Here is a 60,018-nt window from a genome sequence, read left to right on the forward strand (position 1 = left end):
ACAAGTGTCATTTGGTCAGTACTTGTCTTTTGAATATCTAGGGATTGTGCTGAAAGGTGCTCCATGCATTCTGTTTATTATTATTTACAGGCCTCCAAAATACTCTCCAGCCTTTGTTGAAGAGGTCACAGAAATGTTATCAATGATTTCCTCAGAATTTGACTGTTTTGCTATTGCAGGGGATTTTAATATTCACATAGGTAATACAGAAAACAAAACTACAAAAGAAATTATAACGGTTCTAAACACTTTTGACTTGACTATGCATGTTCATGGACCCACACACAAAGGTGGACACACTCTAGACTTAATCATCAGTAGGGGTCTAAACATTTCATCCATTGTTATTAAGGACATAGCACTATCTGATCACTTCTGTATTTTCTTTGATATTTTGATGTCTGCTACAACTGAATCTAGATCGGTCTCTGTCAGAAGGAGATGCATTAATGAGAACACAAGTGTACTATTTATGGAGGCTATATCTTTAACACAAGGAATTTCTGCAGACTCTGTTGATATTGACTATTAAAAGACAATGCAGAAAAGCAGAGCGGATGTGGCGGAAGACAAAACTTGAAATTCACTATATAGATCTATCATCTATAAAGACAGCCTTCATGCTTTTAATATGAAACTAGCCACAGCTAGACAGAATTTCTTCTCAAACCTTATAAACAGTAACTTAAATAACACTCATACTCTTTTTGCCACTGTTGAGAGACTGACAAACCCCCTAAGTCAGATTCCCAGTGAAATGCTCTCAGACAGCAAATGCAATGAGTTTGCATCCTTCTTTTCTGAGAAGATCATCAATATCAGGAAGGCGATTAGCACATCCTCAAGTAATGCAGAGGTCAGACAGATTAGGCCAAAATATCAAAAAGATACTATGTCTACTTTTGAAGCAATTTGAATTTGAGCAAAATTCTGGAAGACATAGTGCAGCACCTAAAATCGTCAACCTGCTATCTTGACACACTTCCCACATCTTTTTTCAAAAGTGTGCTAAACTGCTTAGAAGCAGATCTTTTAGAAGTGGTTAACGCCTCACTTTCACTCTCACTTTCTGGGACATTTCCAAACTCCTTAAAAACTGCAGTTATAGCCCAGTTTGTGCTGATTACAGTGAGATTAGACTTTACCCATTTAGATATTTATAAGAAACTGAAAAAAGCACAAATGTCAGGGCATGACAAAACTTCTCCAGGCCCCAAAAATACCCTTAGACTCCAGAGGGTTAAGCCCCTCCTGAAAAAGAGCAATCTTAATAACACCATTTTGAGCCATTTTAGACCAATATCTAATCTTCATTTTATAGGCAAAATTATAGAAAAGGTAGTTTTTAATCAGCTGAACAAATACTTAAACTCAAATGGATACTTGATTACAATTTTTGTAATATCAATACGGTTCAATCAATACGGTTTTTGACCGCATCACAGCACAGAGACAGCACTCATTAAGATTATAAATGATATTTGCTTAAATTGTGACTCTGACAAAATATCGGTGCTGGTATTGCTAGATCTCAGTGCTGCGTTTTGACACTGTCAATCATAACATACTACTAGAGAGACTGGAAAACATCTCGGGTTACAACTGTAACCCTTGTTCCCCGAGAAGGGGAACGAGAACTGTGTCGAACGACACTTTGGGGGAAGCCCCTCAGCGTAGCGCCTCTGAAGTATGAATGAAACTGAGCCAATCTTGATTGGTGTTGCGTCATGACGTAATGTGTGACGGCATACGCGGAAGCTATAAAAAGGATGCCGGAACACAACAGAGATAGCTTATGTAATGAAGCAAGCGCTCCCAGGCAGGGGGAGGTGTGGCGACGAGACGCAGTTCTCGTTCCCCTTCTCGGGGAACAAGGGTTACAGTCGTAACCCGAGACGTTCCCCTTTGAGGGAAGATCGAACTGCGTCGAACGACACTTTGGGGGAACGAGTACCCACTATGCCACAACGAGCCCTGCCTGTCCTAGTGTGAAGCTGCGGACAGGCACACTTAGGACGAGAGCACAAGGGTGCCAGGAGTCGATGGAATGTTCAAGCTGTAAAATCTAATAAAAGTGTGAGGGGTGGCCCATCCTGCTGCATTGCAGACCTCCTGGATGGGGGCCCTTGAGAGGAGGGCTCTAGAGGATGCCATGCCTCTAGTAGAATGAGCCCTCACGGCCAGAGGTGAAGGCAAATTGCGCACCTGGTAGGCCATAGATATAGCTTGGACAATCCAGTTGCTAATGGTCTGTTTGGAAGCAGGAAGCCCCTTCTTGGGCGACCCGAAACAGACTAACAACTGGTCTGACTTCCGCCATGAGGAGGACCTCTGGATATATATTTTCAAAGCTCTGACAGGGCAGAGCAAGTGAAGTCTCTCCTCATCCACCGTCACGTGAGGTGGAGGATGAAAAGCCTGCAGAACCGTAGGCCGTGCCAAATTAGACGGCACCTTGGGCAAATAGTCTGGCCTAGGAAGTAGGATGGCCCTGATGTCGCCTGGAGCAAACTCCAGGCACCCATGAGATATAGAGAGCGCCTGGAGATCTCCTACCCTCCTCAGAGAAGTAATGGCCAACAAGAAAGCCACCTTAAGGGAAAGGTCCTTGGCCTCAGCCGACTCCAGCGGTTCGAAGGGGGCCTCAACCAACCCTCCGAGAACCACCGCCAGGTCCCAAGTGGGAACCCTGGTACGAGCCGCAGGTCTCATCCTCCAAGCCCCACGGAGGAAACGTACGACCAACGGCTGTCTCCCCAGAGGCCCATCACTCAGAGGAGCGTGGAAAGCCGAAATGGCAGCCACGTACACCTTGAGAGTGGACGGGGTAAGACCAGCTGAGAAGCGATCTTGGAGGAACTCCAGCACTGAAGCCACTGGGCAGTTAACTGGGTCCACCTCCTGCTCTCTGCACCAAACGGTGAAAACATTCCATTTTAGGCCGTACAATTTCCTTGTGGAGGGAGTTCTAGAGTTGAGTATGGTCTCCACTACTCCTGCTGACAGGCCGGCTTCTCGGTACTGTGCCCCCTCAGGGGCCAGACCCATAGTTTCCATAGTTCGGGCCGAGGGTGAAAAATTGAGCTCTCTGCCTGTGTCAGCAGGTCCCTCCTGATGGGAAGCTCCCACGGAGGGCCGTCCAGGAGTAATGTTATGTCTGAGAACCATACTCGGGCCGGCCACAATGGGGCTACCAATAATAAACTGATGCCGTTGCGACGAACCCTCTCTAGAACTCCCGGGAGCAGAGCGATCGGGGAAAAGGCATACAGACGCAGCCTCTGCCCCGTCTGTACCATGGCATCCAACCCCAGTGGGGCTTGACGCGAATAAATCCACTTCCACTGGGCCGAACCTCTGACATATGGACTCCACCACCTCGGGATGGAGTCTCCATTCCCCGGGCCTCAGCCCCTGCCTCAACAGGATGTCTGCCCCCTGATTCTGATTCCCTGGGATGTATGTTGCTCTGAGAGACAACAATTTCCCCTGGGACCACAATAGGATCTGATGCGCCAATCTGCATAGAGGGCGAGACCTCAGACCCCCTTGATGGTTTATGTAGGCCACCACAGACATATTGTCCGTCCTCACAAGGATGTGATGACCCTTGAGATCCGGCAGTAAGCTCCTCAGAGCTCGGAACACCGGCAACATTTCCAGGCAGTTTATATGCCAGGAGGAATGATGGTCCTGCCATAGACCTCTCGAAAAGCGGCCGTCCATGACCGCGCCCCAGCCCGTGAGGGAGGCGTCTGTCGAGGCGGTTTTCCGGCGACATGACGTTCCCAACACGGGACCTTGGGACAGAGACCAAGCTTTCTTCCACATAGATAGGGAACGAAGGCATCTGCGCGTGACCCTGATAATGCGAAATGGGTTTCCCCTTGGTTTTCAACCACCACTGCAAGGGCCTCATGTGCAGGAGACCAAATGGAATGATATTGGATGCTGCTGCCATGAGACCTAACACTCTCTGGAAATGTTTTACAGTGATGGCCTGGCCTAGCTTTATCCTGGTCACCGTTGCCAGGATGGATTCGATCCGTGCAGGAGACAATTGTGCCCACATCGAGACCGAATCCCACACCACTCCCAGGAACGTGGTTCTCTGGGCTGGTGCCAACACGCTCTTTTTCGTGTTGAGTCTCAATCCCAGGCTCTGGATGTGGGCAAGGACAACATCTCGATGCCGAACTGCCAGCTCTTGTGACTGGGCTAGAATCAGCCAGTCGTTGATATAATTGAGAACCCTGAGACCCTGAAGCCTCAGTGGTGCTAGAGCTGCATCCATACATTTTGTAAATATGCGAGGGGAGAGAGCAAGGCCAAACGGAAGAACCCGATATTGGTACGTCTCGCCTCCGAAGGCGAACCTCAGGAACTTCCTGTGAGACGGAAGGATGGAAATGTGGAAGTATGCGTCCTTCAGATCTATCGTGACAAACCAATCCTCAGATTGAATTTGGTTAACGATGATGAGAATAGTGAGCATCTTGAATCTGAACCTCCTCAGAGACCGATTCAAGTGCCTGAAATCTATTATTGGACGCAACCCCCCATCCTTCTTGGGAACTAAGAAGTAGCGGCTGTAGAGCCCGGACTCCATGTCTGGAGGAGGAATACGTTCTATAGCCTCCTTTACCAGCAGAGAGTTTACTTCTTGTTCCAACACCCGACTCTGCTCTGGGTTGACTACAGTCCAGACCACCCCATTGAACTTTGGTGGGCGGGAACCGAACTGTAGTCTGTACCCCCTTTGAATGGTGCGCAGAGCCCAAGGAGAAATATTCGTGAGATTTTTCCATGCATCGAAATACTCTACTAAGGGAACCAGCCTCTCGAGGCTGGCCTCGGGTATTAATCGGGATTCGTTCTTGGCTCCCCAAAGCGGATCTCCGGCAGGGTTCGACCAAAAACGATTCTCGATGTGCGGACGCGAATGCTGCCTGGCCGCAAGCCTGTGGGGCGGACAGTGCAGGGTGCGTTCGCTGGAGACCGATGCGTCCCGAAGCGTACTTAACAGCGGGAAGTCGATATCGATTTCCTGTGGGCTCCGCAGAGGAGGCGACCTCGATCGCTCCCCCACGGGTGGGGCCGCCCGCAGAGGGCCTAGGCTGGCTAGGACTTCTTTGTTGAAGCCTTCTTCGCCTGTAGGACAGCCCTCAGGTCGCCCGGCTTAGGCTGAGGCTTCGGCTGAGAGCGTCGCTTCTAGAGCCCCCCCTCAGGCAGCCTGGGGGCATAGACGACGCTCTCATAGGTGACTCTCCTTTTGCGGCTGTCTATAGGCCGATGGCTGCGGCTGCCCGCCAGGAGCAGGCTTCTTAGATCTTGAGTGGCGAGGGAGGTATTGTTTAAAGGCTGCAGACTGTTTCTTTGCCTCCTGAAACCTGTCGACAACGATATTAACTGAGTCGCCGAACAGGCCAGAGGGTGAAATCGGGGCATCAAGGAGGAAAGCCCTGTCCTTCTCCTTTATGCCTGACAAATTTAGCCATAAGTGTCTCTCGGAGACCACCATTGCCGCCATGGAACGGCCGATAGCACGGGCTGTTTTTTTGGTGACTCGGAGAGACAAATATGCAGACTTCCTCAACTCTGCAACAATTTCCGGAGTTGGACCCTCGCCCTCATCAATATCTTTAAGAAGGTCGGCCTGGTACTCCTGCAGTACTGCCATTGTATGCAGACTAGCGCCAGCCCGACCCGCAGCCAGCCCGACCCGCAACTCGTTGTGTAAATCTGAAAAAAACGGTAAACCCCGATGACGAGGTTGCTCTCTATGCTGCAGGAAACGCTCGTCCAACTTGCTTTTAATAAGTGTTTCCTGCTTCTGTGGCCAACTGATATTAAGACGGGCCACTGCATGAGAGACAACCTCTACCAGCTCCTCGTATGCGGGGACACGGGGTGGCGAGTCATCCCCAAAATCCCCGCCCTCGATGCTGAGCACGTCTACTTCCTCGGAAGCCGACAGCTCAAGCATCGGGCTCTCCACTCGTGCGGAAGAAGCCGCGGGGCGAGAGAGCATCGGAACTGGTGGATGAATCGCAAGAGCGTGCCTCGGCAGTCTCGAGATCCCCCGCCAGATCCATCTGCGAGCCCCATGAAGAGCTCGCAATCCTCACAATCCTCGCAAGCAGCCCCCTCGAGAGCTGCCCGCGCATGCTGCACTCCCAAACAGTGCACACACATTCGGTGTGTGTCCCCACCCGTGATATAACGTGGGCAGGGATGCACACACCTCGTGAAACTGCTCGCCATAATAATGCTTGTGACTAAGACAATACAACACCAAATAAGACACACAAGACAGAGAGCGCTTGCTGAAGAACAGAAAGCTATCTCTGTTGTGTGCCGGCGTCCTTTTTATAGCTTCCGCGTATGCCGTCACACATTACGTCATGACGCAACACCAATCAAGATTGGCTCAGTTTCATTCATACTTCAGAGGCGCTACGCTGAGGGGCTTCCCCCAAAGTGTCGTTCGACGCAGTTCGATGTTCCCTCGAAGGGGAACTGGGTCGGGCTTTCTGGGATGGTACTCAAATGGTTCAGGTCATACTTAGAAGGGAGAGGCTATTATGTGAGTATAGTAGAGCATTAAGTCTAAATGGACGTCCATGACATGCGAAGTCCCACAAGGGTCAATTCTTGCACCGCTCTTGTTTAGCCTGTATATGCTCCCACTAAGTCAAATAATGAGAAAGAACCAAATTGCCTATCACAGCTATGCTGATGATACCCAGATTTACCTAGCCTTGTCTCCAAATGACTTTAGCCCCATTGACTCCCTCTGCCAATGCATTGATGAAATTAATAGTTGGATGTGCCAGAACTTTTTTTAGTTAAACAAGGAAAAAACTGAAGTCATTGCATTTGGAAACAAAGATGAAGTGTTCAAGGTGAATGCATACCTTAACTCTAGGGGTCAAACAACTAAAAATCAAGTCAGGAATCTTGGTGTGATTCTGGTGACAGACCTTAGTTTCAGTAGTCATGTCAAAGCAGTAACTAAATCAGCATACTATCATTTAAAAAACATTGCAAGAATTAGAAGTTTTGTTTCCAGCCAAGACTTGTAGAAACTTGTTCATGACTTTATCACCAGCAGGGTGGACTATTGTAATGGGCTCCTCACCGGCCTTCCCAAAAAGACTATTAGACAGCTGCAGATCATCCAGAACGCTGCTGCCAGGATTCTGACTAGAACCAGAAAATCTGAGCATATCACACCAGTCCTCAGGTCTGCAGGACTTTGCTGCAGCCTGGAATTGAACTGCTGGTTTCGTCTGGTCACTGAATTCAATAATGAACTGCCTTTAACTGTCATTTTGCATTATTGACCCACTGTTTTCCTAATGAATGTTGTTCAGTTGCTTTGACCCAATGTATTTTGTTTAAAGCGCTATATAAATAAAGGTGACTTGACTTGACACTAGAATCCGCTCTGCTACTGGCGGGTAAAGCATATGGGAGATTTGCAGGCACTCTTTGTGAGCCTCACCTCCCTCAAATTCAGGCCCAACGGTCATCCTGAAGCGAGACATGGTTATTTACCTAAAGTGCTTTCAACTCCTTTCAGAGCATAGGTATTAGCTCTTTGGTTGCTTCCTCACTTGGAGCAGGACCATGAGATGAATTTACTCTGCCCCATCAGGGCATTGATAATATATATAGAGCATTCCACCATGTTCTGACAGTCAGATCAGCTCTTTGTATGCTTCACGGTCAATATATAATTGTGGGAGATTTTGAGTTTGAATAATTCTGGGAAAAAATATATATTTATTTACTAAATATTATTATCTTCCCTGATAAATCATCCCTGAAATATTTTGTTTTTAGTCATTGCCAAGCTCAGGGATAATTGATTTCAGATATTTAGTTTTAAAAACAAGAAGTTTACTCATTATTTGGTCAATTATGTTACGGACAAAACCTAAAAGTTTTAACTTTAAGTAAATGGCAGACATTTAAAAAAATCATTACTCTTGGAAGAATATGTGTCTATTTACCTACCTTTTCAATTAAAATACCCAATTAATTAAGAAAATACACATTTTGTTCAATTGAAACCCCAAATTTCAAGTACTGAAGTAACCGGTCTGTATATTTTGTTTCCAAAGTGCTTGATTCATGATAATTTTCTTGATGAAATTATGCTGAGGTATATATTTGACAGCTACTCAGTTTCTAAATATTTACTTGGAGATTAGGGAACCATTGAAATATATATATATTTTAAAAAACATAATGGTAACTTAATTGACAGCCCAGTATCATAGTTGATAAAAGTAACATAGTTGACATGACAAAGAAGGATGATGTATTTAAAAAAACAATCCTAAACTATATCAATTATTATATGTTAGCTAATCTTTTATTGCATTTAATCAAGACCTGCATCCTCTCGTATTGGCCAGTAGTAACGATTGTGTCCCACTCTGTGCATGCACTTAACATGAACATGTGTCTCACTCACTTCAACAATGGTTCCAGGGTAAACCTCATCGTCATATCTGATGACACACCACTGACCAACAATGTCATCTCTATCCCACTGTACTTCAAGGTCTGGTTGTTCTTGGTGCAATGCAGGAACAGCAGAGTTGACTTTGAAGTCGAAGGCCTGAGCTTGGTAACACTGACATTGCAGAATCTGCCTTGTTGAACACAGGCAGCTCACATCACGGTATCTCAGTTTCCCTGGTGCTTGCGTGATGACCTGGTGAATCCGCATAGTGCATGGTACAGCGGGGAGTCGTTGTGGCATCTGCTGTATGGCCTTTTCCACTCTAGCCTCTTCAATGTAGAAGATCTTGACAGCTGTATTGGTGTTTACCAATGCATTGAAAAGATGTTTAGCAGTGGAAATGTCTTCACCTTGGCTCACCAATCTGTCAGCTGTTCTCTTCAGAAGGCCTCCTACCCCATCAGGGGCACCCTTTCCGTGGCTGGCCTCAAAAAAGTTCCAAGTGCCCGCAATGAAGCCTTGGTTGTATAATTCATTTGTCAACATGTAAAAGTTGCCCTTCTGCCTGTATTGTGAGCAGGGACCATCACCGAAAAAGTGGATAATTGACACTGTTGGGCATGTTTCCTTGAGATGGTTAAGTACTGGGGAGAGGTGTGCCCATATGGCAGGTGGACCCTTTTCTTTGCATGGCGAAATTGTTGTGAAGCACAAGTGGTCTTCCTCACCACCAATGTAGAGGACCCCTGTATGAAGAGTTGCTTGTTGATGAGAAGAGGCAAAATGGACAGCTTGAATCTCTGTGAAACTTGCAAGAGTAGTTTTCAGAGAAATCAATGTGTATGAGGCATTCATTACTCTTCATGTTCTTTTTCAATTCCCTGTAGTAGTTAAACTGGGTCTTGATGTTGAACAAGTGCCTTTTGAACTTTTTGAGCTGTTTCTGGAAAGTCTCAATCAGGTCCTCCAAAGAACTCTCCATTTCCCTCTTCACGGTGATATTCACAGGCAACTTGTCTTTGCTGTCACCACTTTTCTTCTCTCTGAGGACAGTTTCAGTTGTCCACTGCACACAAGAAACTTGGGTTTGACCATCATAGCCAGACTGAATCTTGAGGTCTTATAGTTTGCAGTTCTTGCATTCCGCATACATGCATGGCTTAAATGTTGGATTACAGCAAGTTTCCTCAGCAAGAGATTCCAACTCTGTTCTCTCCAGATCTTTAAGTCCATGAAGTTTTTCCACGATAAATTCCAAGTTTTCATGCACCTTACATAGACACGTATCTCTGTCTGCAATGGTTGGATGGACTACCCAGTATGGGCGCATTCGGCAGAAGAGTGTATAGGAAAGTTTGCTAGAGACGTTTTCCAGCAGGAATTTCCTATGGAGGTTTTTCATGGTGTCAGTAATAAACCGCTTCTGCTTTTTTTACTTTTCCCTTTGTTACGGTCTGCTTTTTACCTGCTGTTGAATGACTTACGTCATCCCTGGTGTAAAAGGCAACAACCTGGTCTTGCAGTTTTGAGTCAATGTCAATGTCAATGTCACCTTTATTTATATAGCGCTTTAAACAAAATACATTGCGTCAAAGCAACTGAACAACATTCATTAGGAAAACAGTGTCAATAATGCAAAAATGATAGTTAAAGGCAGTTCATCATTGGATTCAGTTATGTCATCTCTGTTCAGTTAAATAGTGTCTGTGCATTTATTTGCAATCAAGTTGAGTGTGTGGATTTGTATTTCTTCCTGACAAAACAGGCTATTTCGTCCCCATTTGTGTTCACATTCTTGCAGAATCGTTTGGCTAAGACACCCAGTGTGTCATGAATGATTTTCTGGAACCTGTATTTTTTCAATATTTTTCCAGATACGATTCTGGCGATTAAGTTCCTGGTCTTTTCTTTTGCTGCACACTGACATTTTTGTTTGAGGCTTTTCACAAGTGCATGATGATAGACCAGAGTTCTCCGCACATCATTACTGACTGGACTTGTTCCGAGCATCCTTTTTGTTCTTTTCCTAGGAGAGTCGACACTGCACAGTAGCCGTTCATAGTGCTTACGGTATTTGTCTGATGTTTTTGTTTGAGCTTTTCCTTGAGTTTGTGATTCTCAATGTATATTTTCTGGTACCGTCTTCTTCTAGTCCTTCTTCCTTGTATTCTCTGTCTGAAATTACATGAAGATATTTTTTAATAATTTTTTAACATTGCAGGTGTCACTTAAGGCATTTGAAATTAATAGTCACCATGCCACCATGTCATTTTGCATTTTAATCTAACATTATAATCTAACAAGTACTTTTTCATGAGACATTGTTCTGTTTAAGGTACTTTCTACATAGCCTGCCTACATAGTTCTGTTTGAGGTTCTTTCTACATAACCTTCTAACCTTCCTGGTTGTGGAACTGGTTGTTCCTCGCCTGTTTCTTTCTGCATCTGCTCTGTTCCTGGGCTCTTCTCCAGGCCTTTCTCTTTGCACATTTTCCCTCTCACTCTGTTCAGATATGGGCCTATAGTATGCACCTTGCTTCCTCTTTTCTCTCCATTTCTGCCGGCCTTTTGCCAAGTATGCCTCCCTTTTTGCAGGATCAGCATCTCGCCGTGCACGGTAACGGCGCTGCTTTTCTGCAGCAGATAATCGTGGCATTTGCCTGAAAACAAGTTTACTTTTATAATATTTATTGCAAAGTATTTTATAGTTACTGTACAATTAGAATATTAAATGAACTCCTGAAAACTATAAGAACATGTCATGAATGTCAACTATGTTACTCTTAGTCAACTAAGTTACCTTTGCAGAGTAACATAGGTGACTGGTAACCTAGTTGACACTTTTGCTGTTTTTAGGGATAAAATCAAAATGGTTGCCTAGCACCAGACACCACATGGCATTTTACGGAGAGGTTCTTCTAAATATTATATGTACAACTGAGTAAAATTGAAATTCAAAGTTATTTATGAATTCATTGTAGTAACATTGTTGACATATGATAAGTACATATTTGCCCCAAGCACTACTTAAGGTGAAATAACTGAAAATGTGGAGGGAGAACATACCTTGGAGTCTTGCTAGTTTTCTCTTCAGGAGGAAATGACATCATGTGGAGCAGATCATCTGATTTGGAAAACACACTCTTCCTTGAGGGGTGTATTTGCTATGGGTAACTTAGATGACAGCGACTTCTCGGACACATATTCAATTTGTCAATTTCTATTGAAAATGTGACATATTGCCCAAAAAGACACATTGTTCACAATTACCTCAACTTAATGTAAATAATATAATTAAAACTGTTTTTGAATAAGTTTTTAAAATGTTTTTTTAGGTAATGAGAGTGTGGTTGTAATTCATTTCGGACGGTTATTTAGTTGACATTTTAGGGATATCTAGTAAATTTTTATAAATAAATGATAATTTCCATAATAATTAACTATGGAATTTGTAAAGACAAGATCATGAAGAACACTGAAGACTTTTAAAATTTTATGTTAATAAGCATGTTTGCGAGATAAATCTCATGGACATGAAAACTCCCTCGATTATATATTGATTCTTCAGTAAATGGACCAGAAGGTCTCTGGTCATAAAGCAGTCAAATCTTGACCACGAATCATACCCACACGTCTGCATATACACTGAAATAAAATGAAGACAAATTAATTGGTTTTATTCATCTACAATATTATTTAATATTGCTAAATCCACAAAAAAATATATTTATTTATACCAACAAAATAATTTGTTATGGGTAAAATCAAATTGAAACAGCTCCCCAGAGCTAAATTACAAGTGTTTGTTTGTTTGTTTCTTTGCAAGACATCAATACATTTAGTTAATTATTATTATTATTAATTTACTTGGAAACTCTGCTTATGTTTTATTCCATAGCAACACAATGACAATGAGTAAAATATTTATTGTAATACATTCCTTCATTAATAATAATCATTAATACATACATCACTATTTTATGGAAGAGCTAGAAAAGGCTTGGATGCTAGTGTACTAGAAATAACTGGAACAGACTGAAACACAAGACCATAGTGCATGAGATACAAACTATGAATTAACAAATGATGGTGAATTAGCCAATAAAGGACTCTCTTACTGAGGTGAAAGTTTTTTTTTTTTTTTTTTAGTTTATTTGAATAGGGACAAGTATGTTACATAAACTCATGTTACATACTACAACATTTTAGCCGAAGCTAATTCTCAATGTTCATCCCTAATGGGCCTTTACATAAAATCAAACAATACATTGGTAAAATAAACATAATAATAATACAGTGTAACACACTAATGCAATGAACAGTCAGTGGTCACAATTCTGACCACTAATTAAAGAGTCTTTAAGTTTATATTTGAAGAGAACCCAGTTTGACTCTCCTTTCAGTTCCGTGGTTAAACAATTCCAGGCTCTAGTGCCTTGTACAGAGAAAGCTGATTGTCCAAATGAAGTTTTACATTTCGGGATCTGACAGTTCCCGTTCTGAGCTCATCTAGTCCTTGAACCCACAGTGCTAAGAGAAACTATGCACTCACTCAAGACCTGTGGGGCTTGCTGATTTAAACATTTATGCATCAGCTTCAACAGAGAAAATTTAATGAAATTTGCAAAAGATAAAATATTTAAATTCCTCAGACTAACACAATGATGTGACCTAATGGGTTTCCTATCTAAGACTTTAACCGCTCTGTTATAAATCATTTGAAGTGGCGTAACTGTAGTTACAGTAGCCTGTGACCATGAGCAGATGCAGTAACTCATATGCGAGAAGATCATGGCGTGCATGAAAGTGTGAGCAGCATGGAACGGTAGGTAATCCCTGATCAATCTGAATGTATAAAGATTTACTTTGACTACTCGACAGATTTTTTTAATATGACTGTCAAATTGAAGTTGAGAGTCTAGTACAAGGCCCAGGTATTTGACCTCTGATACCTGTTGGATCTTTTGCCTCATTATTCGTAAATTTAGTTCTTCCGATATGGACTTGAATCTTGAGGCAAAGCAAACAGACAAAGTCTTTTTAAAATTCAATGTTAGACCTGCATTTTGAAACCACACCGCCACAGTTTGCAGGTGTTTTGCCAGTTCATCAGAAACTGCATGCACATTTTTCCCACGCACATAAACCACTGCATCGTCTGCGTACATCTGAAATCCTGCTGTAGGACATGAGTCTGGCAGATCATTAATATACAGTGTAAAGAGCAAGGGCCCAAGAATGGACCCTTGCGGTACTCCTGTATTAATTTTTAAGAATGTAGACATTTCATTATTGACCACCACACACTGATCTCTCTGTTCAAAAGATGATTTAAACCACTGTAAAGTTAATGTTGTGAAGTTAAAGTTTGACAGTTTATTAATAAGGATGTCATGATTTAGTGTATCAAACGCCTTTTTGAGATCCAAAAAGACGGCGCCAACAATTTCTCCTCTATCTATTGCAAATTTGAGTTGTTCCATAAAGAAGCAGTTTGCGGTTTCGGTGGAGTATTGAGGACGGAAGCCAAATTGTAATGGGTGTAAAATGTTATTTGATTGTATAAACGCCATAAGCTGACCATACACAATTTTTTCAAACACCTTTGAAAATACAGGTAAGATGCTTACAGGCCGATAATTGCATGCCTGGTCAGGTGTTCCTGACTTAAATAATGGCATAACTTTTGCCTGTTTCCAAGGTGTAGGAAATTGTCCGCTCTGAATAGACAAATTGATCAGGTGTGTCAGCGGCTTTACAAAAGTGTTTTTATTTCGTTTCAAAAAGACAGTATTTATGTGAAAAAGATCCTTACTATAGCTATTGTAAATTAAATGTATTGCTTCAAGCACTTTTGCTTCATTAGTCTGCTGAAGTGAGAATGAAGAGTATTGTTTTATTAATTGATGATTAGTGAATTTTAGTTGCTGTTCTACATTAACTTGTTGCACCAGTTCTTCCACTGATGAAACAAAAAACGTATTAAATTCCAGTGCTATTTGTTTACTCTCCCTAATCTGCCTACCTCCAATTCTAAGCTCATGGATGTTCTTTGATTTGCCTGACGGTTTCACAATACCATTTATTTGCTTATAATTCCATCAAAAAAAAAAAAAAGGATTTTGTTGTGATCTAGGAAGAGCTTCATCTGAAAATATTTTCAGGATGAGCCCAGGGGTGAAGAAGATAATCAATGTCCCATGTTGAAGATATAAAGTCCAGCTTTGGACTGTTTCTGAAGAAATCAATACAGAGCACACACCAGTCTGGAATAAAGGACAGTGTTATAAGAGAATCTCTTCCTGGAGGAGTCTAGGAGACTTCAGGCATTTGCGTCTCAGCAATTAGCATTGACAAAATCAACATGATGTCTCAAAAGATGTGGAAGGTAATCTCATAATGTGCCATACTGTATTAAAACATTTCCAATGTCCACTGGAGAGATTAATGTGCATAAAGCATACACACAAACACAAATGCATACATTTTATATATATATAACTCAGGTGAGAATGTTGACGAGCACAAGGCTGGAGATCATTATGTCAGGCTGATTGGGTTAGAATAGCAGACTTGACATGTTAAAAGGAGGGTGATGCTTGAAATCATTGTTCTTCCATTGTTAACCATGGTGACCTGCAAAGAAACGCGTGCAGCCATCATTGCGTTGCATAAAAATGGCTTCACAGGCAAGGATATTGTGGCTACTAAGATTGCATCTAAATCAACAATTTATAGGATCATCAAGAACTTCAAGGAAAGAGGTTCAATTCTTGTAAAGAAGGCTTCAGGACATCCAAGAAAGTCCAGCAAGCGCCAGGATCGTCTCCTAAAGAGGATTCAGCTGCAGGATCGGAGTGCCACTAGTGCAGAGCTTGCTCAGGAATGGCAGCAGGCAGGTGTGAGCGCATCTGCACGCACAGTGAGGCGAAGACTTTTGGAAGATGGCCTGGTGTCAAGAAGGGCAGCAAAGAAGCCACTTCTCTCCAAAAAAAACATCAGGGACAGATTGATCTTCTGCAGAAAGTATAGTGAATGGACTGCTGAGGACTGGGGCAAAGTCATATTCTCCGATGAAGCCCCTTTCCGATTCTTTGGGGCATCTGGAAAAAGGCTTGTCCGGAGAAGACAAGGTGAGCGCTACCATCAGTCCTGTGTCATGCCAACAGTAAAGCATCCTGACACCATTCATGTGTGGGGTTGCTTCTCATCCAAGGGAGTGGGCTCACTCACAATTCTGCCCGAAAACACAGCCATGAATAAAGAATGGTACCAAAACACCCTCCAACAGCAACTTCTTCCAACAATCCAACAACAGTTTGGTGAAGAACAATGCATTTTCCAGCACGATGGAGCACCGTGCCATAAGGCAAAAGTGATAACTAAGTGGCTCGGGGACCAGAATGTTGAAATTTTGGGTCCATGGCCTGGAAACTCCCCAGATCTTAATCCCATTGAGAACTTGTGGTCAATCCTCAAGAGGCGGGTGGACAAACAAAAACCCACTAATTCTGACAAACTCCAAGAAGTGATTATGAAAGAATGGGTTGCTATCAGTCAGGATTTGGCCAAGAAGTTGATTGAGAGCATGCCCAGTCGAATTGCAGAGGTCCTGAAAAAGAAGGGCCAACACTGCAAATACTGACTCTTTGCATAAATGTCATGAAATTGTCGATAAAAGCCTTTGAAACGTATGAAGTGCTTGTAATTATATTTCAGTACATCACAGAAACAACTGAAACAAAGATCTAAAAGCAGTTTAGCAGCAAACTTTTTGAAAACTAATATTTATGTAATTCTCAAAACTTTTGGCCACAACTGTATATATATACAATCCGGTGTATAATGTTAGCACAAAGTATAGGTACAAGGACACGCATAATCTCGTAGATTACAATTTGCAACTAGACAGACATACCGGATATACAGGGGAAAAGTCTTGGCCTAGTTGTTAGAGAGTATAACTCCCAACGCTGAGATTGTGGGTTCAAATCTCGGGCTGGCAATACCACGACTGAGGTGCCCTTGAGCAAGGCACTAAACCCCCAACTGCTCCCCGGGCGCCGCAGCATAAATGGCTGCCCACTGCTCCGGGTGTGTGTTCACTGCTGTGTGTGTGCACTTTGGATGGGTTAAATGCAGAGCACAAATTCTGAGTATGGGTCACCATACTTGGCTGTATGTCACGTCATCACTGTATGGTACGGTAACTGCTCTTCTTTGGACCGCAAAGCTCTTCAGCGAATGGTGTGAACAGCAGAGCTCATCATTGGACATAAACTCCCAGCCTTACAGGACATCTATCAGACTCGCTGCTTGAGAAAGGATCCTGCTCATCACCTGTTTGCCACACTGCCATCTGGCAGACGCTTCCGATCCATCCGATCACGGACAACCAGAATGAAGAACAGCTTCTATCTTCAAGCCATCAGACTACTTAACAATCAGCTGTCCTCCATCAAAAAAAAAAGAAAACCCGGAATACATGCTGCTGTTACGTTTACTTTCATTGTACTTGCACTGCCACTTTTTTTATAGTCCTTCATGTTACTCTGTGACACTCTATAACGACTTTTGGACATTGCTACTCAGGAATACATCTGAATGTGTGCTGCTCTAAAGTTTATTTATTGCATCTGCACTGCCACTTTAATTTTCCTCCATGTAGCTCTACGTCACTCTACAAAGACATTTTAGACACCGTTCTACCCCAGTAATCATAATATTACCTCAGGACTACTTATGAACACTATACTTGACCCTTGACTTGACTACTTCCTCTACAGTCAAAAATCTGGGTGTCTTATTAGACAGCAAATTGTCTTTTGAAAATCATATTTCCCATGTTACAAAAACAGCATTTTTTCATCTTCGAAACATTGCCAAGTTACAAAACATGATACCAGTTTTTGATGCAGAAAAGCTAGCTCATGCATTCAAGACCTCTAGACTGGACTATTGTAATGCACTGCTAGGGGGTTGTCCTAAATCTTCAACAAACAAGCTACAGGTAGTCCAAAATGCAGTGGCTAGAGGCCTTACCAGGTCAAGAAAATTTTACAGTCTCTGCACTAGCAACCTATTAAGTTCTGTATCAGTTACAAAATATTATTACTTACCTATAAGGCCCTTAATGGTTTAGCTCCCACGTACCTAACTAGTCTTCTACCATGCTACAATGCATCATGCTCCCTACGGTCACAAAACTATAGACTTTTAGTAATACCTAGGATAGCAAATTCCACTTAAGGAGGTAGAGCTTTTTCACATTTGGCTCCCAAACTCTGAAAACTCCTTCCTGATAACGTTGGGGGTTCACACTCTCTCTGTTTAACTCTTGTTGAGATATATAGTTGAGTATCATCAGCATAACAGTGGAAACTAATCCCGTATTTTCTAATAATATTACCAAGGGGCAACATGTATATTGAAAATAGAAGAGGACCTAGGACAGATCCTTGTGGCACTTCATATTTTGCTGGTGATAAATGAGATGACTCCCGATTTAAATAAAAAACATGGTAGTGATCAGACAGATAGGATCTAAAACATCTTAGAGCCTGCCCTTGTATTTCTGTGTAGTTTTGTAATCCATCTACAGTATGAGTATGTCATGATCTATGGTGTTGAATGCATACAGATCTTTTTTTGCAGGAAGGAACACAATTGAACAGACACAACTTTTTCTACAATTTTAGACATAAATGGATGATTTGAAATGGGCCTATAATATGCCAGTTTACTAGGATCTATTTGTGGTTTCTTAACCCTCTGGGGACGGATTGGGCGGTACCGCCCAAAATGGCATACTTTTACAAATGTGTAGTTATCTCAAAAACTATTAATGCTAGAGAGATGCGGTTTTTTTTGCCGTCTTCCTCAGATTCCACTGAAAACAGCGGTATCCAGTTTGTATATTAAACACGCTTCCCTTATTGCGCAATACCACTGCGTAAACAGGCCAATGAAAACTATTATGTTAGGCAGATTCAACACGCAACAACCAATGTAAAAACCGCTGGGAGGAATATTTTTCTAACCCAATCAGAGGAAGGTTACCATGATTTATTCTAGCCATTCAGAGGACTCTGTAGCTCTGCTGTAGCCTTGTAAAAGCTGGGCTGGACTATAGTAAAACGACCTCCAGCCAGGTGTAATCAATAACCGATCGGAGAATCAGCATGAGGTGGAGAAAGCAGAAAGCGATCGGAGTGTTACAGAGAACGATCAGAGTATTAGCGAGCACAAAGAGATAAATTCGAGAGAGATATAGCATTATTGCAGAATTGTTTTATCAAAATTGCAAGCAGTAAAAGATTTAGGGCAGAACAAGCTCTGGAACAATTACTGGAAAGTGACGAGGAGAAATCTGGAGCAGACAGCTTTTACATAGATGACGAAGTATTTTACCAGGATGGGGAAGATCCATTTGAGGACTGGTATGTAACTTCAAATAACCTCTTTATCATTATAATTTATTATATCATACATCTTGAGTATGTATATGTTTTGGATTTTTAGTCAGATAGCGATTGAGGCATGAAATATTTGTTTTAGTGTACCATACTACTCTTTCCCTGTAAACTCAGTTCAAGAGTGGTGTGCAATTTGTTTCAATAGACTGACTTACTCAACTAAGTAAACTGCTCAGGTCAAGAGAGGTGAAATGTGTTTTTAGTGTACAGTGGAGTTTCATAGGGTTACATGAGTTTATAGGAGTTATTTTTTCTACATTGAATTTTGACACAAAAAAAGCTTCCAGTTTGATTGTGTATTTGCTCTGATGCAGGATGCAGACAGGACAACTCGCCGCACACCCCTACCCATTGTCCCTTGGACCCAGCAAACCCTGCACACAAGCCTGCAGATGTCAGAAAGAACTGTGAGCACTGCAAGGCAAGCAAAGTGTACAACAAGACCTCCTGGCCTTGCTTTGCTCACTGGCATGCCTAGGACTGTTTGTAAAAAAAGTTAATTATTTAATTGTTCTTTACACATTTGATTAAACAATAACACATTTCTATCAAGCAAAGAGTTTGAAAAAAAATTTTTTTTTCAAAAACTGTTCTATATTGTGTGTTTTTCAGTAATAAATGACAAAAAAAAATCTAATTTTCGTTTTTGAAATTCTCTAGTTTATTGTACAATTTTTCACTCATACTTCCTTTATAAACACATTGCATGCATGCTTATGGTAGCTTAGGGTCTTCTGAATCCATCGATACCAAATACATGGTGGTCCATCATCATTACATATGGTTTATAAGCCGAAATGTAAAAATAGAGAAAACAGACCAAAAAGGGCTTAGTCCCAAAAATAAAAAAAAAACGCAGAGGACTGTTTGTAAATAAAGTTAATTATTGAATTGTTCTTTACACATTTGATTGAACATTAACCCATTTCTGTCAAGCAAAGGGTTTGAAAAATATATTTTTGGGTCAAAAACTTTTCACTTTTGTTGTGTGAGGTAGGATTTTCAGTAATAAATGACAAAAATCTTATTTTCGTTTTTGAAATTCTCTAGTTTATTGTACAATTTTTCACTCATACTTCCTTCATAAACATATTGCATGCATGCTTATGGTAGCTTAGGGTCTTCTGAATCCATCGATACCAAATACATGGTGGTCCATCATCATTACATATGGTTTATAAGCCGAAATGTAAAAATAGAGAAAACAGACCAAAAAGGGCTTAGTCCCAAAAATGAAAAAACGCCTAGGACTGTTTGTAAATAAAGTTAATTATTGAATTGTTCTTTACACATTTGATTGAACATTAACCCATTTCTGTCAAGCAAAGGGTTTGAAAAATATATTTTTGGGTCAAAAACTTTTCACTTTTGTTGTGTGAGGTAGGATTTTCAGTAATAAATGACAAAAATCTCATTTTTGTTTTGAAATTCTCTAGTTTATTGTACAATTTTTCACTCATACTTCCTTTATAAACATATTGCATGCATGCTTATGGTAGCTTAGGGTCTTCTGAATCCATCGATACCAAATACATGGTGGTCCATCATCATTACGTATGGTTTATAAGCCGAAATGTAAAAATAGAGAAAACGGACCAAAAAGGGCTTAGTACCCTAAGGGTTAATAAGAGGCTTAATAACCACCAGCTTGAATGGTTTCGGGACGTGACCTAAAGATAAAGACGAGTTAATAATATTGAGAAGCTCTTTCAGTAATTTAGTTTGTACAGGATCTAATAAACATGTTGTTGGTTTAGATGTGATACGTTTATTTATCTCTTCCTGTCCTATAGTTGTAAAGCACTGCAATTTATATTTGGGTGCAATGGATGAAACTTAATTATTAGACACTGTAGAATCTACATTTGTTATTGTATTTCTGATGTTATCTATTTTATCAGTGAAGAAATTTATAAAATCATTACTATTAAATGTTGATGAAATATTTGAATCAGGTGCCATCTGATTATTTGTTAATCTATCCACTGTGCTAAATAAAAACCTTGAATTGTTTTGGATATTTTCAATGAGTTTGTGGATAGCTGGACATACTGATTTTCCACGCAATTCTAAAAAAAAAAAAAAATTTAGTTTTTCTCCATTTGTAGATAAGTCTATGAGTTTCTTTCTTGAGAGAGTGGTTATTACTGTTATACCCTGGCACAAGTACATTTTTCACTCTAACCTTTTTCAATTTGATGGGGGCAACAGCTTCTAATGTATTTGAGAAAATAGTGCCCATGTTGCCAGTCTACAGTAGTTCATGTGTATTTTTGAGTACACATAGCAGTTGAGATTAATCAGGCAGATTATTTGTGTATCTGTCTTTGGTGACAAGAACAATAGATCTGCCCAGATGGTAATGCTGAGCCATATAGTTAATATCAGTGATAACGCAGCATGCAGGATACAAGGAAATGGTCGGTAACATCATCACTTTGAGGTACGTTATATATATATTAGTCAGTAAGGTGTATATATCAGTAAGATGGATATATATATATATATATATATATATATATATATATATATATATATATATATATATGGATTCCATGCGATATAGTTAAATCTAGTGTACGGCACAGTGACATTTTGCTTGACTCAAAAAGAAATTATTACATCAATAAATTCAAGTCATAATGCAGCATTTGTAATATCAACGTGAATATTAAAATCTCAGATGATTAGTGTTTCATCAATGGTAACCAAAAGGTCTAAGAGGAAATCGTCTAAGGTTACGTATGTAACCCTGGTTCCTTGAAGGAGCGAGACGCTGCGTCGAGAACGAATGGGGAACGCGTCCAGCGTGACGTCTCTGAATAATGTGTATAATCAGTCCAATGGAAGGGCGAGACGTCATAGGCGGGTGACGTCAGAGACCAGGAAGCATAAAAGCATGAGCGGCGAAGCCAGTAATCAGCCTCAAAGGATGAAGCAAGCGCCGGCCAGAGATGCCGGAAGTGTGGCACTGCGACGCCACCATGGCCGCCACGTAGACCTTCAGGGTGGAGTGAGTCAACCCTGTACCAACACTGTACCAACTGGCCAGTTAACTGGGTCGGGCTGGCGATCTCCGTACCAAGAAGTGAAAAGCTTCCACCTTAAGGAATACAGTTTCCTCATTGAGGGAGCTCTGGATTGGAGAACAGTCTTAACAACCTCGGTTGAGAGACCGGAAGCTAAGAGTTGTGCCTCCTCAGAGACCACACCTACAGCCTCTAAGCTCCATGCGGGGGCACACCCTCCACCTGGAGAGGAGTTCTCTCCTGACGAGAACCTCCCATGGAGTGCGTCAAAAAGAGAAATCAAACCCAGGAACCATGCCCAGCCAGAACGGGGCTACTAACAGCAGCCGGACTCCGTCCCGGCGCACTCTCTCCAGAACTCCCGGGTGCAGAGCAATCGGGGGAAAAATGTACAGATAAAGCCTCGGCCACGTCTGTACCATGGCGTCCAGCCCCAGTGGAGCTGGATGAGTCAGAGGAAGCCAGAGGGGACAGTGCAATGTCTCTCGAGTCGCAAACAGATCCACCCGAGTCTGGCCAACCTCTCTAACTCTGCTTCATCACCTTGGTGTGAAGCCGCTCTTAGCGAGAGGAATACGTCCTGGGCCCACACAAGGATCTGGTATGGTAGTTGTATAAACGGCGTGAGTGCAGACCTCCTTGGTGGTTGATGTAAGAGACCACCGCTGTGTTGTCGGTGCGCACCAACACAGGGTGACCTCTTAGGTCTGGGAGAAAATAACGAAGTGCACGAAGCATGGCCAGCATCTCCAGGCAGTTGATGTGCCATGTCAGATAGCGACCACTCCACAGACCAAGGGCAGGGTGGCCACTCATGACCGCACCCCAGCCGGTGAGGGACGTGTCCGTCGCTAGCATCACGCGGTGACAAGGAGCTCCTAGCACCGGACCCTGAGACAAGAACCAAGGCTTCCTCCACATATCCAAGGCACGTAGGCAGCGGCGCGTGACCTTTAGCATGCGAAGTGGGTTTCCCTCAGGGAGAACCCCTTGGTTTTGAGTCACCACAGTAGGGGTCTCATGTACAGCAGGCGAATAGGATTCACATTGGACGCCGCTGCCATCAGACCCAGCAATCTTCATGACTGCTTGACAGTGAGTGACCGGCCTTCTCTCACTCTCGCGACTGCAGAAGTTACACAAGCGCCAGTCTGGATCCAGAACACCTGAGAAGAAATGATGCCAACCCCTTAGAGGACCTCAGATGATGCCAACCCTTAAACAACATACAGAACTACCAGATTTTGCTATAAGTTTGATGGCATCATAATTATTCTTGTTAAAAGTGTTCGTTGTCTGTTTGACTATGTCTTTAATTGATTTTTCTGTACCTTTCTGCCATATGTACAAAACTGAGTCAACACTGATGAGCTACTACTAAATATTATAGAAACATAAATTTTCTGTAAAGTTGCGTTCTCGTGACAATTCCTTCGAAAATGTAATTTAACCACTGTGTCAAGTCAAGTCACCTTTATTTATATAGCGCTTTAAACAAAATACATTGCTTCAAAGCAACTGAACAACATCCATTAGGAAAACAGTGTGTCAATAATGCAAAATGACAGTTGAAGGTAGTTCATCATTGAATTCAGTAATGTGATCTCAGTTCAGTTTAAATAGTGTCTGTGCATTCATTTGCAATCAAGTCAACGATATCGCTGTAGATGAAGTGACCCCAACTAAGCAAGCCAGAGGTGACAGCGGCAATGAAACAAAACTCCATCGGTGACAGAATGGAGAAAAAACCTTGGGAGAAACCAGGCTCAGCTGGGGGGCCAGTTCTCCTCTTACCAGACGAAACCAGCAGTTCAATTCCAGGCTGCAGCAAAGTCAGATTGTACAGAAGAATCATCTGTTTCAATGTCAATGTCAATGTCACCTTTATTTATATAGCGCTTTAAACAAAATACATTGCGTCAAAGCAACTGAACAACATTCATTAGGAAAACAGTGTCAATAATGCAAAAATGATAGTTAAAGGCAGTTCATCATTGGATTCAGTTATGTCATCTCTGTTCAGTTAAATAGTGTCTGTGCATTTATTTGCAATCAAGTCAACGATATCGCTGTAGATGAAGTGTCCCCAACTAAGCAAGCCAGAGGCGACAGCGGCAAGGAACCGAAACTCCATCTGTGTTTCATCCTTGGGAGAAACCAGGCTCAGTTGGGGGGCCAGTTCTCCTCTGACCAGACGAAACTAGTAGTTCAATTCCAGGCTGCAGCAAAGTCAGATTGTGCAGAAGAATCATCTGTTTCCTGTGGTCTTGTCCTGGTGCTCCTCTGAGACAAGGTCTTTACAGGGGATCTGTATCTGGGGCTCTAGTTTTCCTGGTCTCCGCTGTCTTTTGGGGCTGTAGAGGTCCTTTCTAGGTGCTGATCCACCATCTGGTCTGTAGACGTACTGGATCCGGGGTGACTGCAGTGACCCTCTCTCTGATCTGGATACAGACTGGATCTGGTGGCACCGGGTGACCTCGGAATAAGAGAGAAATAGACTAATATTAACGTAGATGCCATTCTTCTAATGATGTAGCAAGTACATCGGGTGTTATGGGAAGTGTTCCCGGTTCCGGTTTACCTAATTAATGCAGCTCCTTTAATGGATTTGGATATTAAAAGCATATTAGTACGTTATGTGTAACCTCTTGAGACCCTGCGGCCTCATATGAGGACATTACCGTATATTTTTGTGAATTTCTCTGAGACTGTTCATGCCACAGTTTTAAGTCTGGATGTCCTGTACAGAGCACATTCAGAGCTTTTCAGAGATATCTTGTCAATTATTACTCCCATTATTACACTTCTCTTTTCATTACGTTGCCCCAAAAACACATTAATATGCAAATTAGATTTAGTTTATAGATACATTGTATATAATGAGAAAACCCATTAATGGTAATTTTACACACATTTTGCAGAAAGAAAAATGGTATATTGAATAATTCTGTTATAACATAGTTGAGAATCATCTTTATACAATTTTGGTAAAAAAAAAAAAAATCTTGAAAACTAAAAATGTATCGGTGATTTAAAAAATCTATTGATTTTGCATATGCATCTTCATTCATGTCTTTTCTTTTTTTTTGTTTTAGAAATTGAGTCCCGATGTCCTCTACCGAGGACATAGCATAAATGAATGAAATGCATGAATGCAGAGCACAAGGCTGCACTGGGAAATCCCATGTGCAATGCATGACATGCAATGTTCATCTGTGCTTGCAAAGTGAACGAAATTGCTTTGCAGCATTTCACACCAGCCAATAGGGGCTATTCCAGACAGGCTGAAAAGATAGAGGCAGCTAGTTAGAAAAAAAGCCACAGTTCAAAGGATGTTTACATTTTCAAATAAACTGTGAAAATGTGTCAAATTAACTTTCTGTACCAATGGAGTCTATGTGTGTCATACAGTAAAATAGACCCACTGTACTCGTACGAGGACATATTTTTCTGCAAAAACTACTTCCTGTACAAAAACAAATTTTAGGTATTATACTTATTAGGTCCTACATATACCAAATAGCAAGAACAATAATAAAATGCACACCAGGCAAACTCTCGGGTCTCAGGAGGGTAAGACAGGTTAACCCTTGTGGATTGTTCAAATACCCTTTCGTTATGTTCGTGGATGAAAACATCCGCTAAATTAAACTGCTGTAAAAATTTATCAGATACATTTTTTTTGCATAAATCTATTAATCAACCTCAGCCCTGATCAAAACTACCACATGTTTTTAAAAATCCAAGATTTTAACTCTTTAATTGCCAAGTTCATAAATGATGTCACTGATTTGGGGGGGGAAACTAACAACATTACTTATTTTCAATATAAAAGTAATTGTGGCTGGATTTTTTTTTTTACTTTTTATCACAGTCTTGGGCATGTCAAAGATTAGTAACAACATTGGCTTTGAGGAATTTTTAGTTTTTGTGCAGCATTAGATTTAATTTTTTTCTCCCTCATTTATTGTTGGTGGCTGTTTTTGATTGACATGGTTTTCCCTGTTGGGAAGAGGTAACATTTGTTATTTTTACAGTTGATCACTAGGTGGGACCATTAACCCTTTAGATAGGCCTGTGCAAAAAAACCTTAGTTTCTGACTTGTATATGAAGCTATATGGAGTATAACAGCATATTATATTGTTAGTGTGCATGTGTGTGTGAGAGAGAGAGAGAGAGAGAAAGAGAGAGAGTGTGTGAGAGAGACCTTTGCGCACTTACCTTGATGTATTTGAGAAAATCTAAATGTACACCTCAGCTCTCAGAACTACATGGAGTAAACAAAAGTGTATTTATGCACCTGCAGCCTTTTAATGGTGGTGATAAGTATAATCAGAATCAGAATCAGAATCAGAATGAGCTTTATTGCCAGGTATGTTCACACATACCAGGAATTTGTTTTCGTGACAGAGCTCCGCAGTGCAACTTAACAGCGACAGAACAAAAAACACAATAAGGAATAAAAAATACAAAAAAATACAAATAGGTGGGTATGGATTGACAATATACAAATTGACAATGTATGGCAGGTATATTAAAATGAGCATTTATGTATGTACATGTATATTATGTGGAAAAATTTTAACTGTACGCTAAGTATGTGTGTTTGGATAAATAAGTGTATGTGTATGTAAATATAAATATAAGTAGTATAGTGTGTTCCATGTATGTACATGTATATTATGTGCAAAAGATTTACGTGTACGCTAAGTATGTGTGTTGGATAAAAAGTGTAGTGTATATAAATATAAATAGTGTAGTGTGTCCCACAGTTATTATCAGCTGTTCATAAGATGGATTGCCTGAGGGAAGAAACTGTTCCTGTGTCTGGTCGTTCTGGTGCTCAGTGCTCTGTAGCGTCGACCAGATGGCAACAGTTCAAAGAGGGAGTGTGCTGGATGTGAGGGGTCCAGAGTGATTTTAACAGCCCTTTTGCTCACTCTGGATAAGTACAGTTCTTGAATAGATGGGAGGGTTGTACCGATAATTCGCTCAGCAGTCCGGACTACCCTCTGTAGTCTTCTGAGGTCCGATTTAGAAGCTGAGCTGAACCAGACAGTTACTGAAGTGCAGAGGATGGATTCGATGATGGTGGAGTAGAACTGTTTCAGCAGATCCTGTGGCAGGTTAAACTTCCTCAGCTGGCGAAGGAAGTACAACCTCTGCTGGGCCTTTTTCACAATGGAGTCAATGTGAATGTCCCACTTCAGGTCCTGAGAGATAGTGGTGCCCAGGAACCTGAATGACTCCACTGCAGTCACAGTGCTGTTCATGATGGTGAGTGGGGGGAGTGCAGGGGGGTTTCTCCTGAAGTCCACGATCATCTCCACTGTTTTGAGCGTGTTAAGCTCCAGGTTGTTGAGACTGCACCAGACAGCCAGCTCTTTAACCTCCTGTCTGTAAGCAGACTCGTCACCGTCCTGAATGAGGCCGATGAGTGTGGTGTCATCTGCAAACTTTAGGAGCTTGACAGAGGGGTCCTTAGATGTGCAGTCATTAGTGTACAGGGAGAAGAGCAGTGGGATGAGAACACAGCCCTGGGGAGCTCCGGTGCTGATTGTACGGGTGCTGGATGTGTATTTTCCCAGCCTCACTAGCTGCTGCCTGTCTGTCAGGAAGCTGTTGATCCACTGACAGACGGAGGTGGGCAGGAGGAGGTTTGGGATGATCGTGTTGAAGGCAGAGCTGAAGTCCACAAACAGGATCCTCACATAGGTCCCCGGTCTGTCTAGGTGTTGCAGAACATAATGCAGTCCGATGTTTACTGCATCGTCCACAGACCTGTTTGCTCTGTAGGCAAACTGAAGAGGATCCAGCAAGGGTCCAGTGATGTCCTTCAGGTGGGCCAGCACCAGTTTTTCAAATGACTTCATGACTACAGACGTTAGAGCCACAGGCCTGTAGTCATTTAGTCCTGTAATTTTGGATTTCTTTGGGATGGGGATGATGGTGGAGCGTTTGAAGCATGAAGGGACTTCGCACAGCTCCAGCGATCTGTTGAAGATCTTTGTGAAGATGGGGGCCAGCTGGTCAGCACAGGATTTCAGACAGGCTGGTGTAACACAATCTGGGCCTGGTGCTTTTTTCCTTTTCTGCTTCCTGAAGACCTGGCGCACCGCATCCTCGCTGATCTGTATTGCAGGTGTGGGGGAGAGGGGGGATGCAGGAGGTGTGAATGGTGAGAGTGCTTGATTGGAGAGGTGTTCAGGGTGGGTTGCAGGAGTTGTGAGTGGTGTGAACAGTTGTTTGGAGAGGCATTCAGGGTTGGTTGCAGGAGTTGTGAATGGTGAGAGCGGTTGATTGGAGAGGTGATCAGGATGGGTTGCAGGAGCTGTGAATGGTGCGAACGTTTGTTTGGAGAGGCATTCAGGGTTGGTTGCAGGAGTTGTTATTGGTGTGAACGGTTGTGTGGGGAGGTGTTCAGGGCAGGTGATGGGTGTTCTATAGACTAAACAAGAGCAAAGTACGTGGATTTAAACACTTGCATGCCATCCTGCTGGTCATTTGATGATGAGAAGAGCAGCAAGCAACACGAGAAAGGGCTTGACTTGTACCAAAGTTTAAAATATTATTATGCAGCTTGACCCCTCCAGCGAGCTGCAGTTTATTTGAAGTTGGTATTGCATTTTGGTTCATAATAAATGATGTTCATAAATCTAATGCAAAGTAGATTTTTTAACAGGATTTTAAGATTTTAAACTGGCTTTACCATCAAGAAAAGACAAACATTTCACAAATAGGCCAGCCATACTTTTTACCATCAAAAAGCAGCAGGTACATAAACACACTTCTTTTTTTATTGTTTACTCCATGTAGTTCTGAGAGCTGAGGTGCATATTTGTTTTTTTACAGATACATCAAGGGAAGTTCACAAAGGTATCTCTCTCTCTCTCTCTCTCTCTCTCTCTCACACACACACACACACTATAATTTGCTGTTATACTCCAGAAAGGTTTGATAGGCCTTTTTTTGCACAGGCCCATCTAAAGGGTTAATGGTCCCAGCTAGTGATCAACTGTAAAAAATAACAAATGTCACCTCTTCCCAACAGTGAAAACCACCAACAATCAAGAATCTCACACATACACAAACACTATAATTTGCTGTTATACTCCATATAACTCCATCTACAAGCCAGAAACTAAGCCTTTCTAAAGGGTTAATGGTCCCCCCTAGTGATCAACTGTAAAAATAACAAATTTTACCTCTTCCCAAAAGGGAAAACCACAAACAATCAAGAATGCATGATTATATGGTGTCATGGCTTTGCAATACTTTTTTTTTTTTTTCGTTATAATGGAAGTAAATGGGGCAAAAACATCCACCAACAATAAATGAGTGAGAAAAAGTGAAAATCTAATGCTGCACAAAAACTAACAATGCATCAAAGCCAATCTTTTTACTACTCTTTGACATGCCCAAGACTGTGATAGAAGGTAAAAAAATATCCAGTCCACAATCACTTTTTAAATTGAAAATATGTCATTTTGTGTGGGTTTTTTTCCCAAATCAGTGACATCATTTATAAACTTGGTAATTAAAGTGTTAAAATCTTGGATTTGTTAAAAACATTTTGTTTGATCAGGACTGAGGTTGATTAATAGATTTATGCAAAAAACAAAAAAATAAAAAATATATATCTGATACATTTTTACAGTAGTTTAATTTATTGGATGTTTTCATCCACGAACATAACTGGTTATTCCAGAGTTTAGGCGCCAAATAGGAAAAGGATCTGCCACCAGCAGTTGATTTTGATATTCTAGGTATTATTAAATTGCCTGAGTTTTGAGAACGCAGTAGATGTGTAAGATTATGATGTAACAGGAGCTCATTCAAAACTGAGGTGCTAAACCATTCAGGGCTTTATAAGTAATAAGCAATATTTTAAAAATCTATACGATGTTTGATAGAGGGCCAGTGCAGTGTTGACAGGACCGGGCTAATATGGTCATACTTCCTGGTTCTAGTAAGAACTCTTGCTGCTGCATTTTGGACTAGCTGTAGTTTATTTATTAAGCATACGGAACAACCACCCAATAAAGCATTACAATAATCTAACCTTGAGGTCATGAATGCATGGATTAACATTTCTGCATTTGACATTGAGAGCATAGGCCGTAATTTAGATATATTTTTGAGATGGAAAAATGCAGTTTTTCAAATGCTAGAAACGTGGCTTTCTAAGGAAAGATTGCTATCAAATAGCACAACTAGGTTCTTAACTGATGACGAAGAATTGACAGAGCAACCATCAAGTCTTAGACCGTGTTCAATGTTAATAAATGCAGAGTTTTTAGGTCCTATAATTAACACCTCTGTTTTTTTTTCAGAATGTAGCAGTAAGAAATTACTCGTCATCCAGTTTTTTATATCGACTACGCATTCCATTAGTTTTTCAAATTTGTGTGTTTCACCGGGCCACAAAGAAATATTGAGCTGAGTATCATCAGCATAAAAGTGAAAACTAACACCATGTTTCCTGATGATATCTCACAAGGGTAACATAAAAAGCGTGAAGAGTAATGGCCCTAGTACTGAGCCTTGAGGTACTCCATACTGCACTTGTGATCGATATGATACCTCTTCATTCACTGCAGCGAATTGATGGCGGTCATATAAGTATGATTTAAACCATGCTAATGTACTTCCATTAATGCCAACAAAGTGTTCAAGTCTATGCAAAAGATTGTTGTGATCAATAGTGTCAAACGCAGCACTAAGATCCAACAGAACTAATAGAGAGATACAGCCACGATCAGATAATAAGAGCAGGTCATTTGTAACTCTAAGGAGAGCTGTCTCAGTACTATGATATGGTCTAAATCCTGACTGGTAATCACAGATACTATTTTTCTCTAAGAATGAATATAATTGTGAGGATACTACCTTTTCTAGTATCTTGGACAGAAAAGGGAATTCGAGATCGGTCTATAATTAAGTAGTTATTTGGGGTCAAGTTGTGTTTTTTTGATGAGAGGCTTCATAATAGCCAGTTTGAAGGTTTTGGGGACATATCCTAATGACAATGAGGAATTAATAATAGTCAGAAGAGGATCTATGACTTCTGGAAGCATCTCTTTTAGGAGCTTAGATGGTATAGGGTCTAACATACATGTTGTTGGTTTAGATGATTTAACAAGTTTATACAATTCTTCCTCTCCTACAGTAGAGAATGAGTGGAACTGTTCCTCGGGGGTCTATAGTGCACAGTCTGATGCGATACTGTAGCTGGCGGCTGAAAGGTTACAATTTTATGTAATGTGCTGTGATTGGTTAGCTGGGCCAGTTTGTGTTGTGATTGGCACCACTCTGCGGCTGGTAAGGAAATGTTATGCCCCTTACCATAGCCGCCTGCTATAGCTTCACTGTAAATATTGCATCAAAATCAAATCAATTTTTGCGTGATTTAAAACCGGATGATTGTAACCACTAAAAGTTTGTCTGCCTAAGCTAGGGTGTCTCCGACATTTGTTGCCTTCTCTAGTGCAGCTCAACCAAGTCTCGTCCAATTCGTCGATATTTGTGATATCCACTGATCTATATATCTAACTGGATCGCTCATTGCATTCTAAACTGCCAACAGACAGTGAAGTGTTCGATCCACCATCTTACTAATCCCTACCAGCAGAGAGCTACATTCAAACTGCTGACCTGAAATCACCCGATTTGAAGCAAATCAGTCAAATGGGATTCGTTTTTATGTTATGTGTATGTAAATTCATCTTTACTTCAGATTTTCTCTGCAGTGTTTACGGTCTTTTGGGGCAGTATAAACAATATATTTATATCGTTTAGGTGGGTGTGTCTGCTGCGCACTGATGACACAGGTAACTGATCCAACACAAAATACAGCCTATTTCTTTATTAACATATTTTTTCAGGAATTATTAAACATGAACGTATTAGTACCGGAAATGGATTTGAATATGTTACAATGAATAATACAATTATGTTGTTAATATTGCTCTATAATGAAATTAAAAGCTTAACATACTATCTTAGAAATAAAGCTTTATGTCTTTAAATCCGTGCTGTATATAACGTTAGTCATTTATTTCTCTGAATAAATTCAGATTTAAGAATGAGAACTTTGTCTTTTGTTTTATATGTTGAGGTCATGTCTGTCTGATGTTTTTCATATTCATGATGCTAACTACTGTAATGAACGTAGCTTTTTAATAAGAAGGGGAAATTCCCAACATTTAAAAAAAATAACCGTTTACATGCCTAGGGTGTTTGCATTGTAATAATGTATAGAAATAATTAAAATGTCTAAACGCTGACTTGTTAGGTGATGTTTTTTCATTAAAATCATACAATTTCCTATTAATTCAATAGAACGTTTACGCACACTAGGGATTACCAATATGGCAGCGTGGCGGCTTCACTTTTATGACGTCATAAGCAATCCAGTTCTATATTATAGATCAGTGGTGATATCACAAATATTGGCGTTGTAGTCCAAACGAGTCATTTGTTGTAGTTTTTGAAAAGTGATTTCTGTTAAATAAAATATCTCCTTTTGAATTGGACTTTGAGCTTTGTAACTTTGCAGATTTTTTTATGCTCAAAAAGCAACATTACAGACTAATTAAAGTTGAAAAAGTGAAAAAGCATAATAGCACCCCTTTAATACGAACTTTATATTCAGCAACACTCTTAGCTCTGAGACACCAAATAGAGATGTCTGACAGATTACTATGGTGTCTTCAGAAACACTAAATCTATAGCATATAGATATTGGATATTGATTATATCTGATGGTAAAAATGGGTCTTTATGTAGGAGGGTTAAAAAAAGTTTGCATTTGAGACATCAGCCGATAAGGAAATTGTTTCAGAGAAAGAGAAACTTTTTGGAATACAAAACGTATATCGACTATGAACCTGTATTAAAGAAGTAAATAGGTTACATTTTTGATACATTTTGATTCAAAACATTTTTTATTTTTATATTTTAATGTTTCTGTTGTCCGACGATGGAATTAATATTATAATGACTGAAACGCGGTCCATTAAGACTACATAACCAGCTCTCAAAGATGCTAATCTCTGCACTAAAATCCTATTCACGACATTGTCTAATGAAATCACATACACATAAGATTAAGACAATGGTTGTACTGTGATTTCGGCTATACTTGTATGTAAAATAGAGTTGGAAGCAACAGAATATCTTTTTTTTATCTGAAAGTGCTGCTCCTCTCTGCTCGCTGAATAGAGCAGATGCAGAGAGAGAGGCGTGTGTGCCCGCTGGGAGAGAGAGAGAGCTCGTGCTCGTGCGGCAGTACCGGAGAGTCTTAGAGACTAAATAAGGTCTGTCAAAAAAAGACGCTAGATTTGTCGCTAGTCGTATTTATTGGAAAAAAGTCGCTAAAAGGGTCTGAAAAGTCGCTAAATCTAGCGATAAAGTCGCTAAGTTGGCAACACTGGGTCCCACTCAAACCACTCCTTCTTCCTCTTTCACGCAAGGCTTTAGGTGCATTTACCGCCACCTACAGGGCAGGAGTGTGGAGCATTGACGTTAATGAGAACTAACTCAAACATAAGAGATAAAAGAAATACAAAAATAAAATTAATGATAATAATAAACTTAGTAGCAATTCTTTAAATACTGTTGATCAACTCTTTGAGATACTTAATCTCAAATTAATGAAACATTTCTATAGCCACATCTTTATTTAACAAAATCTAAAATGAGATCTGATTTATTTCTATATTAAGTGCTTCTGTAAGTTTTAATCTTTCGTTGTTATATCTTTTACATTTTATTAAAATAGGTTCAACTGTTTCAGGAAGATCACATTTAACACAAAGTCCAGACACATGTTTTTCCTCTTATAAATAATGACTGATTAAGTGCAATGTGTCCAATTCTATGGTGAGATCTTCCTTTCTACCCCCAAAATTCTCCTTTCATTTCCAACTGTTCTTTGAATATTATATAAATGCTGTCCTTTATTCTCACCACCCCATTTAATTTGACACGTATCTTTTTATGTTTTTTTGTTGTTGTTTATTAGCCCTTTTATTTCTAATTTACTCATTGGAGTAATTTGATGTCTGATATTTTAATGTTTTTATCTGGTCCACTACTTTCATTACATTCATTACCTATATGTGTGGGTATCCATACAAAATAAATATTTGTTTTGCTTGTATTCTGAACAAACTCTGTAAAATGACTGACAAAATGTCTAGTCTAGTAGAAGCTTCACCACTCTTTAAACTTGATAGTACTGAAAATGAGTCTGAACATATGACTACTTTAGGTATATTAATGTGTTCAACCCCCACTGAAGAGCCAAAAATATGACAATCATTTCTGTAGTATAAACAGACGGATGATTAAATGTTCTTTCAGGTATTCTATACCTAACCCTTGGAACATATATAGCTGCTGCTGCTGTATGGACTGTTTCAGGATCTTTAGATACATCTATGTATATGAGTTACTTTAAAACTAGGTTAGTCTATATGCTCTTTATTTTTAATCTAAACAAAAGTCCTGGATGTTTAATTTTATTTTAATAAGCCACTCACACTTACTTTAGTAGCCTAAATCATTGAATATGTCTTTTATTTTGTTAATATTAACTTCTGGCACGAAATTCTACATTCATAAATGTATGTTTTTCAAAACTCCACCACGTTTAGTGGCGTTTAAAGAGGAATTTGTGATGTATTTGGAGACGTTAAAAGCAATGAAAAGTCCCAAAGCAAGATTTTTGTATTCTTCATTAGAGGACTTTGGTTTCTTAATGTGAAAATCTTTTTCGTTCTTTATATATATTTTTCATTTTTATTTTTTTCTTCAGTGTTGTTTTATTTATTTATTTTACATTTATTTTGTTTTATGATGTACAGAGTGTGAACAAACATTTAGTGTAATTCAGACCGTATTTGTAAATGTACCAGTAATGTATGCCTTTCTGTATTAATGTTCAAAGCAACCGATGTTTTTACTTTAAAATTAGGTTAACCTATACGATTTAATTTTTTCATCTCAACAAAAATTCCTTGTTGGAAAAAAGTGTTGTTTTATTTAATTTTAATAAGTCACTCACACATACTTTAATAGTCTAAATCCTTGAATACATCTTTTATGTTGTCAATATTAACTTCTATCATTGCTATATCGTTGCTATATCAATTAAAACATGCGTTTAGTCATACAGATATTAAACAGGAATGAATGTGGTAAGTCAAGATGGGCTTTTCTTGCCAAAGAAACTTTTACAACATTACAGGAAAGGCTAAATATTTCATCTCAAGTAGTGCGTAGAAACGCGTCTGGCATCTGATGTCTTTGTGTTTACTGTTACGACAATGTCAGCGAAGATTGTAAAACATCTAAAGGTTTTTGGGGTTTGCAACTCAACTGTACTCTAATTAATTTTCCGGGGGTTCTGGTATTGTAAATGGTGTGCTGCAGGTCAGATAAAGTAAAAAAAAAAAAAAATAATGTTTTGTGTATTCAGTGATCAAAGGGTGACAATTTCAACTTTATTGCTCAGGCCTGTGATCGCGAGGTTAGCTGAAAAAAATAAAAGTGGCCAAAGGGGAAGAGTGTCCAAAATAAACAGGGAATCTGGTGTCCTCGTCGTGCTGCGGGGTTTGTGTGGGTCGGGCAGTGTTCATGGAGGAAGGTTCCAGGTAAGGGGTGGAGTCCGGCGGCCGCACGCGCTCCCCTCTTCGGTCCGGGGCGCGAGGGGTGGCGGCTTCCTCTAGCGGCCGAATCTCTCTCGTTGGCCGCGGCGCTGGCAGGGGATAGACGGCCCGGCATCCTGGCCCGACGGCCGTGTAAACGGGTGCGGTTCCCATCCGGATTGCGGGTCCAGCAGCTCACGTCTCTGGTGGCGCGGGAGTCCCTCAACGCACCCTTCCTGGACCCACGAGGACACCAGTGTGCATGCACGGGGAAGAGACCGGTCTCCCGAGGAGAGGTGCGTTGGGCTTTTAAACAGCGGCGGTGATGAGGCTCCATTTCCTTCAGGTGTGCCCCATCACACGCCGCCAGCCCTGACTCGTCCAGCGCCCCTCCTCTCACACACCCACTCCAGTCGGGAGCCTGGTGAAGGGCGGCGATTTAGGACGGGGTGCCGGTGACTCGTCACATTCCCCCTCCCAAGCGACATCCCCGTCATCAGGGCGCCGCCCACACGGGAGTGCTACCATCCTCAACCAGGCTCCAAACGGTCGGAGTGGGCGGGGATTCCTCTCCGGGCAGTCCTCCCTCTCGCAGCGCACCGGAACAGGGACAGAGAAACCGGGTTTTAGTGACAGCCTCAACCAACCACAGGGTAAAATGACAATAATAGAGAAGTCACTTATCCCTTTTGTGACTGGGAGGGTGTCCCTGGTTTTCCTCCGTCCCAGTCCGGGTTCTCACGAACGTTTGCAAGCGAGAGGGAGTGACGTCACCAGATGTTTCCCAACTGCGCTGTCTAGGCTCCGCCTTGCCCGCATTCTCCACCACTGTGACGGGAGGAGCACAAGACAGACACAGTGAGCGTGGCGTCAGGCCTCGGAGAGGCTTTTATTAACAGAAATCAAATAAAACAGGGGATAAAAGTGGCCAAAGGGGAAGAGTGTCCAAAATAAACAGGGAATCTGGTGTCCTCGTCGTGCTGCGGGGTTCGTGTGGGTCGGGCAGTGTTCATGGAGGAAGGGTCCAGGTAAGGGGCAGAGTCCGGCGGCCGCACGCACTCCCCTCTTCGGTCCAGGGCGCGAGGGGCGGCGGCTTCCTCTAGCAGCCGCATCTCTCGTTGGCCGCGGCGCTGACAGGGGATGGACGGCCCGGCATCCTGGCCCGACGGCCGTGTAAACGGGTGCGGTTCCCAACCCGGATCACGGGTCCGGCAGCTCACGTCTCTGGTGGCGCGGGAGTCCCTCAACGCACCCTTCCTGGACCCACGAGGACACCATTGTGCATGCACGGGGAAGAGGCTGGTCTCCCAAGGAGAGGCGCGTTGGGCTTTTAAACAGAGGCGGTGATGAGGCTCCATTTCCTTCAGGTGTGCCCCATCACACGCCGCCAGCCCTGACTCGTCCAGCGCCCCTCCTCTCACACACCCACTCCAGTCGGGAGCCTGGTGAAGGGCGGCGATTTAGGACGGGGTGCCGGTGACTCGTCACATTCCCCCTCCCAAGCGACATCCCCGTCATCAGGGCGCCGCCCACACGGGAGTGCTACCATCCTCAACCAGGCTCCAAACGGTCGGAGTGGGCGGGGATTCCTCTCCGGGCAGTCCTCCCTCTCGCAGCGCACCGGAACCGTTAATCTTTTGAAACGTGTAAACAGGATGGGGTTAACATTAGAGTACTCAACAGCTAATGACCGTCAGACTTTTCAAAATCCTTCATCACTTAAATTAGGATTGTGATCATTTCATTTTAAAGCACAACCACCACGAAATCAGATTTGCTTGGAGATTAAATACAGGTTCCAGGTAAGGGGTGGAGTCCGGCGGCCGCACGCGCTCCCCTCTTCGGTCCGGGGCGCGAGGGGTGGCGGCTTCCTCTAGCGGCCGAATCTCTCTCGTTGGCCGCGGCGCTGGCAGGGGATAGACGGCCCGGCATCCTGGCCCGACGGCCGTGTAAACGGGTGCGGTTCCCATCCGGATTGCGGGTCCAGCAGCTCACGTCTCTGGTGGCGCGGGAGTCCCTCAACGCACCCTTCCTGGACCCACGAGGACACCAGTGTGCATGCACGGGGAAGAGACCGGTCTCCCGAGGAGAGGTGCGTTGGGCTTTTAAACAGCGGCGGTGATGAGGCTCCATTTCCTTCAGGTGTGCCCCATCACACGCCGCCAGCCCTGACTCGTCCAGCGCCCCTCCTCTCACACACCCACTCCAGTCGGGAGCCTGGTGAAGGGCGGCGATTTAGGACGGGGTGCCGGTGACTCGTCACATTCCCCCTCCCAAGCGACATCCCCGTCATCAGGGCGCCGCCCACACGGGAGTGCTACCATCCTCAACCAGGCTCCAAACGGTCGGAGTGGGCGGGGATTCCTCTCCGGGCAGTCCTCCCTCTCGCAGCGCACCGGAACAGGGACAGAGAAACCGGGTTTTAGTGACAGCCTCAACCAACCACAGGGTAAAATGACAATAATAGAGAAGTCACTTATCCCTTTTGTGACTGGGAGGGTGTCCCTGGTTTTCCTCCGTCCCAGTCCGGGTTCTCACGAACGTTTGCAAGCGAGAGGGAGTGACGTCACCAGATGTTTCCCAACTGCGCTGTCTAGGCTCCGCCTTGCCCGCATTCTCCACCACTGTGACGGGAGGAGCACAAGACAGACACAGTGAGCGTGGCGTCAGGCCTCGGAGAGGCTTTTATTAACAGAAATCAAATAAAACAGGGGATAAAAGTGGCCAAAGGGGAAGAGTGTCCAAAATAAACAGGGAATCTGGTGTCCTCGTCGTGCTGCGGGGTTCGTGTGGGTCGGGCAGTGTTCATGGAGGAAGGGTCCAGGTAAGGGGCAGAGTCCGGCGGCCGCACGCACTCCCCTCTTCGGTCCAGGGCGCGAGGGGCGGCGGCTTCCTCTAGCAGCCGCATCTCTCGTTGGCCGCGGCGCTGACAGGGGATGGACGGCCCGGCATCCTGGCCCGACGGCCGTGTAAACGGGTGCGGTTCCCAACCCGGATCACGGGTCCGGCAGCTCACGTCTCTGGTGGCGCGGGAGTCCCTCAACGCACCCTTCCTGGACCCACGAGGACACCATTGTGCATGCACGGGGAAGAGGCTGGTCTCCCAAGGAGAGGCGCGTTGGGCTTTTAAACAGAGGCGGTGATGAGGCTCCATTTCCTTCAGGTGTGCCCCATCACACGCCGCCAGCCCTGACTCGTCCAGCGCCCCTCCTCTCACACACCCACTCCAGTCGGGAGCCTGGTGAAGGGCGGCGATTTAGGACGGGGTGCCGGTGACTCGTCACATTCCCCCTCCCAAGCGACATCCCCGTCATCAGGGCGCCGCCCACACGGGAGTGCTACCATCCTCAACCAGGCTCCAAACGGTCGGAGTGGGCGGGGATTCCTCTCCGGGCAGTCCTCCCTCTCGCAGCGCACCGGAACCGTTAATCTTTTGAAACGTGTAAACAGGATGGGGTTAACATTAGAGTACTCAACAGCTAATGACCGTCAGACTTTTCAAAATCCTTCATCACTTAAATTAGGATTGTGATCATTTCATTTTAAAGCACAACCACCACGAAATCAGATTTGCTTGGAGATTAAATACAGGTTCCAGGTAAGGGGTGGAGTCCGGCGGCCGCACGCGCTCCCCTCTTCGGTCCGGGGCGCGAGGGGTGGCGGCTTCCTCTAGCGGCCGAATCTCTCTCGTTGGCCGCGGCGCTGGCAGGGGATAGACGGCCCGGCATCCTGGCCCGACGGCCGTGTAAACGGGTGCGGTTCCCATCCGGATTGCGGGTCCAGCAGCTCACGTCTCTGGTGGCGCGGGAGTCCCTCAACGCACCCTTCCTGGACCCACGAGGACACCAGTGTGCATGCACGGGGAAGAGACCGGTCTCCCGAGGAGAGGTGCGTTGGGCTTTTAAACAGCGGCGGTGATGAGGCTCCATTTCCTTCAGGTGTGCCCCATCACACGCCGCCAGCCCTGACTCGTCCAGCGCCCCTCCTCTCACACACCCACTCCAGTCGGGAGCCTGGTGAAGGGCGGCGATTTAGGACGGGGTGCCGGTGACTCGTCACATTCCCCCTCCCAAGCGACATCCCCGTCATCAGGGCGCCGCCCACACGGGAGTGCTACCATCCTCAACCAGGCTCCAAACGGTCGGAGTGGGCGGGGATTCCTCTCCGGGCAGTCCTCCCTCTCGCAGCGCACCGGAACAGGGACAGAGAAACCGGGTTTTAGTGACAGCCTCAACCAACCACAGGGTAAAATGACAATAATAGAGAAGTCACTTATCCCTTTTGTGACTGGGAGGGTGTCCCTGGTTTTCCTCCGTCCCAGTCCGGGTTCTCACGAACGTTTGCAAGCGAGAGGGAGTGACGTCACCAGATGTTTCCCAACTGCGCTGTCTAGGCTCCGCCTTGCCCGCATTCTCCACCACTGTGACGGGAGGAGCACAAGACAGACACAGTGAGCGTGGCGTCAGGCCTCGGAGAGGCTTTTATTAACAGAAATCAAATAAAACAGGGGATAAAAGTGGCCAAAGGGGAAGAGTGTCCAAAATAAACAGGGAATCTGGTGTCCTCGTCGTGCTGCGGGGTTCGTGTGGGTCGGGCAGTGTTCATGGAGGAAGGGTCCAGGTAAGGGGCAGAGTCCGGCGGCCGCACGCACTCCCCTCTTCGGTCCAGGGCGCGAGGGGCGGCGGCTTCCTCTAGCAGCCGCATCTCTCGTTGGCCGCGGCGCTGACAGGGGATGGACGGCCCGGCATCCTGGCCCGACGGCCGTGTAAACGGGTGCGGTTCCCAACCCGGATCACGGGTCCGGCAGCTCACGTCTCTGGTGGCGCGGGAGTCCCTCAACGCACCCTTCCTGGACCCACGAGGACACCATTGTGCATGCACGGGGAAGAGGCTGGTCTCCCAAGGAGAGGCGCGTTGGGCTTTTAAACAGAGGCGGTGATGAGGCTCCATTTCCTTCAGGTGTGCCCCATCACACGCCGCCAGCCCTGACTCGTCCAGCGCCCCTCCTCTCACACACCCACTCCAGTCGGGAGCCTGGTGAAGGGCGGCGATTTAGGACGGGGTGCCGGTGACTCGTCACATTCCCCCTCCCAAGCGACATCCCCGTCATCAGGGCGCCGCCCACACGGGAGTGCTACCATCCTCAACCAGGCTCCAAACGGTCGGAGTGGGCGGGGATTCCTCTCCGGGCAGTCCTCCCTCTCGCAGCGCACCGGAACAGGGACAGAGAAACCGGGTTTTAGTGACAGCCTCAACCAACCACAGGGTAAAATGACAATAATAGAGAAGTCACTTATCCCTTTTGTGACTGGGAGGCTGTCCCTGGTTTTCCTCCATCCCAGTCCGGGTTCTCACGAACGTTTGCAAGCGAGAGGGAGTGACGTCACCAGATGTTTCCCAACTGCGCTGTCTAGGCTCCGCCTTGCCCACATTCTCCACCACTGTGACGGGAGGAGCACAAGACAGACACAGTGAGCGTGGCGTCAGGCCTCGGAGAGGCTTTTATTAACAGAAATCAAATAAAACAGGGGATAAAAGTGGCCAAAGGGGAAGAGTGTCCAAAATAAACAGGGAATCTGGTGTCCTCGTCGTGCTGCGGGGTTCGTGTGGGTCGGGCAGTGTTCATGGAGGAAGGGTCCAGGTAAGGGGCAGAGTCCGGCGGCCGCACGCACTCCCCTCTTCGGTCCAGAGCGCGAGGGGCGGCGGCTTCCTCTAGCAGCCGCATCTCTCGTTGGCCGCGGCGCTGACAGGGGATGGACGGCCCGGCATCCTGGCCCGACGGCCGTGTAAACGGGTGCGGTTCCCAACCCGGATCACGGGTCCGGCAGCTCACGTCTCTGGTGGCGCGGGAGTCCCTCAACGCACCCTTCCTGGACCCACGAGGACACCATTGTGCATGCACGGGGAAGAGGCTGGTCTCCCAAGGAGAGGCGCGTTGGGCTTTTAAACAGAGGCGGTGATGAGGCTCCATTTCCTTCAGGTGTGCCCCATCACACGCCGCCAGCCCTGACTCGTCCAGCGCCCCTCCTCTCACACACCCACTCCAGTCAGGAGCCTGGTGAAGGGCGGCGATTTAGGACGGGGTGCCGGTGACAATCAGGGAGGAGTCAGCTGACTCGTCACATTTAACAGAATATTGTTAACCTCAACATAAACGTACTGAGAATGCAAACAAGTACACAAACACAACCATACAATCATAAACACACACACACACACACACACACACACAGATGTAAACATACAGAAAACATGAACATGTAACCAAACAAATACAAATATACACTCAAACAAGTACATAAATACACAAACAAACAAAATAGGTCACAAACACGAAAATACCTATATTAGATTGAAAATGAGTTGTCATAAGTTTTCTTTGAAACCAAAAGTGTTTGTTGCTACAAATGTCTCACAGAACTTTATACAATAGATTAGACGTCCTTTCTCACTTTCCAAATGGTGTTGTTAACCATGATGTTTAAAATAGTTAAAAAAAAGTATTATTTTTTAGCTTTCATGTAGGATTCATGTCAGCACTCAAATGTTTTTAGCAAGAGTCCAGAGACAGATGAAAATTGATTCATGAAGAAAAAAAAATGTAAGAGGTTTTTAATGACAGACTAAATGGTTTAGATTGTTTAAAACAATTGAGTTTATGCATTTCTCTTGAATGTGTGTACGGTAACCGTTGCATACATGAAACAGAATAAATACATAAACGCATTGTGGTTGATATTAAACAATAAAAAAAATATTATTTATATATCATAACTTACTTTCTTTTCAAAACACAATAAACGTTCTTATGACTTTTTTAACTGTGAACAACCGGTTTGGTTAGAAAATAAAAAATAAATAACAACATATTATGTTTCTAAGTTAGAATGCTTATAGTTTGTAGTAAAATCACATATATAAGCTAAAACATTTTTCTTTCAAACCACGCGGTTTTCACACACACACACACACACACACACACACACACACACACACACACCTCACAAAACTGCCAACAAGGATCTTAAGTTTTTGTTTTACCGTTTAGCTGTAGCTGAGACCTTGGTGGAATTATTTTACACACAGTTTTGGGGATGTTACTATGAACTTTGTAATAGGTTATAGATCACAAATTACCCTATTTAAAATCTAAAAGTTTGTGTAACTATATCAATTTCTTTAAAAAGTAATGTAACTGATAACATTTGACATGTTTTAAGACTTGTAATGTTTTCAACCGTTAATCTTTTGAAACGTGTAAACAGGATGGGGTTAACATTAGAGTACTCAACAGCTAATGACCGTCAGACTTTTCAAAATCCTTCATCACTTAAATTAGGATTGTGATCATTTCATTTTAAAGCACAACCACCACGAAATCAGATTTGCTTGGAGATTAAATACATATTTAAAAACACAACAAGAAAGCTTAAGCTTAAGCTTTTGCATACCTATGAAGGGAAATGCCACGGCATCTAACAATGGGTTGGTAAAACAGTTCAAATTAACAAATATATATACACCAGCCAAATAGGAAATTAGCATAGGTCTTTAACTCCTGAAACATCTGACTCATATTTTAGAGTAGTTAAGGTAGTTTATGAAATATATCAATGAAATCTGTACGTGTGTGAAAAAATATTCAGATGTAACATTTTCATAATTAACCGCAATTTAATTATTTTTTCTCACTGACTGTAACTGATTACGTTTATTTTTGTAATCAAATGATATAATATAGCTATATGTAACTAGTTGATCCCCTAACACTGATTATGCGTTCTAACAATAATAGATGGTGAAAGAGTTCACTACCCTCTTTAACTTTAAAAATGCGGACAGTGTCGCTTAACACTAGTTTGGCAAACAAGTTTAAACACTAGTTTAAAACAACCCAGACCCCGACTTGAAAGCACCGTAACAAGTATAGCCATTGCAGAAATTTATTATAGAGATGCAGTAAGATAAACTCTGGATGCACGATTGACCGACTTATGACATGTTTACCATATTATTACAAGGCCCTGCTTACCTAGTTTTATAATGAAATATGTCTGAAGTGATGTCTGAATGGGAAGATGAGATGGACGTTAATGACGTTCTCTATATGTGTACATCTGTAACAGATCAATGTGTGCTGTTGGCTTCCAAAAATTATGATTCTATGACCTGTGAAATTGTTGCATCATTGGTTGATTTTATATTGGAGCAAAACATGTTAATCTGCAGAGATTTTCTATTCTGGTTAGATTGCCTGTAATATCATGAGTACTATTTGTTTTTAATGACAATTTGATCATTTTCTTCACTACATCGATGTATATTCAACAATATAGTGTTGAAATAAAAGATTGATCCACTTCACTTGCTATTCTGTTCTCTGAGTTCAGAAACGTTTTTGTTTGTTTGTTAACAATTCAATAATAATTAGCAACATATCTTATATCTGATATAAACTAGGATAATATAAAAGATAATATAATGATGTTAAGTAAACGTCTCGAATGAAGACGATGTTTAAAGCAATATTTTAATACCCAAATTCACAGAAATATTGCTTTGAATGAACAAAGAGGTCGGTTAACATGAGATCAAAAACTAAGAAAAGGACTCGTATAAGGCCCTAAGTGTAAGACCAAACCATTGCAATTAGGATGGTGAAACTGCGGTAAACAGATTCAAATAGAAAGAGCTAACAAAATCATGGAAACATATCGTTCTGGTTTCAAAGTGTAACGCTATGAAAAACATTGCGGTTTATATCTATTTATATGTGTGTGTGTGTGTGTGTGTGTGTGTGTGTGTGTGTAAAGACCTCTAACACTAGCTTGCTCTATTTTTTTTTATTCAATCTGATTTCTTTCTTTTTATTTATTATATTATTTAAAATCCCATGCTACGTGTACTGTGTTAACCTAACTGAGACTTGTTATAACACTTATATATCATTACTCTTTTTTTTGTTTTTGTTTTTGATTGCTTCCACCGTCCTCATCTGTAAGTCGCTTTGGATAAAAGCGTCTGCTAAATGAATAAATGTAAATATCTCAACACTCTAGACAAAAGACAATAACCACCAATATGTGTTCACACAGTTAACTTTATTTAGATGATTCAGCATTAACTTAAATGAACAAAAGATAATAACCACCAATATGTGTTCACACAATAAAGTTATTTAGATGATTCACGGAAATAAAATGACTCTTGAGTCACAAAAAATGTGTACTGACGTAACTGTGAAAATGATTTAAATGAATATGAATCGGTTCATTGAACCAAACTGTCCAAATGAATCATTTTTCAGAAGTGAATTGAACTTTGCATCGCTAAAACAGATCACAAAAAAAAAGAGGGTTTGTAACATCACAACATGGAAGGAGCGTATACTTCACAAACAGCGTAGAAATGTTCCTTTTTTTTATTTAGGTTATCTGCGCATGCGTTTAATCAGATGTCCAATGATTTAGAGCGTTGCCACATACAATATGAGTACGTATCCACGACGCCCATGTTTGAAGCCTGAGGTGTATGATGGGTATTGTAGTTCCCTGAACTGAAGATCTACATAGCTTGAATGAGGTATTAGTTAAACGTATTAAATTTAACCCCTTTGTAAAACAAAAACATATAATACATATAACAACAATAAAATAACTGTTAACACATATTTAGACTAAACGACTATATTCAACAATAATACAATATACATGTGCTAAAACAGGTTAAAATAGGGTTGGCTATGCTGTAATGGAGCAACCGTTGTTATGTTATCTTGTGAACCGTTAGGATTCGTGTGTCCTGAAACCAAATAATTGTCTTTATCTTTAGAAAAAGACAACCGTGTCCTGCTGCTGTGGTCTGAATATCCAGTCTGTCTTCATCGTGAAATGATGAACCCCCATCATCAGCCCCCATTCTGGAGATTGTGTGTATGCTTGTTTATTTTTACAGACATATTTCATTATAAAACTAGGTAAGCAGGGCCTTGTAATAATATGGTAAACATGTCATAAGTCGGTCAATCGTGCATCCAGAGTTTATCTTACTGCATCTCTATAATAAATTTCTGCAATGGCTATACTTGTTACGGTGCTTTCAAGTCGGGGTCTGGGGTTGTTTTAAGAGCAAACCCTTGTTTGCCAAACTAGTGTTAAGCGACACTGTCCGCATTTTTAAAGTTAAAGAGGGTAGTGAACTCTTTCACCATCTATTATTGTTAGAACGCATAATCAGTGTTAGGGGATCAACTAGTTACATATAGCTAAATTATATCATTTGATTACAAAAATAAATGTAATCAGTTACAGTCAGTGAGAAAAAATAATTAAATTGTGGTTAATTATGAAAATGTTACATCTAAATATGTTTTCACACACGTACAGATTTCATTGATATATTTCATAAACTACCTTAACTACTCTAAAATATGAGTCAGATGTTTCAGGAGTTAAAGACCTATGCTGATTTCCTATTTGGCTGATGTATGTAAATTTGTTAATTTGAACTGTTTTACCAACCCATTGTTAGATGCCGTGGCCGTGCCGTGACATTTCCCTTCATAGGTGTGCAAAAACCTGATTTCAAAACAGTATCATAGCTGTTAAGCTTTATTGTTGTGTTTTTAAATATGTATTTAATCTCCAAGCAAATCTGATTTCTTGGTGGTTGTGCTTTAAAATGAAATGATCACAATCCTAATTTAAGTGATGAAGGATTTTGAAAAGTCTGACGGTCATTAGCTGTTGAGTACTTTAATGTTAACCCCGTCCTGTTTACACGTTTCAAAAGATTAACGGTTGAAAACGTACTCGGTTACTAAACGTAACCTCGGTTCTCTCTAGAAGAGCGAACGAGTACTGCGTCTTAGCTAAGATGCTACGGGAAAAGTCTCTTTTCACGAAATACTGAAGCAAAAAATTATCCTTAATTTTGTATTTTTGTAAAGCGCATTTGCAGCAGTACACAGCCATAGGCGAGACGGCTCGCTCGCTAAGACGCTACGGGAACCCGATGTAAAACGCCGTGCGCGCAGGGATCACACACCGATAAACCTGAAGCAACGCCCAGGATTTACAGTGCACAGTCACCTGAGGGACTCACAGAGAGTCCGGGACAGAAATGGGGGAAAGCCCTCCGTCCCATATCTAGCAGCATCCGTAGATGCGGCAATATGACATCACACAGCCGAGGCAAGGCCTGACCAATGTGGCAATGCGAGTCTTACGCAATACTGCCCATATAACAGTCGGCAGCGCATAGCGCTCATGAATTCAGAATTCCCCTCAGGGCCCTGATTCTTCTATACCGACAGCAGCCTTGCTTGCAAGGCGGGAACCTCCAGGTTATAGAACCTGATAAATGTAGACGGCGAGGCCCAACCCGCCGCCATACATATATCCTGCAAGGAGATCCCAGTAGACCACGCCCACGACGAGGCGACGCCTCTTGTGGAGTGTGCTCTGACGCCCAACGGGCACTGAAGGCCCCTGGAAGCGTAAGCTAACGCTATGGCGTCAACTATCCATCTGGATAGAGTCTGTCTCGAAACAGCCATTCCTTTGGAACGTCCACCGAACGAGACAAATAGCTGCTCCGTCTGCCGAAAGGCAGCAGAGCGAGACACATAAGCTCTTAAAACCCTGACAGGGCAAAGAAGACTCGAGTCTCCATCCTCCCCTGACACCGGCAGGGCAGACAGGGCAATAACCTGAGCCCGAAACAGTGTGTTGAGGGATTTCGGCACATAACCGTGCCTAGGTTTGAGTATGACCCTTGAGTCATTGGGCCCAAACTCCAAGCACGACTGGCTCACCGAGAGCGCGTGCAAATCACCCACACGCTTCACAGAAGCGAGAGCCAACAAGAATACTGTCTTGAACGACAGATGCTGAAGGCTAACCGATTGGATAGGCTCAAAAGGGGAACCCTTCAAGGCCTCCAAAACCGCCGCGAGGTCCCACATAGGGACTGACGGAGGTCTGGGAGGATTCAGCCTCCTAGCTCCTCTGAGGAACCGGATGACTAAATCGTTCCTTCCTATTGACTGACCGGACGCCGTTTCAAAAAACGCCGCGATGGCCGCCACATAAACTTTGAGCGTGGATGGGGCTCTGCCCTTATCCAACAGCTCCTGTAGGAAGGAGAGGACCTCCGTCACCTCACAACTAAGGGGTGAATAACCTCGAGCTGTGCACCAGCTGGAGAACACCGACCACTTCGAGGCATACAGACGTCGTGTCGACGGAGCTCTAGCCTGAGTGATGGTATTTAGCACTCCCACTGCGAGATCAGCGGGTAACCGTTGAGTGCCCATACATGGAGGGACCACAACTCTGGTTGAGGGTGCCAAATCGAGCCCCTGGCCTGCGAGAGGAGGTCCCTCCTCAACTGTACCGGCCATGGGGCGACATCTGCTAATTGCATCAAATCTGGGAACCATGGTTGGTTCTTCCAAAGAGGTGCCACAAGCAGTATTGAACATCTCGTTTCTCTCACCCGTTCTATCACCTGCGGAAGGAGGGAGACGGGAGGGAACGCATAAAGCGGGCAGCACGGCCATTTCCGTGACAGCGCGCTTTCGTTCTTGGAAAAGAATGCGGGGCAGTGAGCGTTTTCGTGGGACGCAAAGAGGTCCACCTCCGCCATGCCAAATCTCTCCCACAACAGCCGAACTGTTTGCGGGTGTAGAGACCATTCGCCCGTAGGGACATTGCCTCTGGACAGCCTGTCTGGACCCAGATTCTGCAGTCCAGGCACATGCACTGCTCTCAGCGAGCGCACGTTGCGTTGAGCCCAAATCAGGAGGCGTTCCGTCAGCTTGTACAGGTTTCGGGACCCGAGACCGCCCTGGCGATTTATGTAGGACACCACGGACATGTTGTCCGAACGGACTACGACGTGGTGATCCTTGATATGGGGACAAAAGCGCGTCAGTGCGTTCTCCACTGCCAGCATTTCCAGGCAGTTGATATGATGGAGCTTTTCCCGTTCTGACCATAGGCCAAAGGACGGTCTGCCTTCGAGCAGCGCTCCCCATCCCGAAGTGAAGGCGTCTGTCGACACCATTTTCACACTCGGGGAAGTCCCCAGGCTTACACCTGATCGGTACCAGCCGTTCGCTGTCCAAGGTGCTAGAGCCGCAACACAGCTCTGATCGACCTTGAAATGCAGCCGGCCAGACGCCCACGCTCTGCGCGGCATCCGAGCCTTCAGCCAGAACTGCAGGGGGCGCATGCGGAGCAGGCCCAGCCGCAGAACCGGAGATGCTGAGGCCATGAGACCCAGCATCTTTTGACAGTGTTTGAGCGACACAGTCGCGCCGCAGCGGAAAGAACTCGCTGCGCGCTGAATGCCCATCGTGCGCTGTGGTGACAGTCGCGCCGTCATGGAACACGAGTTCAGAACTATACCCAGAAACAGGATCGTCTGACTGGGGTTCAGCGAACTCTTCGCCCAATTGACACTGAGGCCGAGCTTCTCGAGGTGATCGAGTAAAACGGCCCTGTGGTCCACGAGCTCCGCTCGTGATTGGGCCAGAACCAGCCAGTCGTCCAAATAATTCAGCACTCGTATGCCTCTGAGTCTGAGAGGAGCGAGCGCTGCATCCATGCACCTCGTAAGCGTACGAGGAGCTACGGACAAGCCGAATGGCAGGACTGCAAACTGGTATGCCTGGCCCTCGAAGGCGAATCTCAAAAACCGCCTGTGGTTTGACGCTATCTGTATTTGAAAATACGCGTCCTTCAGATCTATTGACATGAACCAGTCCCCTCCGCGAATCTGCGCGAGGAGCTTCCTGGTCGTGAGCATTTTGAAACTGCGTTTCATCAATGCCTTGTTCAGCGGTCTTAGATCCAGTATGGGCCTGAGACCCCCGTCTCTCTTGGGCACCAGAAAGTATCTGCTGTACAGCCCCCCCTCGCTTTGAGCTTGAGACACAGGCTCTACAGCCCCTTTGCTCAACAGTTTTGATATTTCGGCCCGAAGTATGTGTGCTACTTCTGTTTTGACCGTAGTTTCGACGCGCGCTGAGAAGCGCGGTGGGCGTCGAGAAAACTGTAGCGAGTATCCTCTCTTTATAATGCCTAGCACCCAATCCGAAACCCCTGGAAGCGCTGACCATGCATCTGCATGAATGGCTAAGGGCTGGATGTGACACGCGCTCTGTTGACTGGGCAACGGCGGCGCTCGAGTGTGCTGCGCATCTGAGGCGGAGAGCGCGCTGATCACAGCGGGCAGATCGCTCATCCTCGACCCCGTTCCGGCGCTTAACCGACTGGAGGGAGGCTGAGCGGGTCCCGTGGGACTCAATATATTTGCGAGTAACCGTGGGCTGCATGTGTGCACTTTTACCACTTCCAACTCGCCGTCTGCCTGTGCAGAATGTACGTGCACGGGCCTCGTTTTTACAGAAGCCCCGCGCCGCAAGTGACATAGTGTATGTGGGCACTGGGAAGTGGGCACGTTTACTATGCGGCGCGCTCGACCGATCTGTGTCGATCTTATGTGCGCCAGCCCTGTGTGCAGGGCTGTGCTTACATGCGGGGATGGGCACTGGGTAGTGGGCATCGTCACTGCATTTAAAGCACCATCGGCCGTGGCCGGACGAGCGTGCACGGGTTTCGTTTTTACAGAAACCATATGACGCGTGTGACATAGTAATTGTGGGCACTGAGGGGTGGGCACGTTTACTATGTAGTGTGCGCGACCGACTTGAGTCGACATTATGAGCGCAGGCCCTGTGTGTAGGGCTGTGCTTACATGTGGAGATGGGCACTGAGGAGTGGGCATCGTCACAACATTTATAGCACCATCGGCCGTGGCCGGAACACCAGAAAAAACAGTGTTTTTGTGAAACATCTGGGTAGCCGTGATAACGGCTTTTGTGTGCAGGCAAGCGGGCACTCGTGCAGGCTTGCGCATTGCAGAAGACACTGAGGCAGTCGCAACTCTTGGAACTGCAACAGCGGCGCGCTTGGGTGAGAGCTCGGCCGCAGCGGAACTCGAACACCGGCGCGGGGCGACGGCTCGAAGAGCGAGAACGGGGTCCCGAGCTGCGTTGCTGACGCTGTCGTGATGGCGCAGCAGGAGGCGGTGGGCGTGACTGAGAGCTCTGTGGGGCCGGTCTAGAGCGGCTAGCTGCAGAACTGGAGCGCTTCGGCAAGAAGTGCTTGAACGCCTGTGAAGCTTTCTGGTCCTCGGCGAATCTCTCCACAAACTCGTTGACGGAAGATCCAAAGAGGCCGGCAGGAGTTAGCGGAGCGTCAAGAAACGCAGCGCGCTCAGACTCCTTGATGTCAGAAAGCGTCAGCCACAAATGCCTCTCAGCCACCGTAGCGGAAGCCATAACCCGTCCAATGGCCTGTGCAGCGGACTTAGTAGCGCGGAGGGAGAGATCCGAAGCACTCCTCAGATCCACGAGACAGATCGCTTCAGGTCCCATCTCATCCAGCTTGCGGAGAAGATCGCCCTGGAAAATCTGTAGCGTCGCCATGGTGTGTAACGCAGACGCAGCCTGCCCAGCAGCAGAGAATATCCGTGCGAGCAGCGATGACGTCATGCGGCAGGCTTTGGATGGCAACGCCGCCTTAGTCCGCCGTCCAGCAGAGGGCGGGCAAAGGTGCGCTGCTATAGCCTGTTCCACCGGCGGAAGTGACAGGTAGCCTCTGTTCTTAGCACCGTCCAGTGTGGAGAATGCTGACGAAACAGATGAGCGGATTCTCGCCGAGAATGGAGCATCCCAAGCCTTCGCCACTTCTTCGTGAAGCTCAGGAAGAAAAGGGGCGTGTTTTGAGCTTGAGGAAGAGCGCTCATCCGGAAGATAGCTACCATCCAGCCGGGAACGTGAAAGGGGCGCTGGTGCAGACCACTCGAGCCCGAGGCTCGCCGCGGCCAACGAGAGTACACGCATCAGCTCCTTATCGATATCCCCCCGTCTGCTGGGCCTCTGAGCAGCGGGCGCGAGATCCACGGAGCTCGCCCAACCCTCACTGCCCGAAGCAAGCAGAGAGCACGTGTCTTCTTCCTCCGACGCGGGCCTGAGATCCACTTCCTCCGATGACGCGTCTGCAAGCAGCGGACGCTGAGCATCGGGAAGCGATGCAGGGGAGACCGGCGAAGCGGAGGGAACCGGCGAGCTCGGCCGAGCTGGAGGCGGTTCTGGTAGGCGCTGCGAGCGGCGCTTCTTACGGCGCTGCGGCGCAGCGGATGATGCAGGCTTCGAGAAGGATGCCAGGCGAGTCCTCAGAGTCACCATAGGCATCAACTCGCAATGAGGACATCCGCCATCAGCGAGCGCGAGCGCTGCATGGTCTTCACCCAGACAGGAGACGCAGATGACATGACGATCTCCTTCGCTGAGTGGGGTTCTGCACGAGCCGCATGAAGGCATCTTTAAAAAGACGCAGCTCTTTTGTGAATGTGCGTCGCAGGGCGAACACACACACAGAATATCACAGAACAAGGATTATAAAGGATATGGGCGCCGGATAGCGCAGCAGGAACGGCAGTGGAAGGCGGCGGTGCCAGCGGCTTCAGGATGGCTTGTCCTGCTGATATGCTCTTCCAGACGGCGCTTGCTTCCTCGTGATCCAGCGATGCGTGAGCTTCGCTGAAGAGATGAAAAATCAGGTGAGTCAGCCTTTTCGAGCTCCTTTTATAGGTTGGGCCACACCCGTTTCGGTGGTCTGATGTTGCATCAGCTTGCGCTCGATAGGCTGTGCAGTTGCCGCAGAACAAGCCAATGAGCGAGCGAGCCGTCTCGCCTATGGCTGTGTACTGCTGCAAATGCGCTTTACAAAAATACAAAATTAAGGATAATTTTTTGCTTCAGTATTTCGTGAAAAGAGACTTTTCCCGTAGCGTCTTAGCTAAGACGCAGTACGAGAGAGCTCTCGTAAGAGAACATTACAAGTCTTAAAACATGTAATCAAATGTTATCAGTTACATTACTTTTTAAAGAAATTGATGTAGTTACACAAACTTTTAGATTTTAAATAGGGTAATTTGTGATCTATAACCTATTACAAAGTTCATAGTAACATCCCCAAAACTGTGTGTAAAATAATTCCACCAAGGTCTCAGCTACAGCTAAACGGTAAAACAAAAACTTAAGATCCTTGTTGGCAGTTTTGTGAGGTGTGTGTGTGTGTGTGTGTGTGTGTGTGTGTGTGTGTGTGTGTGTGTGTGTGTGTGTGTGTGTGTGTGTGTGTGTGTGAAAACCGCGTGGTTTGAAAGAAAAATGTTTTAGCTTATATATGTGATTTTACTACAAACTATAAGCATTCTAACTTGGAAACATAATATGTTTTCATTTATTTTTTATTTTCCAACTTTCTTTTGTGTTTTGAAAAGAAAGTAAGTTATGATATATAAATAATATTTTTTTATTGTTTAACATCAACCACAATGCGTTTATGTATTTATTCTGTTTCGGTTACCGTACACACATTCAAGAGAAATGCATAAACTCAATTGTTTTAAAAAATCTAAACCATTTAGTCTGTCATTAAAAACCTCTTACATTTTTTTTTCTTCATGCATCTATTTTCATCTGTCTCTGGACTCTTGCTAAAAACATTTGAGTGCTGACATGAATCCTACATGAAAGCTAAAAAATAATACTTTTTTTAAACTATTTTAAACATCATGGTTAACAACACCATTTGGAAAGTGAGAAAGGACGTCTAATCTATTGTATAAAGTTCTGTGAGACATTTGTAGCAACAAACACTTTTGGTTTCAAAGAAAACTTATGACAACTCATTTCCAATCTAATATAGGTATTTTCGTGTTTGTGACCTATTTTGTTTGTTTGTGTATTTATGTACTTGTTTGAGTGTATATTTGTTTGGTTACATGTTCATGTTTTCTGTATGTTTACATTTGTGTGTGTGTGTGTGTGTGTGTGTGTGTGTGTTTATGATTGTATGGTTGTGTTTGTGTACTTGTTTGCATTCTCAGTACGTTTATGTTGAGGTTAACAATATTCTGTTAAACAACATTTTCCTATATGGTCTGACTTGTTAAAAGATTTCACATCCTTTTGACCAGTAAATGAACTTTCAGCTAACCTCGCGATCATAGGCCTGAGCAATAAAGTTGATATTGTCACCCTTTGATCACTGAATACACAAAACATTTTTTTTTTTTTTTTTACTTTACTTTATCTGACCTGCAGCACACCATTTACAACACCAGAACCCCTGGAAAACTAATTAGATTACAGTTGAGTTACAAACCCCAAAAACCTTTAGATGTTTTACAATCTTCGCTGTCATGGTCGTAACAGTAAACACAAAGACATCAGATGCCAGATACCAGACGCGTTTCTACGCACTACTTGAGATGAAATATTTAGCCTTTCCTGTAATGTTGTAAAAGTTTCTTTGGCAAGAAAAGCCCATCTTGACTTACCACATTCAATCCTGTTTAATATCTGTATGCCTAAACGCATGTTTTAATTGATATAGCAATGATATAGCAATGATAGAAGTTAAATATTGACAACATAAAAGATGTATTCAAGGATTTAGACTACTAAAGTATGTGTGAGTGACTTATTAAAATTAAATAAAACAACACTTTTTTCCAACAAGGAATTTTTGTTGAGATGAAAAAATTAAATCGTATAGGTTAACCTAATTTTAAAGTAAAAACATCGGTTGCTTTGAACATTAATACAGAAAGGCATACATTACTGGTAGATTTACAAATACGGTCTGAGATTACACTAAATGTTTGTTCACACTCTGTACATCATAAAACAAAATAAATGTAAAATAAATAAATAAAACAACACTGAAGAAAAAAATAAAAATAAAAAATATATATAAAGAACGAAAAAGATTTTCACATTAAGAAACCAAAGTCCTCTAATGAAGAAAACAAAAATCTTGCTTTGGGACTCTTCATTGCTTTTAACGTCTCCAAATACATCACAAATTCCTCTTTAAACGCCACTAAACGTGGTGGATTTTTGAAAAACATACATTTATGAATGTAGAATTCCGTGCCAGAAGTTAACATTAACAAAATAAAAGACATATTCAATGATTTAGGCTACTAAAGTAAGTGTGAGTGGCTTATTAAAATAAAATAAAACATCAAGGACTTTTGTTTAGATTAAAAATAAAGAGCATATAGGCTAACCTAGTTTTAAAGTAACTCATATACATAGATGTATCTAAAGATCCTGAAACAGTCCAAACAGCAGCAGCAGCTATATATGTTCCAAGGGTTAGGTATAGAATACCTGAAAGAACATCTAATCATCCGTCTGTTTATACTACAGTAATGATTGTCATATTTTTGGCTCTTCAGTGGGGGTTGAACACATTAATATACCTAAAGTAGTCATATGTTCAGACTCATTTTCAGTACTATCAAGTCTAAAGAGTGGTGAAGCTTCTACTAGACAAGACATTTTGTCAGTCATTTTACAGAGTTTGTTCAGAATACAAGCAAAACAAATATTTATTTTGTATGGATACCCACACATATAGGTAATGAATGTAATGAAAGTAGTGGACCAGATAAAAACATTAAAATATCAAATTTAATACTCCAATGAGTATGTAAATTAGAAATAAAATGTAAATTAGAAATAAAAGGGCTAATAAAAACAACAACAACAAAAAAAAAAAAACATAAAAAGATATGTGTCAAAATAAATGGGGTGGTGAGAATAAAGGACGGCATTTATATAATATTCAAAGAACAGTTGGAAATGAAAGGAGAATTTTGGGGGTAGAAAGGAAGATCTCGCCATAGAATTGGACACATTGCACTTAATCAGTCATTATTTATAAGAGGAAAAACATGTGTCTGGACTTTGTGTTAAATGTGATCTTCCTGAAACAGTTGAACCTATTTTAATAAAATGTAAAAGATATAACAACGAAAGATTACAACTTACAGAAGCACTTAATATAGAAATAAATCAGATCTCATTTTAGATTTTGTTAAATAAAGATGTGGCTATAGAAATGTTTCACAGATGAAGTATCTCAAAGAGTTGATAAACAGTATTTAAAGAATCACTACTAAGTTTATTTTGTATTTTAATTTTCGTATTATTGTATTTCTTTTATCTCTTATGTTTGAGTTAGTTTTCATTAACGTCAATGCTCCACACTCCTGCCCTGTAGGTGGCGGTAAATGCACCTAAAGCCTTGCTAGAAAGAGGAAGAAGGAGTGGTTTGAGTGGGACCGGACGTAAGCATTCTGAGTGTGTTTTTTTTTTCTTTTGTTTTAACTTTTTACGCGACGTGACAAACGCCTACTTTCTTGGTTTGTAACATTGCTTTACGTTAGTTTCTTTTTTTAGTTTGAGTCGATCTAACGTAACCGGAGACGTCGTAACACTTTGCTGTGAGATCTTTTTTTCTTTTGTTTAACTCTCTGTCAGTAACAGTCTCGATTTTTAAAATTGTAGTTAGTGGTAAAGTACAGCATAGATTTGACAAGTATCTTGTCTGATGTATTTTATTTTAGATCCGCGTAATGCATACCTCTTTTTTCTTTTGTTGTAACTTTTTCTAACATCGTGACAAACGCCACTTTTCTGGTTTGTATCGCTGCTTTACATTCGCTTCTTTTTTCAGTATGAGGTAAGGTACAAATGCTATAAAACGCTGTTACCTAGTTTTCTTTCTTTTCTAGCTGGAAACAAAACACCTTTTTAAATTGTAATACTACAAACTCTCACATCTTTTTCACGTGTTGCTTAACGAAATGTATCTGATAGTTTTTGACTTGTTTAGTTGTTTTAGATAAGTAACCAGCAACCTGGTTTTCTTTTTATTTCATTTGTTACAACTTTAACAACGTTTTTGCATTTTTTCCAACTACGAAAACGATCATTACATTGTTTCCATTTCTGTTTTTGTTTATAACCTTTTTCTTGAAATGCCCTGTGTACTTAAAACCTTAATAAAAACTTCCCTTATACCATTTTCATGATTTCACCCCTTTTCAGAGTTTAAAAAGCACATAGATCCCAACACAACTCCCACCGAAATTCCTTCTTGGGTTCATAAGTTCATATTTAGGTCACTGGGCTGTACAGGGAGGGGAGGGGGTGTACAAACAGGTGTCCAGAACAGATGGCTTTTATGACCCTCATCAATCAAATTTTTGGAGACAAGGCACCCTGGATCCTCTCTTATGACCCTCAAGAAATCAAAGCTGTTTCAAAAGACTGCAATAGTATATATATTTTTTAAACTATTTATTAGCACAGAGTTGGGCTGGAGGAATGAACAGTACACTGCTATACATATCATTGCAACATTAATATAAAAAAATGACCCTATTTATTGTGAGTAAGGTTATAACCAACTGTGCATATGGCACAGTCCAAATGAACTGAGTACAATTTGAAATTGGCCATTTACATACTACATGGTAATGATATATGACTCCTTAACACAACATTGCTTTACACAACAAAATACTTCTCTCTATTTTTTTCTGGATCAACATTGTTGACCCTTTGTTGGTCCTAAAAAGCATTTCAGTTCTGAGCGGTTGTTAGCCCCTTAGTTCTTAGTTGCTAGAGTAGGTTGTGGGGGAGGCAGCACACTACCGTCAGTTAGCATACTTTAGTGGGATTATACAGTTTAAGTACACTGTAAAAAGTGATTTTTTTTAACTTGTAAATAAAGATAGAATCAGTGAAGTAAATTTTACAAACAAATACTATTTTGTCTTTTTACTTCAAAATACCACATTTAATTCAATAAGCTACTTGAGGTTTCATTTTTTATTTATTTTACTTAAATACATAAGTAAATTCAAATGGAACTGCCTAGGTAGAAATTAAAGTTAAAACTCATAAGTATATTTTACTTGGATCCGTTCGTTATGTTTTCAAGGATTCTTTAAGTAAATATCAAAGTTATAATCCCATATTTCCCATCATGCAATGGGGCATGAATAATTAAAAATGTACACTGTTTTATGGTTGTTTTTGTTGTTAGTTGTTTAGTTTAGTTGTTATTTGTTGTTTGTTTTAGTAAAATACTGTTTTGTGACACATGGAGTTTATTTTCTACTCAAAATGACCCATTCATAATCAAACACTATTCACTGATTGTTACCGTCATTGTGTGTGGTGTACCAAGTATTGAGGTCTCTGTGTTCATTTGGATATTAATTTTATTGCGTGGGCATATTATCTTAAAAGGATAACAGCCTGTCTACATGCCTAGTTGCATGTTTGCAAGAGAACCACATGCTGTAATAGCATGGTAGTTTACCAGTGATACCTTGTTAAAGTAAATTGTATAGACTCATAGATTTTGTTTAAAGCAATGCTTAAGTTTGCAAAAGAAAGAACATTTTTTAAAAAATTTTAGAGTGATAAGCATTACATAATGTAAAATTTACAAACAAAGAGTCAACCAAATTAACTGGGAAACTTAACTTAAAAATGTCTAATTAAACCTACTAATACTTATGTTTAGACTTTTACTTGGCAAATATTTGTAAATTTACTAGCCTTTTCTGAGTGAAAAAAAATTCCAAGTTTTCAAGTAAATCCTACTCCAATCCAAATTTTTTACAGTGTACAGCAATGCATTGCAGGCACCTAAATGGGCTATTTAAAAAGATGAAATTGTGCTTGACTGGCACATCTGGATATATGCCAAGTTATTATGCTCTTTTCCATTATTTAATGAAAAGCTTCTGCTATGATCATTAGAAAATGAACACAAACATCTCTTTTAAATTAAATGAACTGCTTTGTTTCTGTGGGCGGTAATAGTGCAAAATTAATTGTAGCTTGCAAATAGTGCAATAGAGTTTTGTGAATAAAAGGCAATCTACAATGAGCCTAATTTACATACAAAGGAGATGTGTTTGTGTTGAAGAATGACTTAATTTAAAGGCTCAGCGTGCAATGCTACTTCAGCTCTGATGGCATCTGGTAAACTGAATTGTGGATTGCCAGTGAGTAAGCTGAAGTTTTTCCACTTAAATACCACACACAAATAAGTAAGCACTGATAAGTAAATTTATACAAACACACACACAAAAATCTAAATAAAATAATAAACATCTCATATTAGTAAGTCAAAACAGCAATTAATGAGTGATAAATAGTAGCAATTAAATAAATTTTTATTAGAACAATGCTTTACGTGTTGTTGTTTTTTTTTTTACATGATCTGTTCACGCAAACAAATTAATCTTTCCTGACTTCCCTTAGGTATTTGACAAAGAGTTTTTTTTATGCAAATAAATAAATGAAAACCTTTTGGGGAAATAAAATAAGATAAAATAAATAATAATTATATTTTGTTACTGAAAAAAGTTACACCTGAAAACACCTGACCTACTGTCACCGTAGCCTAACCACCACTTTTAGTTAGTTATTCCTGCACACTGATTTCCTCAGATGGTATGTGAAAAAAATGAAAACATTTGACAATTAAATTGTGATGAAACTACCTCTTCAGTAAAAAGCATCAAACAATAGTGCTTAGCAGATAATGAGTAATCATATTTAAAAATTAGCTGCACTACAGCGGATGACTTTGGCAACCAGAGGAAGAACTGAGGAAACCAGCTGTGGAGGAGCTCCAAGGTTTGCCCGCACTATTATATCCTTTGCAGAGATTCACCCACTCATCCACAACATCTGTCCATCCAACACCAGGCTCCAGCAGCCTTCTGGAATCGTGGCACCATGGATCTGCACTCTCTATCTTCTGCTATAACATAACATGAGGGGAATTTAAGACTGCATTCACAATTGTTTATGCCACTGAAGGACCTGTCAAAGCTGAAAAAATCCTGCAATGCTACAGTGTGTAGAGACATGATATGGTTATAAATGTGAAGTGTTTTGAATAGTCAAGCAATTAAAGTTTAACATGTATCTTCCCTGGAGTTTAGAAAAGCTTGCATTTATCTGGATCTTCAGTGTGTCAACAACTCATTATATATCAGGTTTCATCATCAAAAATGTTATCAGATGTCATAGAAATCAATCACACAACTGCCTTTGTGTGCGATTGTACCGACAACCCTAAATAAATTAGTGGAAACTTTGCAGTCAGAATTTCTGTGTCCAAAAATAATAAGTACTGATTATTTTGCAAACTTACATCATTATGTACAATTATATTCACATTGTTCTTCAAGCTGAATATCTAGAGCAACATGGTATTTCAAAATCTACCATTTGTGAATGAATTAGTGTTTAAGAACAATCAAACATGAACAATCTGGAGTCTCTAAAAATGCAAGTTGGTTGAGTAAATGATTCAAAGATTAATTTCCCAAGAACTGGGGCTCAAAAATAGCATCTTAGCCTGTGTTCACTTGTTTACCTCACAGACTTTACAATAAGATTTGGTAACACTTTGGTTTAGGG

At 42.6% G+C, this 60,018-nt stretch overlaps 1 long non-coding RNA gene across 1 annotated transcript; it reads right to left on the bottom strand.

Annotated features, from left to right (window-relative positions):
- Positions 1–35,573: 35,573 nt before the first annotated feature.
- Positions 35,574–37,255, bottom strand: LOC132098421 (uncharacterized). Its single transcript, XR_009422916.1, has 2 exons — positions 36,769–37,255; positions 35,574–35,674 (listed from the first exon to the last, which is right to left on the bottom strand). It is a non-coding gene; the product is annotated as an uncharacterized LOC132098421 (long non-coding RNA).
- Between the last annotated feature and the right edge of the window lie 22,763 nt (positions 37,256–60,018).

The sequence above is a fragment of the Carassius carassius genome, chromosome 22 (genome assembly GCF_963082965.1).
Source record: "Carassius carassius chromosome 22, fCarCar2.1, whole genome shotgun sequence".
Lineage (NCBI taxonomy): Eukaryota > Metazoa > Chordata > Actinopteri > Cypriniformes > Cyprinidae > Carassius > Carassius carassius.